We start from the raw sequence: 69,671 nt of genomic DNA, 5'->3' as shown, positions 1-69,671 counted from the left end.
CAGGTTTAGAGGGAGGTCCTGTCTATCTGACTCTAACACAGCACCTGGCCCTCCTCTCTCCAGAGAAGTCTCATTCTTTCTTGATACAGAGAAGACTGATACCCTCCTTCTCCAGGAAGCTTTCCTGGACTGAAAGGACTATGAGCAATGCAGACTAGTAGCTGTCATGCCAGTGGGGATCAGTGTTCACGGGGCAGGAAAGGGAAGCCATCTACTCGCTTCATGGACCTTGGGAACTCCATGCATCTTTCTGGGAGCTCAGATTGCTTCCTTCAAGTTTCCACGTGGATCTCTCTCCATCCACTGGATCTCGTCCTCAGTTACACTGCAGCCCCCAAGGGAGGCTCAAGTCTTTCTCCTCCCTCCTCCTCCTGGAGGCTTCCTCTCAACAAAGTGGCCAAACCCAGACCTTGGGCCCAGAGGAAGACTGGCCAGGAATGCACTTGAATGGGCAAGTACAGTTCTGAGGTTGCAGAACTGAGGAGCTCTCTGATGCTGACAACTGGGGTAGGAACCAAAAACAGAGCAGAGGCAGGTGGGAGCAACTGTGGGATGGGGGTGGGGTGGGCAGAGGGTAAATACTTGCCTGGGAGTGGGTAGCTAGTGCCTTCAGTTAGGCTTTGGCTTAACCACGGTCTACACGACCTTGACCTGGTTAATTCTCATGAAGCCATTTATCCATGTGTACTAGGAGGTGGGCGAGCAGGACCACACTAACAGTAGCAATAGTAATGTATTCAGCATCAGTGAATAAATTAAATCAGTGACAAGCTACTAGGGGGTGCGTGTACCATTCTCATTCAATGCTGCTGTCAAGACCCGGCAGGGAGCGGGGGTACTATGATTCCCTTGTGCAAGTGAAGAAGTTGAGGCTCAGAGAGGTCGTCACCCAAGCACACGGGACTAGCTGCGGTGCAGGGGGGACTGGAGCCCCGGCAGTCTGATTCATTTAAAGGTGCCTCTTCCCTGTAAACACCCTCACCCCTTTTCTGGCCATAGAAGCGTTCTCCAGGGGATCACATTTGAGGATATTCTGTTAGGCACCCCAAAACTAGCTGACCCTTTAAGGCCTGGGCTGTGGGGGCAAAGAAGAGCCCGAGGAGGGTCTGGGATTTGTCCAGTAAGGCAGGCTTCCCGGAGAAGGGGAAAAAACAGGGTCTGACAGACAGGGAATCTTGAGGACCCGGGAAGGAGAAGGAAGAGAGGGCTTTTTCTGGGTTTCATGGGGAGGGTGGAAAGGAAGGCGGTGAACCCCAGAGAAGGCCTGATTCCGAGCCCTGGAAGCCCCGAGACACAGGAGGGGCTGTAGCCTCCGCATCCACGGTCCCCCACCCCATCTCCGCAACGCAGCTCCTGCTCTTGTCCGCGCGGCGGGAGGCGACCGGCTGCAGCCCGGCGATCGCGATCGCGCTGCCCTCGGCCTAACCCCACCCCCAGGCGCTCATTGGCCTGCATCGCCCCTAGCCTGCGAAGTCCGCGGGGGGAGGCGAGGGTCGGTCGCCTCCCTCCTGCCCCCGGCCTGGCTTCGCGGCGGAGGCGGCGCCTCTCCGGCAGGACGGAGCCCAGCTGGGCCGCCGCGCAGAGCCGGGCGGGCGAAGGCAGGCGGGGGGCGCTGCGCTCGGGCCCCGGGCGGTGACTGACAGTGGCGGCGGCTCAGGGCGAGCGCGGTCCCCGCGTGCGCACACGCACACGCCGCTGCGCAGGGACACACGGACCCCTGCGGCCACACGGACGCGGAGACCCGGCTCGGCGCGCGCGCTCCTCGGCGCACACGCTCCCCATCCCCGGGCGGCGCGGGGCGCGGACTCGCCGGCTGCGCGTCGTCCTCGCGGAGTCTGCCCGGGGCTGACCCGCAGCCCCGCGGCCAGGCCCCGCAGTGAGCAGGTAAGGGCCGCCCCACCGCTCCTGCCCCTCCACGCCCAGGCCGCCCTCTCCCATCTCCAGAACCTTCGCCCAACAGGACCTCGGACCCCCTGCTCTGGCTCGGCGTTCTCCGCAAGCCCCGTCCTCCACCGACGGAGAGCGGGCGAGGGCCAGCGCCGTGCAGACCTCCTGAATCCGAAACGAAGCCCCCTCGGCCGCTGCGCCCCTCCTGCGCAGCCCCCCGCCCCCGATCCCTGCAGCCTGCCAGGGTGGGGGTCGGCCTTGCTATCTCCCGGTACCGAGAAGGGAGAACCAGGGGCAGGGAACGCACTGCGGCCGGACGGACCCAGAGGGACCTGTCTCCCTGGCCCCAAAGCGGACAGACGCGCCTACGCGGATCTGGAAAGCGACGCCGGGGGTCCCCCGGGGCTAGGTATCGCAGTCCCCACGGGACCCGAGGGATGGGCAAGTATGTGCTGGGTAGGGAGTCAGGTAGGGGCAAGCGTCGAATGACCCCCTATAGTGATACATTCGGGATTGTTCCAGAGAGAGTCGTCTCACGGTTTCCCGCGGCGCGGCGCGGAGGGGCTGGGGTGGGGAATGCCTGAGCTTCGGTGGTCCCAAGAGGAAACGCCCTACAGGGCCTGTGGGAGAAACGCACCGGCCCCCCAGGGTGAAGTGGGTCCGCCTGAGACCCCTGCCGGCCATCTTAAAGGCACAGGCTCCTGCGGCAGCTGCGGGGGGCGGAGGCCACATCCTCAGCGGGACCTTGGCAGGTTTGGGGGCCAGAGGGGACCGGGGAGCCCGTGGATGGAGCTAGACCCTCAGGAGGGAGCCCGGCCGGAAGCTGGTCGCATTTCACCTGGAGCTGGAAGGAGCTCAGGTCCCTTCAGAAGATCCTGGGGGCGGGGTGGCAGACACCTGCTAATTCTTCAGACTATTTTTATACTTTGAGTGCAGGTGCCTCGGATTCCCTGTCTTTACCCCCCTCAGCCTTGCAGTGTCCCACAAAGCCCCCCAGCCCCCAGGAGAAATCCAAAAGACACAGCGTTTGGCTTTTCTTGTGGGCAGGCTCTGGGGGGCTGAGGGGGGATGGAGAGGGGCTACACACTCCATGTGGAGGGCAATTTGCCCTGGGACTGCAGTTAGCCAGAGGCGGACAGTCGTCCTGAAGGTCAGGCCGGAGGCTTTTGCATGTGGACTTCGGAAGGGGCCAGAGAACTATGTTTGAGCCTTTGAGGGTCGGAGGCAGCAGGCAGCCCCTCGATTTTCTCAGGAGGCCCCAGTTAAATGAGTTTGGTGCTGGCTGCAGGTGGGGTTGCTGGAGCCCCCAGTCTTAAGCCGAGTCTGGGATTCCTGCTCTTCACTGACCTTGGGGAGGGCAGGCAGAGGTGCCTGTCTGGACACAAGCCAACATTTGAACATAGGAATTACGGACAGAATACACTGGGGCGGGCCCTGGGCCACATGTTCCAACCAATCCATCAACAAGTGTGTGTGGGGTGACCAAGGAGGTGGATGTGGTCCTTTCCCTCTCCTGCCATCAATGGTTTATTGGTGGTTGGGTGTCTGGGACAAGATCCCTGTGAGTCTGTTTGCCCCTGAATGTGGTGAGGGGAGGTGCCCATGGGGAGCTTCTTGAATGAAGGACCCTTTCTAGGGACTAATCCAGGCTGAAGGATGCATTAAGGTCCTGTTTTGTGTAAAGTTCAGGCTGGCAGGAGGTTAACTGGAGAAACACTTTGGGACCCATTCTTCTTCACATGGCGACCTGTCTCTGTCATGCTCCTACTTTGGGACACTCCCTCAATTTGTGTTGAATAAATAAATACACGTAATGAGAGTTTACAGGTCAGTGTATGTGGCTGAGAGGCTAGGAAAGACACAAGCTAGTGCCACAAGGTGCCTTTCCTCCTGGAGATAGGGCTTAGGCTTGAGTGTCCCAGGTTGCCATCCTCCCAGGGACAAACATTTCCTGAATCTAGGGTGGCACTGATGAAGTGGGGGACACCTTGTGCTGTCTCTTGGGGAGTAGAAACAAGGTGTGCCAAGCACAGAGCATGGTCTCAGCTCAGTGTCAAGAAGGTCTTGCTTACCTGAGACCCACCCACTGTGGAGCTGACACCTGGGGTGACAGTGAGTTTCCTGTCCTGGGCCGGTATGTGAGCAGAGGTCTGATGCTTCCCACCCCGGAAGGGCTAGAGGACTCAGGAAGCTCGGCCACTTCTGAATAGAGGAATATAAGGTTCCAGGGTCTGAACAGGTTGGGCCTAGTGGTCCAGCTGCCTGGCAACACGGAGACTGGAAACTCCTCGGCTGCGACATGTTTGTACTCAGCTCTAGATGCTGTCAGAGGCACACAGTGACAGCCACCCCCACAGTGACACACAGAGAGGGAGTGACACAGCCTGGGAGGCACATAGGTTTCCCGTGATACCTGCCAGGGAGTGGGGACAAAATAGAGACAAGTAGCACCAGAAATACAAATGGGCATCAAGACATACCTTCTTACAGATATGGGCACATCGGGGACTCAGATATTTGTCCAAAGAAGATCACAAAAGTCTTCCTTAATGAAAGTCCATATGCATGTTGAATTGAACGGAGAAAGTTGGCGCGTGTGTGGTGTGTGTGTTTGTGTATGTGTGTGTGTATTGCATGAGCCTACCACAAGGGTTGGTAACCTTTTTCTATAAAGTGTATTTTATAGAAAATATACTTTATATACTATAAAGATAGTATTTTAGGCTTTGTGGCCATATACTCTGCCACAACTACTTAATTCTGCTGTTGTAGGCTAAAAGCAACCACAGATGATACGTAAACAAATGAGTGTGGTTATGTTCTGATGAACTTAATTTATGGATGCTGAAATTTGAATTCATATGATTTGCATGTTTCGTGAAATATGACTCTTTTAATTTTTTCTGTCCATTTAGAAATGCAAAAACCATTCTTGGCTTGCTGGCTGTACAAAAGTAGGTGACAGGCTGAGTCTGACTGGCTGGAAGTGTTTGCCAGCCGCTGGGTTACAAGGTTAGGAAAGAAAAATGGTCCAAGAGATTGAAGAAGGGAGGGTCTTACACTGAGAGCCTGTGAGGCTGGGGTACCCGGGGCCCTGGGCATTCATTCCACCTGGAGCTCAGCGTGCCCATCTGTTTAACTCCTCGCCTGGCCTCAGCACCCTACTCCAGAGCAGCCTCCACTGTGTTTGTGTGATAAATCCTCCAGTGTAAAGACAACATTCATGACTGAAAAACGAAATGCTGTCACTTGAGCTTGTCAAATAGTCCCTGAGCCCCCTTTCCGTTCGCCCTCTGTGTTCAGGTCTGCAACCACCCCCACTGGGAGGGAGGCCACCTGGAAACCTGGGCATGCCCCTGGCTTCTAGGCAAGACTTGAAACTCACACTGAACGTGACAAGGCCTGAAACAGCCCAGAGGAGAGAGGGGCTCCTCTTCTCAGGGCCAGGGGTTCTCAGAGGAGAGTGAGCTCAGAAGGGGCAGGTGCAGCCAGAGTGGGCTTTCTGGAGCTGGTGTTAGGAGGTTGGGTTGGCCATGGAGGAGCTGGATGCTGTCATCCCAGTTCTCCACAGCCTCCACGCATTGCTTTAGCCGTCTCATCCTTCCCCCGACAGATGGGCACGTAGAGGGTTGGCTGAGAAAAAAAAATCGTAGCTCCTTTGTAGGCACCTCTGAATTTTGCAGCTTCTGAGGGAAGGAGGTCCTGCCTTTCATTTCTTCTTCTCCCTGCTGCTCCCTGCTGACATTTCCTTCCTGCCTGCCCACCCCCCCCCCCGCCCCCCGCCCCCCGCCAGGCCAAGGAGACTCTCCTCTGGCATTTCCCCAAGTCTCTGGATTCTGTCCCCGCTCTTTCCATCCCAGCTGCCCCTCCCCGACCAGGGCCCCATCACCTCTACCCTGGAGCCAGAAAAGGGCCTCGGGTGGATTTCTGCCTACACTTTCCCCCTTCGTCTTTGCTCCCCAGACTTTGGAGGGATATGCCCTAAACGGGAAACTGTCACTCCACTCCCATGCTTGGGACTCTTCAGTGTCCCCCTCCTGTTCAGTAGAACAACGCTCCAGTTTCCCCAGCTTCTGCAGACTGGCACCAGCCTTCCACCTTTTCTTCCACCCCTACTTCCTGATATCTTGCTGTGCTTCTCAACACCCTGGAATCACCTTGCCATAGTCACCGAGGAGGTACCCCTCTGAGTTTTCTGGGCACCCATCACATGCCCTGCCTGTGCCAGGTGCTGGGGCACCTGCACGTCAGAGCTGAACTCACACCTGCTCAGGACAGCCTGCAGCTTGACAAGGGTCAGAGCAGAGGGAGAGGTGCTCTCAGTGCAGGGCGCAACTCCCCTGAGCCACACCTGTCCCCAGCCTGTGCCTCCTCCGGGCCAGGCCTCCTGTCCGCTTCCTCTTCTCCCGCTCCCTCCCACCCTTCCATTCCTTCTCCCCCTACCTCCCTCTTCCTCCCACCTTTTATCTTCTGCTTCCTCCTTGTCCTTTTCCTCTTGCCTGGCCTGGGGGCACACTCCGTGTCTCATCCAGAGCAGGAGATGTCCCTGTACTACCCAGTGCCGAAAGGGATTTCTCTTAGGACACATTTTTGGGGACAGTGACTTTGCAGTGAGACCTTGGGGAAATTTCCTGGTCTCTTGGGGCCTCAAATCCTCACCAGGGAGATGGGTTGATGCTGCCAACGTGCACGTGTGCGCCCCAGCCTGGCCCGTCCCTGCCCTGAGCCCAGTTCCCCCTGAAGCCTGCGTGGAATGCAGGCCGGGGGCCCATTAGGTGACCTGACTCCTGTCACCCACTGTGGACAGGCCCTGGTGGCTCTGAAAGGGGAAAGTTTGAACACCAAAGAGAAATGACAGCATTAATGATTAATCTTGAGAGTGGCCCAGGCCTTCGGCTCTCCCCTTTATTGGTTCTGGTCTCATTGAGGAGGAGAGAGGTTCTAGAAGCTTCCCCTTCTTCCCTGCAGCAGCCTCAGTCCCTTCCTTTGAGGGCTGAGTGGGTGGGGACAGTGTTTCATCTTTCTGCTATCCCTCGCTTGTTCCCTGTCCTAGGAGGGAGAGGAGGAAGTGGGGGGCGGTCCTGCTCCGGTCTCATTAATAAAGGGAGCTGCGGAGAGCAGGGGAGGCGAGCAGTGCACGCTCCCTGGCCGTCTTCTGTCTGCTGTCCAGGCTCAGCCCTGCCCTGGGAGGGGGAGGGAGGCCGTGTGGCCAGAGGGTTCCAGTAGGAAGTGGCTCAGATGGCCACAGCCGCCTGAGGGGCAGTGAGGAACCCCAGGCCATGTGGCCCAGAGAAGAGGGAGGGGGATGTGCTGTCCTCACACCCCATGGGGGCTTCTACCTTCCTGCTCAGGGCTGGCCGGGAAGGGCATGGGGACATCTGAGCTTCCCATTGAGGGCTTGGACCAGTCGCTGGAGAGGGGCTTGGGATAGCGGGGAGATGGCTGGAGGGTCTCTGAGTCCCCTCCCCCTCCAGGATGTGGAAAGTCGTGGAGCCCAGTGAGTCACCGCTCCATCCCGTGTGCTGACTGATGACGCCTTCTTCTTGTGTCGGGGGCACTGCTGCCTGGTGCAGCGACTCATAGGAGGACGTGGCTGCTGTACTCAGTTTCGCTCCAGGCTGGGTTGCTGGGCCTGTGAGGACGGAGGAGGGCAGGCCTTCCCGCTTGGAAGGTGGAATGGTGTGCCTTCGGGGTCCCCCTGAACTCTACTCCAGGCCAGGTGTCTGTCACACATCCCATTCCTGCTAGGCAAGCCTCCAGGGCTCTACGCTGTGTGACCTTGGGAAGTGTCTCCCCCTCTCTGGCCTCAGTTTCCCCATGTGCTCCATGAAAGGTGCCCTTTAAAGTCTGAAATGCTGTGTCTGTGACTAACTCTTCCTAAGGAGGGAAGTAGATAGAGATGTGTGGACGGGGTTGGCAGAGGACCTAACCAGTCCCCACAGGTGTTAGGAGGGTCACGAAGGGGTAGCAGCGGGCTCTGAGCTGATCTTCCTTTCACCAGCAATGGACAGCAGCAGAAGCACGGGGAGGGAGTGCCCCAGCTTTGGAGCCAGACTGCTTGGGTTCACTTCCCAGCTCTCCCAGGTACTTGCTGTGTGACTTTCGGGAAGTTGCTTAGCCTCTCTGTGTCTAAGTCACCTCCGTTGTAGAATGAGGATAATGCCAGTAACTACTTCATAGGATTCAGATAGGTTTAATGAGTTAACACATATTTACTGCTTGGAAGAGTGACTAGCATGTACTCCTCGTTCCAGAGGAGGCGCCATGTTGAGCGTACCCGAGTTCCTTTACCCTGTGTCACTGGGCCAGGGCACACCTCTCTCCCGGTTCATGTGGCTGTCTGAGCAGCCTGGTGACAGAACAGAGGGGTGGGTGGGGGCCTCGCCTCTGCTCGAGCTTGTTTTCAGTCCACTGCGGCTGTGGCACAGAGCAGGGGCCCGTACCTGCGTGTGCATGTTTGCGTTGTACCCCTGCCTGCACCCACATCTGAATCCTAACATATCTGAGTGCCTCTGTATTTCTGAATGCCTTGCAGAATGTGTGTGTAAGCACGTGTGTGTTATTACAGAGAGCGACAGTCTGATAAACATATCTGAGCCACTGCGCGCCTGCATCTGCACGGATCTTTGTGCTCTGTGTGTGCACCCATGTCTGTGAAGGAATGCGTGTGTGCAGTTGTCTGCTGGTCCCTGAAGGCATCAGGGACCTTGTGTGTCCCGTCATGGGAGTTTGTGTTGACATTTTCAAGTGGGAGCCTTGGGGGTAAATGTCTCTCTTTGTCTCTGTGGAATTGGCATGTCTCTATGCTCATCTGCATGGACCTGTTTTTGTGTATTCATGTGTGTGAGAGACAGAAAGACAGGGAGACGGGGAGAATCAGAAATCGGCCAGCCCTCCAAACACAAACCCCATCTCTGCTGGCCCCCTGCCACCCATGGCCCCTCCCCCAGAGCCCTTCGCACCACTGGCTCTTCCGTGCCAGCCCCTGTTCTGATCAAGGTTAGAACAGAAGCTTAGAACCCAAACTGTACGTGAGCGTCACCTGGAGAACTTTAAACAGTACCGATGCCGGACCATAGCTGAGAGATTCCGACTCAGTGGGGCAGGGGTATTTTGGGAAGCTCCTCAGGGGGTTGCAGGGGGCAGCCCAGGTTGTGCACTGGGCCCTGAGGCCAGGGTTTGGGGAGGAGGCGGTGAGTGCCCACTGGGGGCCAGCCCCGTCCTGGGGGCGGTGGTGCTGCTGTCATGTCAGGTGCCACTGAGAACAAGGGGCTCTGTTTTTATATCTTTGGCCTGAGGTTGTTGAAGGTGTCAGAGAATCAACCCTTGATCTTGGAGGCCTCTGCCTTGCAGTGACTCCTCTCACCCCTCTGCTGGCCAGAAGCGGTGGCCTTCAGCCTCTGCTGAGGGTCACTGGAACCAGGCACTCCTTCGTGCTAGCCAGGCAGGTCAGCGGGACCATCTCTTTGCAGGCAGGTGGAGGTGACTGAGCCCTCTGGGGACCACCAGTGCCAGGTCGTGCTAGAGGCAGCCTGTGGCCGTCAGCGGTGTGGCAGGCCCTGGGAGCAGGTACAGAGACTTCTGAAGCCTGAGTGCTTAGCATCAGCTGTGACTTGGGGTGCCCAGGAGTGCCGGGGGGCCAGTGCTTCTCGGCCTGCCCCGTCCTCCCTGACCTGCAGGAAAAGGTTGGGCCAGCATCGCCTGGCCCCCTGGGCTTCTCAGAGCATCTCTTGGGGATACCTGAGGCCTGCCTCAGCATCTCTGGGCCTGAGCAGGAGGATAAGATGGGGGCTCCCTTTTGTTGAGCCTTCCTGCAGCTGGTTTCATTTCTTTTTGGGTTCTTGCTTAACACCAGCTTGAGCTTGGGAGGCCTTGGGGGAGGCAAGGGGAGCGGGAGAGAGGTGTGGTTAGGCAGAGAGCCAGGGGCACAAAGGACCCGAGGGTGTGGCAGCTCTGCCAGCTGGTGGGGGTGTGCAGAGACTAATGGCTGTGATATGCACGTGAATGAAGGGTGGCCTCCTAAACCAGGCACCTGTGGATCAGCTGTGCCCCTGATACGGGCCTACTCAATCTTTTTGATGACAATTTAATAATAATAATTTAAAAATAACTGTAACCATTATATGGCTGTGCCAGGGCCTATTTAGCAGTGCCTGTATGATGAATGCTTTGCTGCCCCGTTTTTTGTTGTTGATGCCATTTTAATGAGACTGCGGCGAATATCCTTGCATATGCTCCTCTTTGTCCCAGGGCAAATATTTCCCAGATGTGGAATTGCTGGGTTGAAGGATGCATAGATTAATGATCAATTTCAGAAGCAGAGTAGACTCTTCCTCTGGGAGTGTGCTGTGCTCTCGCAGCCTCCTCCCTGGCTGGACTCCCTGTAACCCATCTGGTCCCCACCAGCAGCCCTGGTCCTCGTGGACCTGCTGCCTTAGAGCTCCTGCAGCTCCGAGGCCTGAGCACACTCTTCAGCTGTCATTGTGATTTCTGTGTCACAGCTCAAAGCTTTGTCTGGAAGACGAGGTGGGATGAGGTAGGGTGAAAGGAGGGTGTATTTGTTAGGGAACCAGGCTAGGCAGCTGGAGCAAAGAGGCCCTTTAAGAGTGAGTAAATTAACCAGAGGTTCTTTTCTCTCTGAGGAACAGTTTGGAGCTAGGCGGGCCATCTGGGCAGGAGGGGTGGCTGGGCTCCATAAGGTCACTCAGCGGGCGATCCTGGCTCCTTTGGCGCAGTGTTGCTCCCCAGCCCCTCAGATACTGTCCTTGTCCACCCTGTCAAAGCTGGGCCCAGCATGTGGGAAGGGCATAAGAGTAGCAGGGGACATCATGCCCTGCCTCATGGACAGGAGGTACAGACATGGCCCCGCGCCACTGCCACCCACATTCCTTAGGTATGAACATCATCAGGTGCCTGCACCTCTGAGCAAGAGAGAGGCCAGGAAATGTCATCTCTGGAGGGGGCATGCATGTGCCAGCTAACACTTTGTCACTGTGGGGAAGGGGAGATTGTGAAGATCTGGGGAGGCCACTCTGCTGCCGAGAAAGCCACTCCAGACCATCCCAGTGGACTGACGGGGCTGCGCCAGTGTGTGGCCACAGCGTCCCCAGTGCAGACTGGGTGCTCAGCAAATGTTTGCAGGCTTGAAGAATAAAGAACAGGATGGGTGCAGGTGTGGGGGCGGGGCGTGCCCTTGGGGGCTGAGAGCCCTGGTGCAGGGAGGGAAGGAGGGTGGGAATAAGGAAGGGCAGGTGGTCTCTGCCGTACTGGGCTCACAGGATTCGTGCCTTTCCTTCTTCTCTAGCCTGCAGACACCTTGGGCTGACCGGCGGCTGCTGTCGGTGTGAGGCCAGCAGTGCTGGCTGAGCGGCATCATGGCCGGTGTCGTGCAGGTCTCCCTGGCTGCCCTCCTCCTGCTGCCTATGGTAAGGGCCCAGGACCCTCCCCTCCACGATCAGCTGGAGCCCCTGGCTCAGCTGAGCCTCCACTCCAGAGACCCGTGTCTTTTGTGTGCCCTCAGCTAAGCTATTCACCCAGCTATTATCTTTGGCAGCACTACCACCGGCCATCCAACAGCTTTGTGTGAAGTAGAAAAGGTGCCCATTCCTCAGGACCCTGTACTGATTTGACTGGAAATTGTTACAAAATGTACAAATCTATTATGATAGTGACACGTGTGGCAAGCTTTAGAGTTGTGCAGTACACAACCTGCTCAACTGTATGCAGGGGCCCTGGTCAGTGCTGCAGCAGCCTCTTTTGATCTTCTAGTCCGCAGCCCACGAGGGCGCTGCCAGGTTAGGACTCAGAAGGCTGAGCTCTGCTCATGTCTCCCCCTGAGCAAGGGTGGGGGTGGGGAGTGGGCAGGGGAGGATTCTCAGGTATTGCCCTACCACCTGACCAGCAGTGCATGAGGCTGTCCTCAGAGTCCCAGGTTTCGGTCCTGCCTCTGCCCTGACCCACTGTGGGACCGTGGACAAGCCCGATGCTCCCCCTAGGAGCCGCCTGCACATCTGTGAACAGTCAAGATTGGACAGTTTCCCCAGACATGGCCCTGGGCAGCTCAGATGCCTTGTGACTGCCTCCACACTCGCTGACATCCCCTAGGGAACCGTCCCTGCCCCAGGGTTTTCAGTTAAAGTGACAGCATTTGAGGCAGCTGTCATGATGGCAGTGCATGGGCTGTGAAGTTACTTGGTCCTGAGCTTGAATCCTGTATCTTCTACTAACCAGCTGCGTGACCTTGGGCGGGAGTGCCTTAACTGCTCTGAGCCCTAGTTTCCTCTTCTGTAAATGACAGTGATGAGTAGGCCCCACTGAATGCTGTCACTGCTCCTTTGCCAGCAGCTGCCAGAGTGCACCTCCTTCCTGGGCCACCGAGGAGGGAGGCAATGAGCCTTCTCAGCCTGTCGTCTCCCCACCGCTTGCTTGCTCCCCTAAAGTGCAGTAGTAGCCTCATGGCCTCTGGAGCCACACTGCCTGGGTTCGAATCCTGGCTCTACAGTCCACAAAGCCATGTGACTTTGAGCAAGTTACTTAACATCTCCGTGCTTAAGTTTCCGTGACTACAAAATGGAAAAATAATAAAAATAGTGCCTACTTTATAGTGCTTGAGATACATACACACATACACACATATGTAACACTCGGGATAATGCTTGCCCCTAGTAAAGTGCTACGTGTGTTTGCTAATATTATTGTAAGATGTGGAAACTAAGACCTGTCCAAGGCCACACATTGAGTTGGTGGCTGAGACGAGCCCTCATGGTATCTGTGACAAAGTGGATGGCAGGGCCCCTGCTGGTCCTGACATTTCTCCATCACTCCCTTCTTCCTGCTTCTGTCCTCACTTCTCCCAAGACATCGCCCCTGGGGCTTTGGTAGGAGGGCTTAGGCATGGGCTGCCCCGCCTCCCACCACCCATCCTGTGTGTCTCCCGCAGGCCACCGCCATGCACTCCGACTGCATCTTCAAGAAGGAGCAAGCCATGTGCCTGGAGAAGATCCAGAGGGCCAATGACCTGATGGGCTTGAATGATTCCTTCCCAGGTGAGCAGGGTGGTGGGGAGGGTGCGGTGTCCCTGGCACATCCAGGCCAGCCTTTAGAACTGGTCTCCTCTTCTGCCCGCCTTGCAAGAGGTAGTCAAGGGGGCGGGTCTCTGGGCCCTTCAGAAAAGCCCCTTGGAGCAATCGCTTCCTGGATCTGCTCTGGGCAGTGATGCTGGGGTTGCCTTCCTCGGGGCCAGTCTGCTCTGGATGCCTTAGGGCTGTTCTGGGTGGCTGGATGTGTCTGCCTTTTCTCCCACGGGGCCTGGGATAGAGCTGGGCTGGGCAGCGGCTGTCAGAGAGCTTGTTAGCAGGCATCCTGGGCCTGGTGGCAGCAGGGACACAGCTGTTGCAGTGGCTGAGCTGTAGAGCACTTGGTCAACTCAGGGCAGACGGTATGGGGTCATTTCTCACCTCCTCTGCTCATTCCATCAGAAATCGGAAAAGAAAGCGCAGTGGGAACCCCAGTTCCGAAGACTGTCTGGCGCCCTGCTTCTCTGGGGACCGCTGTGAGCGTTTGGGGAGAGTACTGCTTCCTTGTGCTGTTTGGGTCACACGTTGCAGGACATTCAGCATTCTTAGCCTCTCCCCTTAAATGCCCACAACACCCCCTGATCCCAGTGACAACGAAAAAATGCCTCCTGACATTTCAAATGTCCCAAGGGAATGGCACAGCCCCTGGTGAGAGCCAGTGGTCTGTGGACCCCCTCTCTTCCTAACTCCCCCACCTCACAGGTGGGAGGCTCCAGCCGCAGAGGCAAAGGCACTCTCAACCTTTGGCCTGAGGGGAAGTTGGGGATTTGGGGGTGGGGGTGTCTGGAGGCCTCCCCAGCCTTCCTTTTTCGAGGTTGCTGGAGGGCTGGCTTTGTGTCTGCCTGAGGGTGGGGCTCTCTGCTCAGGCCAGAGGGATCCACTTTTCCCGCTGGATCCTCCCAGCTCCTCTGAGCACCATCTGTTTAAACACTTGATTAATCTGCAGCCCAGTTAAATGTAATGGTCCCACTGGACCTAGTGCCCGGCCAGTTGCTTCTCGGTGAACATTAACTGGAGCTACTCTGGCCACATCGGCCTCTCACTCTGGCCAAGCTCTTGCTCAGCCCTGACCGAGGCCGACAGTGGAGTCTAGACCCCAGCAACTAGGGAAACTGAGGCAAGGAGCCCAGATGGGCGCAGAGTTGGAGGAAACCAGAAGAATAGCAGAAGAGTAACTGGTTCAAGTGTCTTGCTTGGAGGATGGGAAAATGGGCACTGAGGATGGTGACTGTTTAGACCATATTGGGGGCGGTCATGCTGATGTGGATCTGGAACCCAGGTGTCCTGGCCCATCCAGGCCATTGTTCCTGTATGGAATGTCTCAGATGCTTTTGGGGTTGAGCAATAAAAGCAACCAGGAGGGAGGAAAAGAATAGCGGTAGGGGGTGGGGGGCGGGGCGCGGGGCTGGGTACAGTTTAATCACATCGGGTGGGCTGACAGAGAGCAGGACAGGCTTGCCCACAGGGATGTCCTGGCACAAGCAAGGGAGACGCATGTAAGGACAGACGCCATCGCAGGAGGGGGCAGGCCAGTGTGAGGAGGAGGCCTCAGCTCCAGGTGAGCTCAGGAAGGGAAGAGTTCGCTGTGGGAAGGATTCATGGAGAAGGTGGCGTTGCAACTAGATCCTCAGTTCTCAAGCCTGATTGCATATCAGAATCCCCAGGGGAACTTTTAGAAAAATGTACTCAAGCCACAGTCCAAACCAATTCAATCAGAACCTCAGGTCCTGCGTAGTCACCATAATTTTTAAAAGCTCCCCAGGTGATTCTAATGAGAAGCTGATGCTGACACCCCTTGCGCTGGGCCTAAGGGATGGGTAGGCGTACGGAAGGCAGGTGAGCATTGAGGGATGGCTGAATGGGAGAACATTCTAGGCGAGGGAACCACAGAAGTCCTGATAGACAGGAGCCTGACATTTTGGGGGCAGTGAGTAACTAACCCCTGTATCTGGAACCCTGAGTTACAGTGGGTGGGGGGAGCTAGCTGAGGGCCCAGGGAGCAGGTGTCTGTATATTTCATGCCTGTCTCCACTGGAGTTGAAGGTGGGGGTACAGCAGTGGCTGGCCCCCACTGTGCCTTGCAACTGCCCCCAGGACTCTGCCTGGCCCTCCCCAGGGAGCCCGTGAATCAGGGCTGGCCACGGAAGGCAGCGTGTGAAGGATTCTCCAAGAGCTGCGGGAATAGCTCTCCTCTAACCCTGAGCACCCAGACAAGAGAGGAGGCTGTACCTTCCCACAGTCTGCCAGTCTGCCTGAGGAGAGGGTCCCTCATCTCTCCCTTGAGTCATAGGGTGAGACTCAATAGGACAGAGCCGGGAGCTAATTAAGCAGAAGCAAAGGGCAGCCATTAGGTGGGAAAAAGGAAAAGACTGAAGGCCTCGCTGGACCACCAACTCCAAGGCTTTTCCCTGCTCTGGGCCTCATGATCTCCTCTTTTAAATTAAGGCAGGATCATATTAATAACCAGTACTTTGATAGCCTTCCTGTGTGCCAGGCACTGTGCTAGTGCTTTACTCTGTCACCACAGCAGCCAGAGGGGTTGGATCTATTATTACCCCTAGTTTATAGGTGAGGAAACCGAGGCACAAGGAGGTTATATACCTTGCTGGAGGGCACAGCCCATTAAGAGGCAGAGGTGGAAATTGAACTCAGGCATCCTGTGCCCTCAACCCCTGGGACACACTGCCTCAGAAGGACGCACACTCTGAGTCCCAGCCCCACAGTGCCAGCCATGGGACCTCTGATGGGCACTTAGCACCTTAATTTTCTTGTCTGCAAAATGGAGGAGAAAATAAGACCTGCTACATAGGATATTCTATTAAATGATAAAGTGTGTGAGACGTGCTAAGGGCAGCATGTGGCATTTGCTAAGCATTCAACAGAGACACTGTAGTTATTAAAAGTTCTCATTTTATAGTGTCAGGGGTCTCCAAGGCCTCCCACCCCCCGCTAGATCTGAGTTATTCTGGAGAGTGGAGAGATGTCTCTAGGAAGCAGGTCAGATCTGGGTAGGCTTTCTGGAAGAGCAGAAGAGGGGCTGGGGGAGGGGCTGGAGGAGGGGCTGGGGACCAGGGCTGGGCTTCAGAGATGGGGAAGCACTGAAGGTGGGGGTGACCTGAGGAAAGGCGGGGAGGGGGCTGTGAGTATGGCAGGAGGGAACTGGAACAGCCAGCGCTTAAAGACTGGTCATCATGGTCTCAGTTCTCCCCCTCTGTCTCTGTCTCTGTCTCTGTTTCTCTCTCTCTCACACACACACACCCCAGAGCTCATTCAACCCTCACCAACCTGGGCTGAGTAGAGTGTTAGGCCGTTTGATGGGTGAGGCTGTGCGAGCTCAGAGAAGTTATGTTACTTGCCTGCTACCTAGTAAGTCCCACAGCAGGGAAGGGTGCAGCCAAGACCGATGTGCCTTGGGATGGTTCCAGAGTCAGTGCCCTTCACCACCAGGCTGCACTGCAGCTCAGAAGAGGAGTGAGGAGACACGCCCGCCCTCAGCTTTCCCAGTGCTGGGGGGAGAGGTCACACAGCAGAGGCAGTTGAAATGCCCCCGGGGAGAGGAGTGGGGAGAGGGGGGCCTTAAATGTGCCCCAGGCCTGCACTGTTTTCTAAGCTATGGAAAGGCAGAAGGGTGTTTGCTTTGCTCCAGCCCAGCGTAGCATAAATTCTCAGCCTCTAGTGACCCCCTGGGGAAGGAGAGAGGGCAGGCCAGGGTGAGAGGAGGCCCCTGGGGAAGGCTGGCCTGAGAAGGAGCATCCACCCAGGCTCACTGCGGCCCGTGCTGTGGAGAGCTTTGCCCTGCAGGCTGAGGGTGGGGGACCCTCATCAAGAGGACCTCACGGCAGGTGGCCTCTGGGCCCCATTCCAGGCCTCAAGTTCTGGGAGAGCGTGGACTCCACTGTCAGCTGCCAGGCCAGGGCCTTAATTCCCCTCCTGTGCCCCTTGAGAGCCTCTGGCTTGCTCCTGGGGGCGTCCTCACTGGAGCTCGGCTTCTTGACTCCAAATTACACATAGTTGTGAAAGATGGGCAGTGACCCCTCTCATCACACTGGGCGGCACTTTAGAGCCCGCCAGGAGCGTTTACAGATGGTAATGTCCAGGCTCCTCCCCAGACAGATGTCATCAGCATTGGGCTGGGGGGCTCCAGGAGGGTGTGTGTTGTAAGCCTCTAGGTGACTCTGAAGTGTATCCAGGTTTGAGAACCTCTGGCCAGGGCACAGCATCCGCCAGGCTATTCATGCGACCTCAGGCCAGAGAGCACGCCCCAGGGCACAGGTCAGCCAGGCTGGGGGACACTCCTGGCCAAGAGTCAAACCTGACAGTGACAAAGAGTGAGCAGTTGTGCATCATGTCATTAACCTGTGCCAGCCCTTCCCTGCACTTCTCTTGCCCACGCTGTGCCCAGGCACACACACCGGGCATGGAATTCTGCCAAAGGTCAGCCGATGTCCTTGAAATGCACTTGAAAATGAGAAATGAAGCCCGATAGTTTGTTCTAGTGTATGTGACTATGAACTCACTGCAATGCTTGGGTGTGTATATATATAAAATGTAGTTTTTATATATTTGTGTGTATTTTGTGTGTCTCTCATAATCTTCCAAATGTAGTAAAGTGAGTCAGTAGGAGTGAGAACAGTAATCTGTTAGAAGCGAGGTGTGAGAAAACCTCACCCCCAAAGAGAACCTGGGCTAGTAATGCATAGTGTGGCCTTCAGAGTGGAGGCCAGGAGACAGGCACACACCGAGGGGAGGCACCGGAGCTCAGCAGGCAGCTGGAGGGGTGGAAAACAGAGGCCAGGGAGGTGGCGTGGTGGCGTGGGGTGTGAACACAAGCCTGCTGACGGGGTTACTTTGCAGCATCCTTGGTCTATTTTAAAGGTGCTTATTGAGAAGAGGAGGAGGTCTGGAGATATATTTACGGGTTTTTGTCTCTTATTCCAAAGTCCTGAATTCTAAGTGGGACTTGAGCCAACGCCAGGCTGGCTCTGTCACGTGACAGATACACGGGAGGCTGAGGCCAGAGGTGATGGTCACTGGCTAGCCACGCTGGGGGACAGAGGCAGCTCTGGGATGGGGCCCAGGTCTTCTGTCTCGGCCAGGGAGTGCCCTTTCTGCTGCAGTGCTCTTGTGGCCAGAAGCGAAGGACAAAGGACTCCTGTGCCTGGGAACTGGCTTCTCCACTGCTCAGCGCCCCCAGGCCTGTGCAGCGCCAGGCTTTGTTCCCTCTGCGGCCCGCCTGCCCAGAAGGAGGCCAGCAAGCACCTCCTCTTTACAGGCTGTGGGCTTCCCTCAGCCCGAAGCCTTCCCTGCGTCTAAGCAGGGTTGGTCAGGTATGGTCCTCTGCGGGGGTCCCCACAGTCTGGAGGAGACGGAGCCGGACGCCCATGGTGGCCACGGCAGGGCCAGGAGAGAGAGGCCTGGAGGGAGGAGGTGAAAGCCTGCTCACTGCTGTTCTGACCAGTCTCTGAGGCCTGTCCAGGGTGCCAAGTGCTTTGAATCAGCCCTCTCCACCTTCCCCAGAGGGCGAGGCCTGGAGGAGGACCCCTTCAGGGCTGAGCCCAGGCCCCCCCATCCTCAGAGCAGGATGAGCTTCTTGGCCAGGCCCCCCAGCTGCTCTGAGACTGAGCAGGCACCACACTTGGGGAAGGGGTGGTGTCTGCAGGGACCCTCGCTCTGAGGAACTTATTCCCCATAGGGTTCAAAGCCTCATCGGACAGAGGGTTCTGCTTCTATCCAAACCTGCGTTTTCCTTGAGTCAGGCTGTTTTCAAACTTGAGCATGTGTGCATCGGACTCTTCTGGAGGGCTTGTGATGTATACCATGGAGTTCTACTCAGCCACAAAAAGTAGTGGTGACCTGGCCCCTCTTGTATTATCCTGGATGGAGCTGGAGCCCATTCCACTAAGGGAAGTATCACAAGAATGGGAAAGCAAGCACCACATGTACTCACCATCAAATTGGTGTTAGCTGACTTAACTGACCAACACTTAAGTGCACATATAGTAACATTCATTGGGTGTCTGGTGGATGGGAGTGGGGAGGTGGAGATGGGTATATTCACACCTAATGGGTGTGGTGTGCACCATCTGGGGGATGGACATGCTTGAAGCTCTGACTTGGATGGGACAAAGGCAATATATGTAACCTAAACATTTGTACCCCCATAATATGCTAAAATAAAAAAAATAAAAAATTATATTAAAAAAACAGATGCTGGAGCCACCCCCAGGGTTTCTGATGCACTAACTGGGCGGGGCCTAAGCACCTGCATTTCTAGCACATTCCCAGGTGGTATTGCTGGTCTGGGGTCCACACTTGGAGAACCACTGACTTCCAAAGGGGAGGAAGCATCTTTAGTCCTACCCCTACCCGCCGGCACTTAGCTCACAGGGGAGCCTGATTTTATGGATCATAAACATTGGCTGTTAAGTAAATGGAGTCATTTTTACCCTTGGATTGTGTGCCGAAATGGGGACTTTGTTCTGGCAGTACCCCAGCATCCTCATGGGGGCTTCTAAAGGGATGGACGGTGGCTTTGTCTGAGTCTCCTTGGTGCCCCAGTCTCAGGGGTTTTGAACACTGTGTGGAACTGGACAAAACCATCACCATGACAACCTGAGATTAGCTCCTTATTTTGTTCCAGTCGAAGGCTAATGGCCCCTGTGCTCTCTCTCAGTTCAACCTGCCTAGGTGGACTTTTCCCTTCCTGCTGTCGCAGCTCACTGCCACTCCTTGGCTACTTCCCGTGTAATGTCTCAGGAGAGAGCAGCTCCAGAGAGTGTGCACGGCACCGAGCAGGGACCTCCCCACCCCCACCCTGGGTGTGGATTCCTCTGACCAAGTTCCACAGTGGTGGCCTCCACACGGGCTGAGCCAGGAGGGCGCAGGGAGGGTTAGTGTAGAGTCGGGTGTAAGGGGAAAGGTGAATACGGAGGTTTGAGGGGAACTGTCAAGAGTGGAGAGGTCTCGGGAAGCAGGGCCTGTTTCAGTTCTCGACCTCCTCTGTGGGAGGAGGGAGAGGAGGGGCCTTGGCCACGCTGGACCATCTCCTCCCTGAAACGTGCTTTCCTGGCTGCCGTGTCACTAGCCTGTCCTGATTGTCCTCGGTCTTCTTTGCCAACTCCTCTTCTAAGTGCTGACGTTCCTCCTTCTTTGGGGCCCAGGCCTCTTTGCTCGTCTCTCCTTCTCTGATCTGCACTCTCTTGCTAGACAAACCGTTCCTGTCTGTGGCTTGAATAGCATCCCTGTGACGACCACTCCCGACCCTCTCCTCCAGTTCTGTCTTCTCTGGGCTCCAGACTTTTATCCGACTGCTTATTTGACAGCTATCTCCACGTGGCTGTTAGCACCATCTCAAACTGAATATATCCCACACTAAACTCTTGATTTCCCACTTGCCTAATCCCCCTACCATCATCTCACACAGCCCTCCCTGCTGCAGTAAATGACACATCTATTCATCCATCCATCCATCCAGACACTCAAGCCAGAAACCTGGGTGACATCCATGGTAGCCCTTTCCCCTTCACTGTATGTATTAGTCAGGATGGCTTAGACTGTGCTGCAGGAACAAATCAACCTTCAAATCTCAGGGACTTTGCACTATAACATTTCTTGCTTGCATCTGTCATGGGCTAGTATGGTCAGCAGAGGTGGGAGTTGGAGCTTGACTTTGCGCAGTCATTCAGGGATCCAGGGTCCTTCTGTCATGGAATGCTGCCACCCTCAACATGTGGCCCCAAGGGTGCTGCAGAGAGGAAGAGAGAGGACAGCTGTGGACACCTATGAGGGGTGTCTTAGAAGGCCAGTTTTTCACTTCTACCCACTTACCATTGAGCAACATTGAGTCACCTGACATGGGTGAGCGCTGACAGTCTCTGACACAGCCACCAACCACATCCCGCCAGTCTGTCACCAGGCCCTGTCAGTCCTGCCTCCAGACCCTGTCCTACAGAGGACTGCTCTCCATCTCTGCTGCCATCACTCCAGATCAGTCTCCTTCCTTCCCTCCTGAACTGCTGTAGTGTCTTAACAAGCCTTCTCTGGCCAGCTTTTCTGCTCCTAGAATGTATCATCTTCCCCACACAACCCAATCAGATCATGTGACTCTTTGTCTTAAAGCCCCTCTGTGGTAGGCAGAATAATGTTCCTACCACCCTCGGATGCCTGCGTCCTAATCCCCCAAACCTGGGAATATGTTATTTTATGTGGCAAAATGGACTGTGCATTTGTAATGAAGTTAAGGATCTTGAAGTGGGAAGATTATCCTGGGTTATTTGGGTGGACTCAGCATAATCACCAGGGCCTTATAAGTGGAAGAAGGAGGTGGTGGGATCAGAGGAGAGAGATTTGAGGATGCTGAGCTACTGGCTTTGAAGATGGAGGAAGGGGCTATGGGCCAAGGAATGTGGGCAGCCTCTTGAATCTGAAAAGGCAAGGAAATGGGTTCTCCCCTAGAGCTTCCAGAAGAATTGCAGCCCAGGTGACACTTTAATTTTAGCCCAGTGAAACCCATTTTGGAATTCTGATCCCAGAAATGTAGGATAATAAATCGTGCCATTTTAAGACACTGTGTTTGGTTACAAACGTACAGTGGGTGATAGGGAACTAATGGCCTCTCTAAGCATTTAGCATAAAATCTACATCATTAGCGTGACCCACCAGACTGCAGGCTCTGTACAGGCAGAGACTGGGTCCTTTCTACTCACTCTCGTATTTCTCTGCAGTGTCTGACTCATAATAGGAACTTAATATTTCCTGAATAAATGAATAAATGAGGGGGAGGGGAAGAGGAAAGTGAGAAGAAAACATGAGTAAAAGGAGGAAGGGGAGGAGAAGGAGAAACGGCATCTTGAAATCTTCCAGTCCCAACAAAACTGAGCTTTGTTGAGACTGGAGTGTGGAACATATGGGGATATAGAAGCTGGACGTCTTCTCTGTGTGTGGAAGGAAAATAAGATGCTGTTTTTAGTTAGAAAAACCCAAGGCTCTCTCAGGAGCCCAACTCCCATCCTCCCAAGCTCCGGGGGAAGGGCCCCTGGGAGGATTCAGCTCCAGGATCTCTGAGGCAGTTCCCACGCAGAGGGGAGAGGAGATGCCCACTGGGCCCTCGGTCTGGGCCAGGGTGGGAGGTGGGAACTGCAAGAGAAAGAAGGGCACAAGGGCATTCTGCAACTCCAGTGATGTGGGCCAGAGGGGTGGGCAGCGGGCTGTGAGCTCCCAGTGTGGTCAGGGACATTGTCCCCCGAACTCAGACACTGGGATTTGGGTCCTGGAGTCATGGGGTCTAGTTCTATGCTTCCCATGTGCTGGGTGCTGCAGGAATTGTCCCTAGGACTCTGGAGGGGACCTAGTCTGGGGACATAAGGAAGTATCAGCAGGGCTTTGAGAGTTGTGACAGATAGATCCTGAGGGCCTCCAGGCCGTGGGATGGGGTGGGGCACCTTGGCAGATGCCCCTTGGAAGGCAGCCCCAGCCACTCCAGCCATCCTCTGGGCACCTGCAGGTCCTGGGTGAATCTCTCAAAGTTGGGAGTACCCAGAGACCCCCAGCCCTCGCAGTGCACACAGGAAACATGAGTCAGGGTGGAGGGGTGGCGACCGGCCTGAGACATGACTGAGCCCGTGCAGGAGATGAGAACACCAGTCTCGGGGCTCCCAGTGCAGGTGCTGAGAGGAGACCTACCTTTCCCCAAGCTCTGCCCTCAAACATAGACTTCACAGCCAACTCTGTTTTCTCCACCACCAGAGCCCTGGTGTCTAGGTGGTCCCTGGCACAAGGCAGGAGCTCAGTAAATAGTCGTTAAGAGGATGCATCCCCCACTCTGCCTCCAACATGGGAGCCCCTTCCCCTCATCCCTTCCCCGCCTGGCCCCTGCAGCCCTCCCGCCCCTCAGCCCTCATGACCTGCTCACTCTATCTGAAGTGGCTCTGTGACCCCAGCAACGTCAGCTGGCAGTAGCAGCTGGCTGTGCTAGGGCCTAATGTTCCACATTAAGGGAACATCTGTTGGCTGGGGCTCCTGGGGCACGGGCCAGACGCAGCCACACTCCATGGCCATTCCACGGTCAACATGGGCCACAGCAGCCAAAGATGTGCTGTTGGGTCTCTTTCAAGGACATGATGTCACAGCCAACTGCATGCTGGCCAGAGTCCTGCGGTGATGGTCAGACAGGAATCAGCGGTAACTGGCCTATTGCTATGGGACCTGGGGCCCTCCTCCTCCTCTGGCCTTCAGTGTCCTTGCTTCTTGGTTGCTTGTTCTCAGAGCTTTATGTGGGCTTCTGGCTCCCAAACTCTGTCATTCCATGAACAGGATGCTATACGTGACTGGGTATGAATTCCAAAACAGTGGGATCTGAATTTCAAGAGGCAAGGTTTTCTGCACCCAGAAGCTGGATGCCTTCTGGTCCAAATAGCACCCAAAAGTCGTGGACCCCAACAGAGAGACTGTGAGCTCATGAGGCCTATCCCAGGCCCCTCCCCTGCCTGGCACCTGGCCTTTATCTCACGCTGCAGGTCTCTGCTTCATCTCCCCACCTGGGTGGGCCTCTCTCCGAGGGATGATTCCCAGCGACACCTAACAGGAATAGTGGAGTTGATGATCACAGCAGGGAACAGGCATTGAGTGAACCTGGCGCTGTTCTCAGAGCTTGGCACGTGTGAGCTGGTTAATCCTCACAGAAGCCTGTGAGGTGGGGCGCTGTTGGTCACCGCTTGTCCCTTACGTGGCACGGAAGCCCTCTCCGTGGCCTGTCTTTGTAGATCCTCAGCAGGTGTGGGTCGTCTCCCCGCAGCTCTCCTCTGCTGCCTGACTCGCCACCCTCTGCCTCCACACACTACACCTTCTGCGTCGCTGCGTGTGTGTCCTCTGCCCACCCCGTGAATACGGGTTCCCCAGGCTTCCCTCCTCCATGCTCTTCTCACGTTACGTCCTTTGCCTGGGCGGGCACTCTTACCCTATGGCCTTGACCACTTACCCGTAGGCCGGAGTGGGGCTGAGCGGTGGGGCCGTGGCAGAGTGGAGGAGCCGTAGGAGCCATGTCCAGTAACTGAGGGTGCCAAGAGCACTGAAAGCACGGGGTTGGCTGTGGGGGTGTATGACACGGCCGGACATTCCTTTTGAAAAGCTTGTGGTCACATCTGTGTGGGCTTGGGCGAGGAGGCCACTGAAGAGACCACCCTGCTCCCCGAGAGGGTCCTGAGCGCCTGCATGGGGGTGGGCTGTGGGGGTGGAGAATGGGGCAAGGCAGCCGCCCGTGGGCTCGACCCTCAGGGAGTGCAAGGACCGAGGACTGGGGGTTGTCTGCATGTAATTCTGCATGTTAAGTCCATGGGCAGGGTGAGGGGGACAGGCGGCCGAGGGCGGGCACCCGCCAGCATCTGCATGCGGTCAGGGCATGACCCAGTCAGGGCTGAAATTGTTCCTCGGATTTGGCAGTGAAGAGGTCACTGGTGACCACGGTGAGAGGCGTTCCAGTGTGGAGGAGGGACAGAGTGTGGGTGGGAGTGGCAGCAGGCAGTGCAGGGAACTCCACAGAGGGTGGAGGGCCAGAGGGAGAGGTGGGCTGATGGGGAGAAGGGCTGGAGGGGCCACCGAGTCCCCCAGATCCGACAGTCTGGTCGTCAAGCTTGACATCTTCCTCTTGCTTGAAGCTCACCTCCAATAAGTCACCAAGTCTTGATGACTCCTAAATACCTCTCACTTGGTCCTTCCCTTCCTCTCCATCGGCCTGACCCCTGTGACACTGCGGTGGGCTCCATGGTGGTCCCTGCCTCCTGCCTCTTCCCGGTCTGAACCTTTCACAGTGGCACTGCTGGTTTCTGCCGGAATGGCTTTCCCTCCTCCCCAGGTGATGCATGTGTGCCCTCCTCCTCCCAGGCCAGCTCCCCTGCTCCAGGGTGGCCTTCGGGCAGGGAAGGGTTGGTGGCTCAGCAGTCCCAGGCCTGCAGGGGGCCCTGCTGAGGAGGAGGATCTGAAGCAGGAGCACTGGGAGGTGGTGGAGGCTTCTGGAAGAGGAGGAAAGGCTGGAGGTGGGAGGGGCTGCCACAGAGACCCCTCTGCATCTCAGCCTCTCTCTGTAGCGATCTGGCTCTGGCCTGGCCTGGTGTGTCCCTTCCCCATAGTCCTGCCAGAACTGCGGGACTGTGGTGCTAGTTGAAATCAAGGGAGGTCACCCTCTCTGTCCCCGGAGCTCCTGAAATGGGTTGTGTCCCAGCTCCTCTCTGAGGGATCTTTTGGGTACAGGGCTGGCCCTGCTTCCAACAGTAAGCCCTGCAGACCGCTCTCCACCCTTCCCTCCCTGCAGACCGCTTCCCACCGGTGCAGGGGCCTGGCTTGTGGGCAGTGGAGCACACCTCTGTGTGTGTGTGTGTGTGTGTGTGTGCATACGTGTGTGTGGCTGGGCCCACGCTCTCCATGGTTCTCCCCGCAGGCTGCCCCGGGATGTGGGACAACATCACGTGTTGGAAGCCCGCCCACGTGGGTGAGATGGTCCTGGTCAGCTGCCCCGAGCTCTTCCGGATCTTCAACCCAGACCAAGGTGGGTTCAGCCCAGAGTCTCCTCAGGCCGAGCTTGGTCTATCCTGCTCCCCAGACTTGGCCCCAGGCCCTCCTGAGGGAACAAGCCCCGGGGACAGGGGGCCACTCTGGGGGCAGATATGCCCTGCTCCAAAGCCTATGTGCTGGTGGGGAGGATGTCACCACAGACACTTGGGGACACAGGTACATATGGGGACACATCCCTGTGGGTGGCCGAAGGCTGCGCTCTCAGGCAGGCTCGATCCTGGCTCTGTCACTTCTCCTCCTTGAGCAAGGCAGTTTGTCCCTCCACCCCAGGTCCCTGTCTGTCGGTGGGATGTGGCCTGGCTCCCTCATGGGGTGTCTCTGTGAGGATGCGGTGCAGTGATGCACATGGATGTCCCCTAGCGCAGGACTTGGCGTATTTTGAACGTTCAGTAGTAAATGTTAGCTGCTGTTGTGGTCACGATCACTCCTACAGCCTGCGAGATTCTCAGAGCCCAGAGGATGTGTGGAGAGGGACACGCACGCAGACACTCTCAGGCAGAGGGAGCCACGTGAGGAAGGCAGCTGGTCACAGGACACCCACGCCCACTCTCACACACCCACCTAGACACGGGCACAGAGCCCGGCCCTCACAGCGGGCTGGCGCACACTCGTGTTTGCTAAGCGAAGCATTTTTGGGTCCTTGCTGCCCTGAGGCAGCTGTGTGGGCTCGGGAGGAGGAGCTGGGGTCCTGGGCGGCCCGCAGAGAGGGCGCTACCCTGGGGAACAGTGTCGTCTGTGACTTGTGCATGCTGGTGCCCTCTCTGCGAGGGAAGTCTGGTCATGATGCAATTCCATGAAGACCTCAGTCTGGGGCATGTCCGATTGAGGTCCCTGGGGGCCACTGAAGTGCCCTGGAGGCATCCAGGGGCCCCAGACTGATCTGGGAGTCCATAGAGTGGGCAGAGTAGCTGAGCTCTGTGAGGTGGCACGTAGGGGTGAAGGCAAGGGTGAGGTGGCAATGCTCTGCCCAAAGGCTCGAAGCCCTGACGGCCGCATCTTCTTTAGGGGCGTGTCTGAGGGGAAGGGGTGGCTTTGGATGGCTCCTTTGGGTGTGGGTCTGGTGGGCTCTTCCAGGACGGTTCCTGGCTTTTGGCCGAGGCCCGTGAGGTCCCACCCTCTGTGGGCAGCAAGGGAGGTGGGCAGCAAGCTGAGGGCGCCGGGTTGGGGCTGGGCAGGGAGAGCTGGTGGGGCTGGCTCCAGGCAGGAGATTTACCGAGAACCACCTGGCAGGGGCTCCTGAGGGAATCAGAGGGGTCTGAGTCGTGTGTGGCTGTGCACAGGTCTCTTGTGACCTGGTCCCAACTTCCTCCTTTACCGGCCTAAGGCTGAGGGTGATGTCCTTCTAGAAGGGGCCAGTTTCCGAGCTGCACTTAAGCACAGGGTCCTGCCTCCTGCGGTCCCCTGCCGTCTCTGCCCAACATCTGCAGTCCTCTGCCCAGCTTTGAACTCCAGCAGCCTTGACTCTGCCCTGGAGGGGAGAGGGGCTTGCAGGAGGTGGCAGAGGGAGAGAGCGGCGTGTGTTAGGGTCCCAGGCCCCATCTCTGGCTCCCCTTCAAGGCCAGAAAAAGGGGCCCGTCTAAGATGTACCCCACCTCTTCTCACCGCTCCTCCCCTCTGGGGTCCACCAGCCACACCTCCACCTCCAGACCTCCTGCTGGCACAGGAAGAGGGTGGGGTGAACTCTGCCATCACCAGGGCTTGGGGACTGGGTGTGCCCCTGAGCAGGCCAGGCCCGAGGAGACAGGTGGGGAGGTGCAGGTGAGAGGTGCAGAGTGCGGTGATTCAGCCCCAGTTTCTAAGTCATTGCCGTAGAAACCAACTTAATCATTTCCTCCATGCGTGCATTCTTTTCACGCAGGCATTTGTTTAAAGTTTGTCGAACATCTACTGTGGGTCAGATTCCATGCCAGACTGCTTCTTTTCAGTAGCAACAACAAAAGGCAAAATGAATCAACAGTGAAACAAGATTTCCTGAAGATACGCTTTCCTCACACTCCGGCCCTCCCTCCCTCTGGCAATGGCACAAGGGAGGTGTTATTTACACTTCTGATTCTTAATGGTTCATTAAGGCAGGGCCTTTTAGCATCTCTGCTCACAGAGCTTGATTGGTGAGACTTGCCCATTTAATACTTGGAAGGGAGAGAATGGAATTCCTACTTTACTTCCCGGCTCCCGGGGAGCTGGCTGTGGTAGTTGGAGCTGTGCGGATATTGGGGCTGTGGAGATATGGGGGCACGGACTCCCTCCTCCTCTCAGATGCTGCGCTCCTGCTCTGGAGGTGGAAGTGGCCGTCCCCAGTGTCCCCAGCTTGTGGGCCCCGGCAGAGCCCCTCTCCAGAGTTTGGGGCTGGGGGTGGGGTGGGCGGTGAGGAGCAGGGTGCACCGGGAGCAGAAGACGCCAGCCCCTGCTCATCTCTGCGTTCTCTCCCTCTCTCTTTCTCTCTTTCAGTCTGGGAGACCGAAACCATCGGTAAGAGGAACCTCGGTGAGGACAGACCGCTGTCCATCTGTCCATCCTGCAGGAGCCTACCCTCGGGAGAGCCCTGGCTGTGGTGTGGGGATTGGGTGGGGGTGGAGCGAGAGGCTCGCCAGGGGTCGGGTTACTCCCTCCTCCCCGCCCCCTCCCCCACCGCGGCCATCCTGGAGGTGGGGGCACAGGAAGATGCAGGGCACAGCTCTTGATCATGGCCCTCACAGGCTTGTTTGGAAGGATGAGACTCACCAGTGGAGGGGTTAGAAAGCAAGCCCACAAGTGCGCGTAGGCGCATGCAGGTGTCTACGTACAGGCCTGAACATGCGTGTGAGATGCTGGCATCCCTGACGGCTGGCTGGGAAGCTGGAATGCACACTGAAGGAGAGAACAGGAGAGACCCAGTGATGCAGTACGCAGGCAGAATAGCGAAGAGGTCAGGGGAGCCTTCCTGGAGGAGGTGGCGTGTCAGCTGGGCCTTGGAAACAGGATTTTGAGAAGTAGAGGGGAAATGGGGGTTCATTGCTAGTAGGGGATTCGGCATAAGAAAAGGGTAGAAATGAAAACAAAGAGTAGAGAGAGAAGGAGAAAAATGTCTGAGAGTGAAGTCTTTGGGGTTCGGGGTTCCCTTGGATGAAGAGCGGTTTTGGAGGTCAAGGGTTAAGCACCAAAAAAGTAACCACAAGCCCTGGGCCCATGTCCTTTGCTCTTTTCTGGAGAAGCTCCATGCGTCCTTTTGTGTTGCTCCGTTTTCTCCCATTCCTCTCCACCCTGGAGGCCCCCCTTCCTCTGGGCAGTGCTCTGGTGGTGGGAGATTGAGTCGTGGGCCATCCTGAGCAGCACAGACATGCACACCAAATGACACTGGTGTCAGCAGGTGCGGCATGTCAGAAAGGCCACTGTGTGTGCTGCTACCTCTTGGCTAGGACCCCACCCCTCACTTCCTGCAGACCAAGGGCAGCCTTGGCCTTCCGGGGGGAGAGCAAACTGTGGCTAACCCTGGCCAGTTGACAAACCCAGCATTTTGACATATGCCCTTGTCTGTATTTTGCAGGGGAGTTTGATTTTGCTGACAGTAACTCCTTGGATCTCTCAGGTAAGGGGATAGGCTGAGGCCCACCGTGGGCTGGCTGGAGGGAGGGCTCTGCTGATGTTTGAGCTCTGAGACCCCCATCCAGGCTGGGCTCTGCCCCTCTGTGGCTTGTGATCTTTGGCAGGTCATTTTTCTCCCCTAATAAAGCTACCAGTTGTCTCCATGGAAAAGTGCACAGAGACAACATAGTGCATAGAATTCCAGGGGAGCCAAAAAGGGGCTTAAAGTCCCTCCGTGGGCTTCATGTGCAGGATTCCTGGATTAGATGTTCCCTGATAGTTTTTGAACTCCATGTAGAACAGCGGTTCTCAGACTTTTAACTGTGTATCACAGTCACCTCCTGGGCTTGTTAAAACACAAATTCCTTGTCCCGCCTTCCAGAGTGTCCGCTTGCATAGGCCCAGGGTGGGGCCTGCCAATGTGCATGTCTGGCCAGTCTCCCAGGCGCTGCTGCTGGGCTCATCTGGGGAGGGCAGCCACTCTGGGAGCCACTGCCCTGAGGCTGTGTCCCTATGTAGTGGCTGGGGCCACGCAGCCTCGTGAAGCAGGCACAGTCACTGCAGGGTTTTGACAATCTCAAGAACACTCCATCTTCCGGAGATTTCTATCAGAACAATGCAGTGGCACATTCATGGAACGGTTCTGAACAAAGAGGTTTATACTTCTCCGAGCCCACACTGTGTTATAAAAAGAAAAAAAAAAAAAAAAACGAAAGAAGGAAAATAAAAGAAAGGAAGTGGCTTTTCCATCTAGGACACTTTTTAAAAAAAATTGTTTTTCGAAAAAGCTTCCCTTTCCTCTTCCCCCCACCCTGATGTGGGCAAAGCAGAGAGGAAATGAGACCCAGGGAGGGGAGGGGACTTGGCCACGGCAGTGATTCCCCTGCGACATTCAGACTTTCTGAAAGAAGTGTTCAGAGGAACTTGAAAGGAGGCTGCCTGAGGCGGATTTGCTGGGCGAAGGGACAGTTTGGCATCCTAGGACTGAAGCGAGCCTCGTTGCTGTCCCAGGGCCTGCCAGACTTCCTCCTTGTCCTGTGCCATAGAAGTCAGCCCTGGGGCAAGGATGGAGACCAGGCTGGCCACCGTGGGCAGAGCTCTGCTGTTTTGCAGGGTCGCCCCCTCTGCCGCAGTCTCAGGAAGTGCGTTTCTGACTTGGTCAGAACTGATCTTAGATCTTCCACCTGCACGAGGGGGAGGACACAGGTTGGCAGTGTGGCAGGATCTCCTCTCACAGCCTCTGCCTCCTGCTGCACCTCTCCTTCCTCCTTCCTGAGCTCCCCAGAGGTGGCTTTGGCCGCAGATGGGAGGATTCTGTCCAGAAGTGTGGGCACTAGGGCCCCTTTTCTGCCGGTGTGTCTTATTTTACGCCATTTCCTGAATCCTGTGAAGGGAAGAACCATTCCGTGCATCCTAATACATCAGGCAAACTCCCAGGAAGCCAGTCTGGGAAGAGGCATCAGTCTGGGGCCATGCTCAAGGGCTGGGCTGGAGGAGAGGGGGGCTGTTTTCTTCCTCCCCTCCTCTGGACATCAGTGGCCCACGCTTACAGACCATCTGGGGAGGGGAGAATGAAAAAGCCATCAGAAAAGGCTAAAAAAAACAGCCCCAAGCAAGGCGAAAATGAGCCAAGACTGTCCTCTGCAGCCAGCAAATAACTGGCTGACCTCATGTCCTCAGGTGTCCCAAGGAAGGGCCTTAAAGTCAATCAAAGATCCGGCCCTAGGTTAGTGGAGGTCTGGTCCCTGTGAATTAAGCAAGGCATCTGTCCCCTTAGTGTGGGATGTTGCGGCTGCTGGGAGGCCCAGAGCTCCAAGAAGAAGCATCACCCGGAGCTGTGTTCTCAAGGTGTGCAAGGACCCACACGGAATCCCTGGGGCTGGGCCTGGAATCGGAATTTGTGATCAGTCTCCTAGGTGGTGGTTCTGCACACTGACATTGGAGAAGTGCTGATCTAGGGCCCAAGGAGGGCTCAGGCCTTTGCCTGGTGAGCTTGTGGGAAGGTTTCAGAGGGGAAGGATGCTGGATGCAGCCAGCTCAGTCTCCTCGTCTTTGGTTAAGAGATCAGCTTGTCCCTGTCTCCCCACTTCGTCTGCCATCAGCAATCACTGATTTCTTGAACTTTCTGTCCCTATGCTTCCCAGTTGGGTGTATGGGTTTCTGAGAATTCCTACTTGAGAAGTAATTTTTGCATTAGCGTTGCAGGGCCCTCTTCTGTCATTTCTACACCTCACCGAGTTTTCTTTCCACTGCAGACATGGGGGTGGTGAGCCGGAACTGCACGGAGGAGGGTTGGTCGGAGCCCTTCCCACATTACATTGATGCTTGTGGGTTGGACGACTATGAATCTGAGACTGGGGACCAGGTGAGTGTCTGCACCATGGCCCCCAGAAATGGTGGGGGTGGGGCTGAGGAAACTCAGGTTTCTTGGCAGCATTCATGAGCACCTGCTGTGTACCCAAGCTGGATGCATGAAGGGCAAGATGTGTACTCACTCTGCAGGGCTGAGGAGCAGCCAGTGTGCTCCTGAGCCTCCCCCCTACCCCCAACTCTTCCAGGACTCCGGGCCCAGCAGGGGGCTTCCCAGACCATTCTCCAGGCTAAGGCTGCTGTCTGTTCTCATAGGTCAGCGCCCATGCCTTCGACAAGCATTTATTGAGCATCTGTAGAATGCTGACACTGTGCAGAGGGGCGTACACAGCTCAGCCTGGCTAGGGGGTGGTGGAAGTCATAGCAGGAGCAAAAGAGAGGGAGGAGAAGCTGGGCTGGGGGTGTGCAGGTCCTGGCCTGGGAGACTGGGGCAGGCCTCACGTGGAGCCCTGTGTGTCCTGTGTCCTGCTGCAGGATTACTACTACCTGTCCGTCAAGGCCCTCTACACGGTCGGCTACAGCACGTCTCTGGTCACCCTCACCACCGCCATGGTCATCCTGTGTCGCTTCCGGTGAGATTCCCAGCAGCATTCGAGCTAGAGCAGCCTGCCTCTGCCCAGAGCCTGGGCCTCAGAGGCCTTGCTCGGTCCCCCTGCACTCCCCGCCCCAGATGGCAGCCCTTAGAAGGCAGTTCCCCCACCGCTGGGGTAACAGAAACTTGACCTCAGAGAGGGCAACTGGCTTGTCCAGGACCACACAGCCAGCAGAGCCGGGCAGGAGACCTGCATTCCTTGCTTTTATCTTCCTGGTCTAGATAGAGAGAAGCCACAGGAGGGCCAAGTCTGGCCATGTGGAGTAGCAGGGCCAGACTACAGGCCCGGGGAGTCAGTGAGCATTCAGAGAGGTGGCAAGAGGCAGGTGGCCGAGGTGGGGCCTGTTAGATAAACCCATGGACGTGGCCCAGAGCACACGCCAGCACGGAGGGCATGAAATATGTCGGAGTCATTGCTGTGGGGTCCAAGGCTGCTTTCTCGCTGGCCCGCCCGTGTAGGAAGCTGCACTGCACACGCAACTTCATCCACATGAACCTGTTCGTGTCATTCATGCTGAGGGCCATCTCCGTCTTCATCAAAGACTGGATCCTGTATGCGGAGCAGGACAGCAACCACTGCTTCATCTCCACCGTAAGTGAGCTGAGCGGGCCCAGCGGCCCCCTTCCGGCAAGACCCTGCACCCTCCTCCCAGCCCCCCAGGACGCGCTCTCCCTGCCTGCACCCCAAAGGTCAGGTGTGTTCCTGCAGGTGGAGGCATCTCCCTGGTTTGAGTGGAAATTTAAGAATCTCCGTGAAGTCACTCGTAGCCAATGTATGATGTCACTTCTAGCCAAAATGCTTCCTGTCCCTTGCCTGGGTGTTGTACTTGGTGGAACAGCTGGGGGGAGGGTCAGCTGGGAATGCCAAGTCCCACTTGCCTGAGGAGGAAACTGAGGCTCAGAGAGGGCTTGCCTGGCCCCTGGTCTTTTAACTAGACCGGGCAGGGCCCAGCTGCTGATTGGCCAGGGCTCTTCCCAGACACCTCCCCAAGTCTCATACGTTCGGGGGAGATAGCATGCAGAGAAGCTAGGCCTTGATGGGGTAGGAGAGGAAGAACAGTCTAGAGTCCGGGACTTGACCAGGAGGACGTGCTTGGGGGTCTATAAGAAGAGATTTCTGGGGGTCAGGAGTGTATGTCCCCTGCCTGTGAGGTGTCCAAATCCTTTTTAGCAAGGAGCCTCCTGCAGGGACCTCTGTCTGCTTCTGTCCCTACTCACTTCCTCTGTGGGAGCTGGGGAAGGAGCAGGAGAATGGAGGAGAATGAGTAGGGGGTGGTGGGGGAGTGCTGTGTGCCTGCCCACCCGCCCTTCCCTGCGTGTGCAGTTGTGCCTCCATGGGCAGCTTTGACTCAGTCATAGGATGCTGCAGTTTTCAACTCTTTGATCCAGAAATCCAGAAATGTGGACTCTCTTAGATTCTTGGGATGTTTGAGCCTGAGCATGCCAGAGCTGAAGGGCCCTCGGGATTCTGCCCTGGTCCTGGTGGGCTGGATTTTCAGGGTTCATGTGGGGAGGCAGGGGAGGGGAGCTCATGCCTTCCTCACGCTGGCGGTCCTCCCTGCAGGTGGAGTGCAAGGCCGTCATGGTTTTCTTCCACTACTGCGTGGTGTCCAACTACCTGTGGCTGTTCATTGAGGGGCTGTACCTCTTCACCCTGCTGGTGGAGACCTTCTTCCCTGAGAGGAGATACTTCTACTGGTACACCATCATTGGCTGGGGTAGGTCACTGGGCAGGCTCAGGCCTCATAGCCAGCTGTGTCCTTGGTTCCGCCTTCAGGGAGTGCCAGGTGAGGAGGGGGCACTGCCCTGCCCTAGGCTGACGGCCTAGGGGACCCTTTTCTTGGACCCTTTCTTGCTCTTTCTGCCTGGAGGATGCCTCTCCCACCATCTGAGGGAGAAGTTATGCCCAGGAGTCCTGCTGAGAGGCAAGCTAGTCCTGGGGGGAGACAGAGACCCCCAGGAGGCTGGGTGTGAGGAAAACTTAGGACACCCCAAAACTCTTGAGTCTTGGAGAGGGGTGATGCCCACCGGGAGCTTCAAATCTGAGGAGGACACTGGGCGTGTTGGTTTTCCTGTTATCACAGGCCTCCTTTTCTTGCCTTCTCAGGGACCCCAACTGTGTGTGTGACAGTGTGGGCTACACTGAGGCTCTACTTCGATGACACAGGGTGAGTACATACCTGAGAGTCAGGGCCAGAGCACAGAGTAGGTTCTTACAGGTGGGTTGTCAGTGGCTGCCCTGATGTCACATGGCCTGCCCCCAACAAACCACCCAGCGCCAGGCCCGCCTGCAGCCCAGCCCTGGGCACCACCTGAACCCTGACCCCCAGCAGGTGACCCACCCACCCACGTCTCAGCTGGCAACCCCAGGAGAGAATGCGTGGAGTTTTTGAGCCCCTCCCTTCTGGGCCCAGCTCTGACTGACTGTTTTCCTTTTAGGGAGGGGAGGAAGAAGGTTCAGGGTGAGGTTGTCCTAAGAGCCGTAGGTCTGGAGGGGAAACACGGCCTTTTCCCAGGAGCCCACTGGTGACCCCAACGCTTGGGCTCCACCCCCTGCCTTGACAGGGAAGCAGAGGGAAAGACCAAGGCTCGAATGAAGGGAATTTCAGAACCAGGGCTAGGCTGGGGTCTGCAGCCCACCAGGGTCCCCGCCCTGTGGCTAGGCCCTCCTCAGGGACTTGTAGGGGAAGAATGTGTTGGACTCCCAGCTAGGCGGGGCAGCGTCCTGCAGGCATCTGGGCTGACCCCCAAACATCATCTCTCTTCTCTCTGTCTGTCTTTCAGCTGCTGGGATATGAATGACAGCACGGCTTTGTGGTGGGTGATCAAAGGCCCTGTAGTTGGCTCCATAATGGTGAGTGTCCTCGGAACCTCCTTCTTTCCTTGGCTGCATTATATTCTGTAACATGATGCATACATTATCTAGCTGTTCCCCTAGTGTTGGACATTTATATTCTGTTTTTCCTCAGTACAAAAAATAGAAATAGTTTGTGCATAATTTTGAGCATGTGAAAATATTTCCTTAGAAGAAACCTCCAGAAGTGGAATTGCTGGGTCAAAAAGGTTGTACATTTAAAATTTCAGGTCCCAAATTGTCTTGCAAAAACCCTTTAACAATTTTTACCTCCCCAGGAAGGGTGGTTCATTTCTCAATATTATTGTCTACACTTATGATGTCAATCATTTAAATCTTTGGACAGTCTTATGGAGGGTAATCCTAGCTCATTGTCTTAACGTACATTTCTCCATCTTGCTAGCGTGACTGAGCACTTTTTGTCCTAGTCATCTGTTGACAATTTGTTTTTATTCTGGATATTCCTATTTATTTCTTTTTCTCATTTTTCTATTACATTTTCTTTCTGTTTGAAGGGTAGTAGCACTTCTTTCATTACATATATTGTAAGTGTATTGCCATTTCTGCATAACTTTTATACAGTCAGATCATCAGCTTTCTGTTTGTGAATTCCATGCCTCATTTCTTGTTTACAGAGGCCTTTCTCAAAATATACAAATATTTTTCTTAATTGTTTTCTAACACTTTTGTGGATTACATGTCTTTAATCCAGCTGAAAATTTATTTTTTGTCTGGTCTCAAATGATACTTAATTTTATTTTTTTGTAATGGATGGACATTCCACCCTCTCAATCCTTTTGTTGAGTCATTTCTTTATTCTGTTGAAATGTCATTTTATTATAAATACTAAATAAACTCAACTTTGGTTCTGGACTTTCTATGCCTTGTCACTAATCTATTATTTGTCTATTCTCACAGCAGATATCTCTTTGTGCTAGTTACTATGACCTTGTCATAGGTTTTGGTATGCAAATTTCCCCTTCATTTTTCTTTTCTTCAAAATTTTCTTGCATATTTAGTCTTTCAAGTGGACTTTTGAAGACCCTTGTCAAGTTGCAAAAAAGTCTGGTTGAGATTTGTATAGGAGTTGCATTGAATTTATTATAGACTAGTTTGGAGGAGAATTGATTTTCATAAAAGATTGGGTCTTCCTCTCAAAGCATGTGGTATGATTCTCCATTTATTCGGTCTTTCTCATAGAGTCATTTTGCTAAATTTTTTAGTTTTCTTCCTTGTTTTTGTTATGTTTACTAAGGGGTTTTCCAGTTTGGCCTTTTTTTGGGGTCTAGGAATCATTGTTTCATTATATTTTCAAATGGGCTGCTGCTAGTATACAGGGAAGCTTTTGGCTTTTGTGTATTTTTCTTTCCTTAGTTGTGTTTCTGAACTCTCTTGCTGGTTTTTATCCCTTTTCAGTTGGTTCTCATGGATTTTCTAGGTGGAAAATTATACAATCTTCAAATGAAAACAGTTTTTGATTTTCCTTTCCAATATTTTAATCTTTTATTTCTTGTTTTTGTAGGGATGATGTTTGTTTTAGCTTTTAACAGTTACCCTTCATTGAATTTTTCTTCCTGGCTTGTTTCAGTGTGTATTTTTTTTTTTTTTAAATCAGGCATGAATGTTGAATTTTATCAAATGTGTTTTGGAGACATTCATTCATGCGATCATTCCCCTTAGTGATGGACATTTACGCTATTCCAATTTTTCTTCATTAGGAACAATGCTATAATGAGTATATTTGCGCATGCCTTGAACATGTTTGAATATATCTTTAGAATATATCTCTAAGAGTGGAATTTCTGGGACAAAGGGTATACTAATATATACATTTAACATTTTTGTGGGTATCGAATTGCCCTCTGTGAGCAAGGTACAAGAGTGCTTATTGCCCATGGCTTTGTTGATATTTCTATTGCTGAATTATTTTCCAATCTTATGGAGTATAATGAAAGCCTATTGTTTTAATCTGTTATTGTAACAAATATTAGTAGATTTCTTTTTGCATTTCTGAGATAAAACTTTTATGACCATGGTCTGTTTACTTTTTTAATACACTGCTCAATTTTATTTGTTAATTTATTTTGTTTGCTAATATTTTGTTTGAAGTTTTTGCATTGTTCTTCATAAATTCTATGGTCTCACATATGTATGTGTGTATGTGTGTGTCTGTGTGTGTTGTCTGTCCTTGTTGGATTTTTGTAGCAGGGTTTTGTTAGCCTCATGGGTAATCAGGAAGGTTTTCTTTTTATTTTCTTTGAAATGATTAAGTAGCATGTAAGTTACATCTTTCTTAATGTTATTCTGAAACTGGTCTGTAAAATTATCTGGTCCTGGTGCCTTTTACTGCATACCCCTTTGACTACATTTTAAATTTTTTGAGGTTATTGTGCTACTTAGATTCTCTATATTTTCTTAAGTTGATTTTGTTAATTTTTCTTTTCCCATTTTGTTCAGTTTTCTCTTATGATTTAAAATATCATGTACATCTGTTGTCTTGTCCCCTTTCTCATTCCCAAATTTGTTTAATTGTATTTTCTCCTTTTTCATTGACTGACACATGCAGTTGGCAGTATTTACTGAGCTAAATGCCAAACACTGATCAGACACTGGGCATGTAGCGGAGAGTGAGAGTGGCCGAATCCTGCCCTCATGGAGCACGCTTTATCATTCTAATTAGTCTGTAAAAAACCAAATAAAATAAAAACAAAAATAAAACTTTATCTGTGTTAATCAGGTCACCTATTTTTTTCCCATTTCCTTCTTATGAATGTTTACTTTTATTAATTTCCTTCTTACATAAGTTAAATTTGTGGTAATCTTTCCCTAGCTTTTGATTTGAATGATTAATTATTTTTCAGTATCTATTATTTTTTAATCAGTGAGTTTTAGGCCCTCCATTTTGTTCTCCAAGGACTGCTCTTGCTCCATCCCAGGGATGTTGATGTGTCGTCCTCTCATTGTGCCTTGTTTCTATTTATTTGCTCCCCCTCCTCCTTTCTCCCTGGTCACACAGCTTCCTACTTTGTTTAGAAAGCTTTTGTCCCTGATCCTTTTCTGAAGGCAAATGCTGCTACTGCTACTCCCAGGCAGTCCTTTAATTAGCAACGCTTATGGCTGTCCATTCTGGTTCCCCGTATTCATTGACTCTGAATCTGGAATTTCTCCAGGGAACAGCTCTCACCTCTGCAATAGCCTCTTCTCTATCCTTTTGGGTTGCAGTTTTCCCATCACCCTGATCCTATTTTTCTCATTCTCTTCCTGAAATTGCTCACTTTTCTGGCTAACTCATGATACTCTTTCCTGTATCCCAGTACTCCTATAGGATTCTTTTTCTTCTATCTTTTCCTTCATTTCAATGTTACTGTGGGAGGCTGGGGAGATAAACCAGCATGCTCATGCCGCCATCTTGGATTAGAAGTCTCGATGGGATCTTGATTGGATGGAGGGAAGGTGCCTTTGGGGGAATCATAGCCTATGCAGAGGCAGGGGTATAGAAATCTTTGCCCAGAATCACATCCACCTGCTTTTTCTTTGCTCCTCAGGTTAACTTTGTGCTTTTCATTGGCATCATCGTCATCCTTGTGCAGAAACTTCAGTCTCCAGACATGGGAGGCAATGAGTCCAGCATCTACTTGTAAGTACCATTATGTGGATGTCACAGTCATTTCCAACAGCCATGTGGGCCCTGCACTCAGGTCACAGGCAGGAGAAGGCCTGGGCTTTGCTGAAAGGGTGACCTAGCCTGGGCATTTGCAAGACTTCTTTCTGATTACATTACGTTTAAAATACTGTTGCCCTCTTAGCCTTTAGCCAAGCTGGGAGCTTCTCATCTACATGGCCATCACATAGCTGGGGAAAGAGAGAGAGACAGACAGAGCCTCTGTGAAACCAGGAAAACCAGGATGAAAAATGTCAGATTCCCTAGGGTGGTTAGGGTCTTGGTTGGTTGGAAGTTGGGTTTCCTTTAGGGATCCCGGTTCTGTGGGAAGCTCGTGAACACCCCTGGATACTCTGTTGCCAGCTATGCCCCTCCCTGGCCCCACCTGTGGAAGTCACTCAGCCTCCACCAGCAAATCAGGTGGACATTCTCATGGGTCCAGGTGTTGGAAGGGGGCTTCTTTCTCTCCTCCACCTTCCTTCAGGGCCTCTTGCCCTCAGCACGTTGTCCTACTGCCCTAATTACCTCCTTCCCGAGTAGCGGAACATCTGATTTGTTTGGGACTGCTGGGTTTGAGGGCAGCCTCTTACCATTGAGCATAGGGCTTTGTCCACTACCATGGCCATTTGATTTCCAAGAAGCATTTTTCTCCGTCATGGCCCAAACAGCTTATCCCTGCCTGGCCTGTCTCACCCTGTCCCAGGCCTGTCCCATTCTAAAATCGGGCAGAGCACGCACCTTCCACCTCACCCTCCTGGCCTCATGAATAGGAGCATGACCAGCTGGGTGTGTGAGGCGTGGGGACATTTGTGATGCTGGGAAGGAAGGTCCCCTGTGGTTGGCTGGGGGGGCGGCGCCGATGGGTGCTGCCCGACTCTGAGGGCAGCCCCTGGGTTCTGTCTGTTGGCAAGGCAGCAGCTATAGGTGTTGCTTCCTCAGTTCCTTGAGAAGAAAGCAGGTTGGAAGGAGCTGAGGTACCTTCACTGCATCCTTGGTGCATGGTCCTGCCTTCATCAGCCACCCCAACCTGGGGCTCATAGTCCTGACGGCTGCTCAGTGGACAAGGAGAGGGACAGTTCTTCCCTTACACCCCCAGCCATTCTCCCAGAGAGAACTAGGGATTGCTCAGAGACCAAACCCTAGATCCTTTCCTAAGGCTCCTTGGGGCTTCCCCAGAAAGCGGAGCTTGCCCTCCTTGCCCTCACTCTGCCTGTCTGCTCAGCCTGGGTCCCTCCCCTGTGGAAGCTCTTCCCCTGGCGGTGGGGGTTTGGCGCAGGGCCCCCGTTGTCCAGCCATGTTTTCTCTGCCTGTATGATGATTACATTACGTTGGAAAAGACACTTTTTTTTTTTTGCTATCCATTTATTGTCTTTTATTTTTTCATGTTTTTGCACGTTTTTACCAATCCCTGCTTATATGTATGTATTATGTAGTTGAAAATCGTTCATCAATATGAGCCATGAAGTCTCAGAGGCCCTGCACGGGGGGCCAGTGCGGCCAGCCCTCTGCTCCTACCTGACCTGCCCTAGAGAGTCATTCCTGCCTTCATAACAAGGGTTCACAAAGGGGGCCCTGCTGCTGCCCTCACCTCCCTGGCTGCTGTCGGAAACTGCGTCCTTGGGTCTGCCTCAGTCTCTCCTGCTTGACTGCGGACGGCTCCCGCACTAGCAGCTGGTTCCCGTGCTTGAAGCTGGCGGGTGGCTGAGTCTGCCTCCTCTGTCACTTGAGTAGACTGTTTCCTTCCCTTGCTGGTAGGATCTGTTTCTTCTTCTGAGATCTCCCAGGACTTCTTCTCTGGGGGGTCCTCTCAGCTTCCCCTCGCTCTGCCTGGGTAGGGACACATGCAGGGGCTCAGCCTGAGCCTAAATAAGGACACTGACCCCTGCTCCACTCTGAACACACTTTGGCAGCCCAGACGTTCTGCCCCAGGCAGCAAGAACCCCCAGGGTGTGGGGGGAAGGAACCGCAGGCCAGGGTTTTATGTGGACCAGGAGCCAGGAGCCCTGCCAGGCCTTCCATGGATAAGAACCATTGGTAATTAGCACATAGTCTATCCATTTAGGTACCACATTAATCCAGGACATTTAAAGAACCAGCTAGTTGGTTTACTTCTATAGTGTAAAAAATCCCCTTGTAATCTCAGCAAATCCTTGTTTTAGAGAAAGCTAAACGTCTGCTGGTCTTGAGCCCCTAAGATTAAGAACTCAGGTGGATGAGGTCTGCAAGCCAAGGGGGAGTGCTGGCACTGGGCAAAGGTCAGCTCGATCCCATTCAATTCAGCAACGCTTTTGCGTGCTTCCAGGGTCAAGGAGACCCTGCTGGTGAATGTGAGTGAAAATCCAGCTGCCGCTGCTGCTAGGAACTGCAGAGCACGTAAAACACTTACAGCTCTGCCCATGCACATTTAATGCTCACAAACACCCAGTGCATCTGGTGGGATAGGTAAGCAGTTGTCAGCTGGAATCCCCATTTTGCAGCGGAGGGAGCTGGTTACCAGGGCTGTGAATCCTGCAGGAAGGAATAAAGCCGTGGCTCTGACGCAGGCAGGCTCTTCACTCCGCACCCGGCCACGCCAGCATCTCTGTCCTCAGGGGACTTACAGATGGGAAGAGAGTGTTAAGCAAGGGCACAAAATAAGGCTTCATGGAAGAAGAGTCCCCTGTGGGTTCCAGCCGTGTGCAAAAGTGCCCCCAGGCCAGAGTGCTTGGAGCAGGAGCTGGCTTGGAGCTGGGAGGGGGCTGCACTGGGAGGAGGGGAGAATGCTGGGCAGGGGGTGGTGGAGAGGGCCGGGCTGGTGGGAGAGGGAGATTCCAGGGCTGTGCCGGAGTTTCCCTGGGCGCCAGAGTTCGTGTGTGGGGCTGAGAAGCCCCTTTAGATCTGCCCACAACAGTTGTCTGATTTTTTTCCTCTGTTTCCAGAACAATTTTAAGCCTGGGAGCCCCCAAGAAAGCCCAAGAGGACCCCCTGCCTGTGCCCTCAGACCAGCATTCACTCCCTTTCCTGTAGGTTGGTTCCAGTTACTCAGATGACAAGGGTTTGTCCTCTGTAGACCGAGACGGTGCTCCTGACCCGGCCTCAGAAGGGCCTGTTGGGGTCTGGGGCCCCCGCAGGGTGACGGTTGCCCTGAGCCGCCCGCACTCTCCGACCTGGTGCTCCTGGCAGAATGAGTGGCTGGGTCAGGACTTGGGCAGCGGCCAGGGAGGGAGGCAGGGACTGGGTCCAGGTTCAGCATGCACTTAGGGTCGACTTGGTCTGGGGCAGGGGTTAGGGTCCCGGTCTGGGGTCAACATTCAGCCTGGGGCAGGGGTAGCCTGCCTTTGCCTGGGGACCAGAGTTTACTTCTGTGAGCAGCCTACTGGTGCAGAAAGAGGAGGGGGCGAGGTTTCCAGGGGAGACCCTGACTGTGTGGGAGAGCCTCAGCCCCCGCCCTGGAGTGAACTGGTGTTGTTCCCAGTGGCCTCCCCCCACCAGCAGGAGGTGGGCATTGGAAGCTGTGTCCCGGGTCTAGGGTGGAGGAGGGAACCCATTGGCACCCCTATTGGGCTCTCCTCGGCCCCGCAGGGGAGGGTGGCACACCCCTCTGAGGGCAGGCTCTGCTGCGGCTGGGCAGAAGTGCAGCCAGGAAGCTTTCAGCACAGGGACTTCTCCCCACAGCCAGAGGCTTCCGGTTCACCTGGGCTCCATCTTCCACTTCCAAAGCACCTCCTGCCCTGCCCAGGAGCACCCAATCCTCACAGTTCCTGGTAGGGGTCAGCAGCAGGGAATTGAATTGTTACCTCATTTTGCAGATGTAGAAACTGAGGCCCAGAGAAGGAGAGTGGCATCACCTAAGATCACCCAGCAAGTCAGTGGCCAAACAAAGCCTTGAGCTCAGGTGCCCCGACTTCCCCGCGGGGCCCTTCCAGGCTGGCAGGGAGCACGGAGGGTTGGCTCACCCTCGTAGCAAGGGAGGAGGTGTAGTGGGCAGGGAAGCTCCAAGATCTGCTGAGCTGAGCTAGCTGGGGTGCCAGCATGGTGGGGAGCACTTCTGGGGACTGGGTGGGACTCTGGGTGTGCACAGCATCTTAGCATCAGGAGGGACCCTGTGAAGCGTGTTTAGCCCACTCCACCACATTCTGTGGACTGCCAGAATCCAGCGCTACGCCGATCCCTAGGATCATAGAGGTGCAGAAGACAGGGGTGCTGCCTGCTCAAAACCTCCCCTCAGGTGTCTGTCTAGTGTCCTGCTGGGCATTTCCTTGGGCTGCAGCCCAGGCAGCCCTGCACACAAAGGCCACCGTAGAAACCATGTGCTGGATCTCTGGGTGATAGATGTGGGTGCTGAGACCTGGAGATGGCTGGGACCTTCCTGTGGACACAGTGGCACCGTGGCAGAGCCAGGCCTGCAGGCCAAGCCTCCCCAGCTGGCATCCCTGGGCCTGGGCCCTGCACCCGAGGTGGGGTCTCCCGCCTTCTGATTCAGGCTGCTGCTGCTCTCCAGACAGGCCCCACCCAGCACCTTCATCCGAGTTTCTTCTCCTCCCTTGAATCCAACTCAGAATTTATCTCACCAGCTAGCCTAGCTTCATCTCTTCCTCTTGATTAAACTCCTTTTCCCTTTTCACTAATTGTCCTACTTTTCAGAGATTTCTTTCTTTCTCCTACCCTTGTCTCTGGCTTTCTTGCCACCCTGTCCTCTTTCTTTTCAGAGAGTCCTTTTGCATAGAGTCATTGAGGGTGTGGAGAAGGCCTTTCCCCTAGACCCATGTCCCCTGAGAGCCCCCCAGGGTCAGCCCTCCCTGCACTGCCCTTTGATCTGCCCTCCACTCCCTCCCTGTCGGAGCCACACACCTGCACCAGGCGCAGAATTCCCAGCTAACTTGTCACTAAGTGGTCTTTAGGGTACTCTCGAGAAATCTTTTGAAAATTCAGAGGAGTCTGTGTTTACTTTAGAAACATCTAGGGGCCAAGAAGGGCAAGGACAGTTTTGGAACTGAAGAAGGAGGGTTTGCAGAAGAGAATAGCTGAAGCTTTAGAATTTGGGGTGAGGGTTTAAGGTTGGTGCATAGGAGGCAACAGCTGAAGCTGGGGGGTCTCCTGGACCCTGGTTTCTGTAGTTGCCCCAGGCCAAGGTGTGAGGGGTCACTGGCCATTGGAGAGACTAACCAACCTTTCAGTATGGGCAAGGTAGATATTAAACTTGAAGAATAGAATAGCTACCATTCCTGTATACCCAGTTAAGCTCTTTTAAGTATTGAGAAAAACATGCTTATTTGAGTCTGTCTGTCTCTTTGTATGTGTATAAAACAGACCTTTGACATTCACTAAGGACTCATGGACCTTCTCCAATACATGAATACACATAACAGTGCTTCTCAAGCTTTGATGTGCACCTAGAGCCCCTGGGGATCTTGCTAAAATGCAGATTCCCAGCCAGGGCCTGGGGTGGCACCTGAGAATCTGCATTTCTCAGAAGCTCTCAGGTGGTGCTGGTGCTGATGGTCTGAGAACCACAGCTTGAGTAGCCAAGCATGAAACCCAGCCTCAGCCTTCCCGTTCTGGAAAATGGGGCTCCCCGTGCCCACCCGGAAGTGTGGTGGGAAATTGGAAGAAGCTGTTTATTAAATGAGAACCCCAAACCTCACAAGGCACAGATGCTGGGCAGGCCTGGACTTGCCCCATCTTGGAAGTGTGTGCTATTAATACAACTTCCTGCCTCAGCAAAATGACGTGTGACCACCCGGCAGGTGCTTCAGACTCACTTGCAAAGAGCCGGGAGCACCAGAGGCAAATCCGTGAATGCCAAGGTCTGGTCTGTCGTGTGTATGTTTCTGTCCTTATTTGCCTCATGCAATTTATTAATTCACTGGCCAGCGCCCGGAGCCTCAACACCACATAGCACCCAAGGAGATGAAGTAACATCTCTTTTGCAGGGTGACAGGATGACACAGCTTTTAATGCATCTGTCAGAGAAGGACGTGTCCGTGGCTCGTGCCAGTCGGAGCCCAAGCAGGGCCAGGCAGGGCTGGGGAGGTGGAGACGCAGCCTGAGACCTCTCTGAGAGACGGAAGCCCCGGGCCCGCCCAGGGAGTGTAGCGCTAGCCCTCCTTGGGGTGACTTCTCTCTGCAGGCCGTGGGCAGGACCCAGCGTGCTCCTCTCAGCCCCAGCCCCTGTCTGTTGAACTTTTATCAAGAAGTCCAGCCCCGCGCTGTCCACCAGAATGCTCCACCCTGACGGAAATGCCCAATATGGTAACCACTGCCTACATGTGGCTGTCGAACTCTTAAAATGTGGCCAGGACAACTGAGGAAGTGGATTTTTAATTTGCATAATTTTAATTCAAATAACCACATATGGGAGTGGCTATCATATTGGATAGTGCAGGTCTAGACGAATTAACAATTCGTGTAATTCAACCTATCTCTGCTCCCCTGTGTGGGCTGATGCTGACGTATGGGGGCGCTGTGCGGTGAGCGGAAGCTGCGAGCGCAGGGGCATGGGAGGGAAGAGGGACCAGTGGATGCCCAAGTCGACCTTCACAGCCAAGCCCAGCACCGACCTGATTCAAGGCAGTGTGTGAGGTCCACAGTCTCGCTGAGTGACCTCAACAAGGCCGTGCTCTGAACTTGGAGCTGACTTTGGAGAAGCCACTGGCTTCCTGTGCTAGACCCAGCCCCGGCCCCACCACCTTCCGAAGGAACACGCACCTTTCCCCTAAATGGTCCCAGCGTGAGCGCTGGGTGTGTGTGCGTGTGTGGCCGTGCACACGGATGCCCACGCATAGGCGCACATTTCTCTGTCCAGAGCTGCCCGTGTCTCAGCGCTCGGCTTCCTCATTCTCCTCTGCCGCCCCGGCCCTGTGTCCACCCCCTCTGTCCTCCGCCCTCCCTGTGATCTGGGTTGCCCTGCGCCCCACCTCAGTCTCTTCACTGCCCGAAGCCCCCAGCTGACAGAAGTGCTAATCTTGTCACACCCAGCAGCTGCGTGCAGAAATGCTACTGCAAGCCACAGCGCGCTCAGCAGCACTCTTGCAAGATGTCAGAACTGTCCACCATTACTCTGTAAGTGTGCCTGGCCGTGGCTGTGGCCCGGAGTCCTGGAGGGGAGGGGGACGCATGCTGCCACCGCCGCTGCTGGAGGAGAGTGGAGGGCCAGCCTGTGCCTCCCAGCCCCGCCCCGTTCCCCGTCCCCGGCTGTTGCATGTTGACGTCTGTGTGTCTTGTGAGTTCTCTGCAGCCTTGTGGGGGAGGGCAGGGCATGGGGACGGGGCTGTGGCCATCGCGGGAGCGTCCGGGGCTTGGCCCTCGCTGACCGGGAAGCAGCTCTGTGGTCTCTGCTGCTGCCGCCTCATGTGTAGCCTTCCCCAGTCCACCACTGCTCTGGGCTTCGGCCTTTGCAAATGCCGAATTACTTCTAAGAGTCTTAGAGCTCAAGTTCACATAGACTGGCTAGAATATTCTCTGGCTAGAATATCAGCCTCAACTTGGACATACCTCCCAGTGGCGCGCCACTGCCTCCCGGGCGGCCCACTGGGATTGGGGCAGCTCTGGCGCTGGGAGTTCTTGGTATTTTAGGACTCTTCTGCCCATTGGTGGCTCCTGGGGGCAGGAGGACAGAGGCCTAGGCCCTGTGTTGCTGTCTCTCTGGGTTAATCCGATCATAGCGTGGGGCCCACATCTTATGCTCCCATCCTAGGTCAGCCTGGAAAGATGCAAGTCCCAGAGCCCTGGGCTCTAGAGACCTCCTTCTTTGTCCTCACTGCTCCGTCTGCCAGAGGGGCCACTGGGGTGCCCTGGGTCCCTGGCAGGGGTCCCTGACTGTGCTGGGCTGTGCCGGGCTGTGCGGGGCTGCGGGGAGGAAGGTGTTGCCCCCAGGCTGCACTGTGGGCTGCCTCACTGTTGTCATGCACCCGCCCGTGTCTGGGGAGGGCTGAGCCTGCCCTGAAGGGCCGCTGTTCCTCACACTCTGAACCCGTCCCGTCTCGTGCCACCACGGAAGCTGGAGAGGTTTGATGTCTCGGTTTCCAGGGCCCTTTTCAGACTGAGGGGACAAGTACCTGGAAACGGACCTTTCTGTAGGAAGGGGGCCAGAAGGAGGAGGGCGGGGGCCGCAGGCATGTTCCAGGGCTGGCTTCCCTTCCCAGTGCCTTTGGTAAACATCTCTTTTAAAGCACAGGTCTTACAGGTAGGGCCACCGAGGAGTCCCCAAGACGTCCGTGTGTGTGCATTTCTGGCCACTTTCTCTGCTTTTCTAACTCTCATTCCTTCTGCAAACGCTGCTGCCTTCCAGTGCCAGGCACTGGGCACCCAGGGCCGAGCAAGCCCCGAGCCCGAGGGAGGTATATTCAGCTTTGAGCACGCCGAGGGGCCCGTGCACCCCGCGGTCTCCTTCACGGAGCAGGCAGTTTCTGGACGTCAGCGCCGTGCAGGGCGAGTGCTCGCCACGAAGGCAGCAGAGGCAGAGGAGGCAGAGGAAGGCTGGGAGGGTGGGCCACTGAGCTCCACAGCTGCATGGAGAGCAGGGACCTGCTCAGATCCCCTTGGCCCCTGCTCTGGTCTGGGGACCCCGGGGCCTGGGCACGCACTGCTGTGAGCAGGGAGGGAACAGGCAGGCCCCCCACGCTCCAGGCCTCTGCTTCCTGCTGAGCTTCCCCTGCCTGAAGGTCTCCTCGGGCTCCTCCTCCTTCCCCCACGTCTCCTTCTCCCCTTTTTCACCTCCTCCGGCCTCCGTCCTTCCCTCTCCTCTCTCAGGAGGAGCCGGGCAGCCAGGGCCTCACCCAGACTCCGCAGGTTCAGCTTCCCTGGAGACGCTGAGCTCCCACGTCCAGCAGCACATTCTCTCCCAGAAATGCTGGATGGGGCAGAGGGAGGAGTACACGGTGTAGCTGCCCCGAATCAAATGGCTGCCCTCGGGCCTGCTGTCCACCCCCGAGGACCGAGCTCTGCCGGGAGAGGGCGGGGCTGATCCCAGGACGGGCTGGGCTGGGTGCGCTGAGGGGCAGAGGGCATTTGCAGGGCAGGGCTGGGCGGAGGGGGTTCCCACTCTGGGAGAACCCCAGGGGCGCCCCGCCCCATAGAGCAGAACCCCCAAGTGCACACGCCCTTGGGGTCCTGACATGGGCCCCTGTGCCCCTGCACCCTCGGAACACAGCCCCACCCCACAGTTGGCCAGTGGCAGGCAGAGAGCCCCGGGAGAGCTGCCTCGGGGGGAGTGTGGGCCCTTTGGCTCTTTCTCCCCTGCCTGTCCCGCCTCAGAGCAGGCATGCTCCTGTGCCTTTGACTCAGTTTCCTGGACAGCAGGCTTCTCCTGCCCAGCTGGAGATTGCCTAAGTCAGTAAGTCCTTCCTAGAATCCCTCCCAAGTCTCTCCTGTGTTCCACCCACTGTGCCCTCCCTCCTTCCCTCCCTGTCATCAGCAACTCCCATCACTTTCGGTGACTGTCTCTAGCTAGCCCCAGACTCAGGAAAGCTGATGTCTCTGTGCCCTTTGGGGGCTGCTCTTTGCGGGCCAGGAGCTTCCTTCCAGAGCAGGAGGATGTTTGCTTCGCTCGAGCACCCTTCACTTCCCTCGGGCCTTCTGCATCCTGTCCCTGTGTTTTGCCTGGACTTCGCTTTCCCTGAGGGTTTTGTGCGTCACACAAGGGGTCCCTGTAAATCAACATGCACCTTTCTAGTGGTTCCGCAGGACACCGAAAGGGCACCCTGCCAACTCCCCACAATAACCCGGGAAGTCCTGGTGGCCCAGGTTGCAGACTGGGGCACGTCCCCCACAATATCCCAGGGAGTCCTGGCAGCCCAGTCTCTTGTCGGCCACCATTTCTCCCAGGCCGCTTGTGCTGGGAGAGAATGCTGAGGGGTCTGTGACAGGCCCCAGCTCTGGGGGGGGCTAGGGGCTGGGGCCGAGCTCCCGGCCCTCCATGGCTCAGGCCCCAAGCCCTGGCAGCGCCCGGAGCAGGTGTCTTGCTTTCTCCTGACAGACGGCTGGCCCGGTCCACCCTGCTGCTCATCCCACTGTTCGGAATCCACTACACGGTATTCGCCTTCTCCCCAGAGAACTTCAGCAAGAGGGAAAGACTTGTGTTTGAACTGGGGCTGGGCTCCTTCCAGGTAGGCCTGGCACACGTGGAGGGCAGAGTTCACCCGGAGACAGGGCCCTGGCCTCTCCCCTGCCAGTGGTTGTGGGTCTCTTTAGACTCGGGGCCTCGCTGTTTCTGTCTCTGAAATAAGAACAGTAGAGTGGAAACAAGCGGTAAGAGCCCTGTCAGCTGTCTCCCACTGGGCTCCTGTAAGACACCCCAATGTCTGGCCATCGCTGCACCTGGGTGTCCTAAGCCAGGCCCCCCAAGTGATCTGAGGTGGCAGCTCCCATCAGCCTGGGGCGCAGGTGGAGTGGCCTGGAGAACCTGGTTTGTCCACATCCTGATGTTGTCCTGCTAGTTCACGCACCTGTGAGGCTGGAGTTGTCTCACCCAAGTCAGGGTTCCCAGCACAGGACCTGGCCGCAGGGAGCTGAGTGAGCTAGACAGGTGTGTGAGCAAAGACGCATCAGTGAGCGAGCGAGGGCATGAGAGAGTGAAGGGAACCAGACCTCCGTGCCTGAAGGAAGGGGTGCATGGGGCTGTCAGGGAGTGAGTGCAGGGCTGGGTGCACCACAGTGAGGACACGAGCAGAGGGAGCGGCAGTGGGCAGCGAAGGCAGGGTGGCTCCCTTGACAGAGCGCTTCTCCTTAAGCCAGCTGCTTAAATTAGGGTTTGATTCTGATGATCAGAAAGTGACTCTGCACATTTGATTTGACTTCCCTGCCCCCCCCCCCCGCACCCATTTTAATTCAAGGCTGTTTCATGTGAGTCAGGTTCTTAGCCTGGGAGGCTGGGAATTGTATATACAAACCCTGCCCGGGAGTCAGAGCCCAGGGCTCCTGTCTCTGCTCATTGGTGAATTCTGGGGGCTTTAAGCCATCATTCCTCTGGGTCACTTCAAGTGACAGCGCAGGGCACAGGGATTGCAAAGAACTGATTTACAACATTTAGGAAAATGCTGCTGATTTGTTTGGCGAAGCTGTGAAGAATATCTGTAGAATAGCTGAGCACGTCCTCTGCCGTGTATTTACTCCGTGTCGTGGTCTGCGCTGCTGTGTGCCACAGTCCCTGGCCAGGCAAGGGCAGCGTGGGGAGGTGAAGGTCTCTTCTGTCCTGAAGGGGTCCTGCCCTCAGGGGCCTCCAGGCACATTGGGAGCCCAGAGAACATTCTAGAACATTCAGGGAAGGCTTCTTGTAGGAAGTGGGATAAAGCTGGCCTTTGGGGAATGGGAAGGGTTTGACTAAGGGCATGTGACACCTAAGCCAGAGTGTATCAGTGGGAGAGGACTCGCCCTCCAGCCACTTGGCTTTGTGGGTGTGCCCGTCTTGGAGCAGAGCTGGCCCCCTCTCACCCCAGGTCCCTGGGCAGGTACCCCATCCAGGTCACGGTATTTTTCTGCTTCCTGGTGTCATCCTCCCATGTCCCACGCAGCATTCTCAGATTGATTCTTTCTCTCTCCAGGGCTTCGTGGTGGCTGTCCTCTACTGTTTTCTGAATGGGGAGGTAAGGCCCTGGCTCTCTGGCTTCTCACAGCAGGGCAGGGGGTGCTCGCTGGCCTCACAGGGCTGAGCCCCCAGGCCAGGGCTCTGCCAGGCTACCAGCACGAGAGGAGGGGACTGGTCACATGACTGGCAGCATCTGGTGGTGCCGGGGTCTCCTGACACCCTCCACCCTGTGCCAGAATCTCTCCCACTTGGCCAGCTGTGCAGCGAAGGCCCCACCTGAAGAGCGGAGCTCCACCTGATAAAGGCGTCAGCTCTGTGAGCACAGATCTCCCTGGGAGGGCTCTGTCTGCAGGATGCTCCTTAGTGAGGAGGAGGTGACAGTGAGGAAGGGCAAGGCATGGGACATGGTACCTACAGGACATGCGGCTGTGCTGGGCAGAGCTGCTGAGCCAGGAGCTGCCCAGCCTTCACTGCTGCCCCCAGCAGCCCAGAGTGTCCCCTGGTAAAATGGGGACTGACGATTTGGAATAGACCACAGGGAGAGACCTGGAGCCTTCTAGTAATCCTCCATTTCCAGAACTGTGGTTTGGGGGCTCCCTCTCTATCCTGTTGGGGTGATGCTTTTGAGCAGAGCCCAGAACAGAGGTGCCAGGGCCGGGGTGGGGACAGGATGGGTGGGATGGGTTTGAGACTGGGCAGTTATCTTGGCACCAGCACTGGGGCCTTCGCTGCATGACCTTGTGACCTTGGCAGACTCCTCCCCTTTTTTGCATCCAAGAAACAAAAGATTGGGCTCTGTGGTCACCAAGACAGAAAACCTATAGAAGGGTCAGATTAGGACAGATAAGGAGAGGCAGAGAGGGCCATGCAGGCAGTGGCTGGGAGAGCCAAGAATTGGGAGTATGTGTAGCTTGTCCAGAGAGTGGGAGATAGAACTGGAGAGAGTGGGTTTGGGTACCCCTTCCAGTTGTGCAGTTTGTACACTGCACAAAGGAGCTTGGCTAAGAAGGCATGTGGAGGCTGAGACTAGGCATGGCCCCTGCTTACCATGCTAAGAGCTGCATGGGGGTGTTATCCCAGGGAGTGCATTATTTAGTGGTTCTCAACCCTACTGCACATTGGGATCACCTGGGAAACTTTAAAAAATATAGATAACTGGGTCTTACCCAGAGATTTTGATGTAATTGTTCTGGGGTATGGTCTGGGCATCTGGAGTTTTCATGGCTCCTCAGGTGACTTCACAGGTCCTTCCCCTGACCTGCCTGCTTGTTAAAGTTTTCCTGAGCGAGTTGATAGACCAGTCTCTGACCCACAGGCAACAGGAGGCCCTTAGCGGGCCTTGCTCAGTGACCAGCGAGGGGGAAAGGGCTGTTCAGGTCAGCTCCCAGAGGCATTCCTGCCTACGGCTGGTAGAGGCCCCTCTGGACACCTCAAGGGCTGCAGGCTGTGACAGGGCAGTAGGGAGGGCGCTGGAGGGGGCAGTGCCAGGCTGGGAAGGGCCCAGGCCAGGACAGGGCCTGGAGGCAGGAGAGGATGTCCACCCAGACGTGACCGCCCAAGTTGCCCCCTGCAGGTGCAGGCGGAGATCAAGCGGAAGTGGCGGAGCTGGAAGGTGAACCGCTACTTTGCCGTGGACTTCAAGCACCGACACCCGTCCCTGGCCAGCAGTGGGGTGAACGGGGGCACCCAGCTCTCCATCCTGAGCAAGAGCAGCTCCCAGATCCGCATGTCCGGCCTCCCAGCCGACAACCTGGCCACCTGAGCCGCCCTCCCCTCCTCCTCTCCTGCATCCACAGGCTGGGGCCGTGGGCAGGTGCCGGCCCTCGCATGTTCGCGCCTCTTCCCTCCCCTCGGGCGGGCCCTGGACTGGACGCTTGACTGCCCAGGGGGAAGATGGAGGCAGGGCAGACTGTACTGCCCCTCCCCGTTTTGGTACTGGCCCCACCCACCATGGTCCCCCGGGCCCTGACCCAGACATGTAAATACTCCTTGAATTTGGGAAAGTTGTCCCATTCCTTCCCCCTTTCCCCCCTTGTCCCTGCTTCCCTCAAGCCAGGCCTCAGCTCCACCCCACTGCGTCTCGGCCAGCCTCAGTGATGGCCTAACCCCAGGCGTGAGGCCTTGTGAGCTAAGGCTGAAGAGACCTTACTTTGGGAGGCTGGGATGGTGCCTGCCCCAACAGCCCTGGCATTGTGTGACTTTGGATATGGACTCCCCGAGTCTACGCACCACTGTAGGGCCCTTCCAGGTCTGGGCCCAGTCCCTGAGGCCCACCAGAGGTCCAGCTTGGGTGGCCAGAAGGCCCTTCAGTGACTCCCCACTGGCCACCTGGCATCTTGGTGTCCAGGTGCTCAGCTCCTGGACCCCAGGGCAGTGGGACAGCTCCAAGGCTCTTGCAGTCAGAGACTTCAGTTTGGGCGGGAGAGTTTTGCAGGTCAGGGAGAGTTTTGGTGCTTTTCATTTGGTCCAAGAAGAGCTGAGAGCCAGAAATGTGCACGTGATTGGGAAGGAGATGGAATGAGTTTGGGAGACCCATGGAAGAAGACCTTCACCATCCCCATGGGCAGGGCTCATCTGTGGCCTCCTCTCTGCCCCTCCTGCCTCCACTAGATGCCCCAGAGAGCTGGTCCCCAACCACGCCCACCACAGAGAGACCTAGGCCCCCCCGTCTCTCTGTGGTGGGCCTAGGTCACCCTAGGTCCCCCTAAGTCAAAGCCATGACTAGGACGAACCAGCCGCCTGCCTGTAGTGGCAGCGAATCCTGAAGCACCTTCCACCTCCACGCACCCAAGTCTGGGGCCCAGGACACCCCCCATCCCTGCGATGAGGAGGAGTCCCAGACACCAGCTCCTTGGGCCTGGACTTAACTATTGAAATCTTTCTGAGACCTCTGCAAAGACTTCCCTATGTGTGCCCTTAACCTTGAGTCACCATGGGCTGCTAGGGTGTCTGGAGGAGAAGCCACACTCACCATGTCCACCAGCAGAAGCTGCTGCTGATAGGGGCGGCTCCTCCCCAGCCCCCATCCTAACTCCCCAGCCACAAGTCGCACAGCTACAGCCTAAGAATGTAAAATAGGGCAGTGGCACGTTGGGAAGGGGAGAAAAGTGCTGGACTGCCTGGCCCCTGTGCGGGCCCAGTTCATTCCATGCCAGCTCGGTGTTGTTCCTGTCCACGTGTGTTTGTGGACTTGTTCCATGATCATGTCCTGGAATGCTTGGGGAATCTGGGTGGACAGGAATGTTGCTTCGCTTGGTTTTATGAAGAGGAGGGGGCCTGGGGGATGAGGGGAAATGCTTTTGCAGAGGCCTGCAGAGTGACTGGGGAGGGCTCTAGTTGTAATTTAGAGAGGAGCCCTGTGTCCTTGGTCAGTAAAGTCAGTCCCTGGGTCTTTGGCAAAGCCAGAAGGAGAAAGGAGCTACCTGCCCTTTTCCAGACATATTTGGTGACTCAGACTGACCATGGGGTGTGCAGTGGCCCTTCCACCTGTACCAGGAGCCAGGTATATCACCTAAACAAGTGTCCCCTGGCCATCTTGCACTTGGGACACTTGTAGGGGGCCTGGGATTCAGAGGCCTAGAATCTGCTCCAGGGGGCTCAGACTGCAGTGTCTGTGGACACAGTGCTCCCTGTTTGGGCCTCAGATTCCCCATTTGTGAGACGAGGAAACATCTAATGCTTCTCCAGGCTATGTAACTTTCCAGTTCAAAGCTAAGGCAGGTAAAAGGGCATGCATCATTGTGTGCGTCATCTAAGGTTTTGGGGTGTGGGTGTGTGTGTGTGGGTGTGTGTGTATGTATGTATCGGGGGAATGCCATTCATTTTCCCTTTCTTAGAAATAGAACTTCTGTCTCTTCCATTTGGACACCACAGTGGAGGCTGGGGGACTGGAAGGAAGGATCGGGCCATGGACATTTGAACAGGTGCCTTGGGCATGATGCATAGACCAGCCACGGGTACCCGGCTGGGGCAGGCGGCCTCCTCCAGATCCAAGGAGCAGTCCCCTGGGGACAGACCCCATGCCCTCACCATTGCCCCACCAGCAGGTCTGCTCACTGTGGAAGGAGAAACTTAGACTTTATAGAGATGACATCACAAAATAGCAAAAACAAAATCAACCCCGAACCCCATGTACCATGCTGCTTCCTGAGCCCTGGGCCTGCATCCTCACAGAGGTTCCGGGTTCCAGTTTGTTGACTGGTTTGTTTTTCCATCAGAATGAATTTTTGCCAGTCTTGTGAGCATATGTACTTCATATATTCTGAATGTTCCAGGAGGTTCTGGCCTTCGCAGTCACAGGCTGTGCGGAGGGGCAGCAGCATGAGGTCTAGGTAAAACCCATCCCTCTCTGACCCTCTGTTTTCGAATCCATAAAATGTGCAATAAGCCTAGATGATTTGTATATAGCCCTGTGCATCTCTGGAATTCTCTGTCTAAACACCAGCCACCTGCTTGGAATGGGCCCAGGACTGCGGTGTTTGCCTGGACCAGGGGAGGGTGAGAACTCCTATCATGTGAGGAGGGCCTGGGAGACTCGGCAGGGTGGGGCTGGGGAGGAGCAGAGCTGTCAGCCCCCTGCCTGAAAGAGGTCGCTCCTGGGAAGCGGGTTCTTCTCCTGAAGGACAAAACTCGCCCCTGGGAGGCTGACTTCTCCCCTGTCATGACTGTGTAGCCGTGGAGCAAGCAGGCAGTGCCAGGTGAGGGGCTCTAGTCCTGGGGGAACTGGGATTTCAAGCCAAGGATGCTGAGGCTGTCAGGGAGCCAGGGAGGGGTGGGAGTGTTGGGTTTGGGTGGCTCAGTGGCTTTCTGGTGTGCCCAGCCCTGTGGGCTTTGTGATTGCTGCCATGCTTCAGGCCAAGCCACACTCCCCACCTCTGTGGGCAGTTCTGTGACCCTTCTTGATACGTCCAGTGGCCTACAGTGACTCCTTTTTTCCTCTAACCCCAGCCCCTTCAAACTGGGTTCTCCTGGTAGTAGAACCAGGGAGCTAGAGCCCAACCCAAGGTGTGAAATACACCTGCATCCATCGTCACCCACCGAGGGTACCAACTCACCTCCTTGACCTAACCCTCTCTCTTCCTGGAAGGGAAAGCTCAAAGCAGCTCTCTTTTCCTTTGAGTAGTACCCTTGCCCCCTGAAGGGCCACTCCAAAGTGAAATCGGTGAGTACTTTGTCATCATAAACCCCTGCTCAAGCCCAAGGACCATGGAAGTCAGCTGGAAGAGCCCTGAGTCTGCTGGTCTGCTGTTTGACCTTGACTCATTCCCCATATACTGGAACTGGGAGGAAACTTGGAGGCCTGTGGGTCAAACCTTCCCATTGGTCTGCTGAGAAAGCAGGTGGACCTGGCATGGTGCCCGCCATGTGTGCTTGATACATCTGAATGAGGAAATGGCCCTGCCAGTGTGTGCACAGCCCTGCACGTGAGCCGGGATGTGACCCTCAGAGCATCCATGCAGTAAACATTTCACCCTGTGCAGGAGAGGGGCTCTGGCTGCAGAAGGTTGTTCAGGACTCCAGCCTGCAGGAGAAGCAGTGGAGTCAGTGTGGCACGGGGGCACCTGCTGTCTGATCCAGGGGTTACGCTCTCTGGGCCTCTGCCTCCTAATCTGAGAAATGGAAAGAACACGATTTGCACTGTCAGCCCCACAGGCCAGGGACAAGTCTGAAGTGGCATGCCCTTATGTGTGAAAAGGTTTTGGAAACTACACAGATGTGGGCTTGTTACCGGAGTAAAGGCCCCTGAAAGGGACTCCTTGCTGTTTCTCTACTTCTTCGAGTCCTCCTGGGAAACCTTTGCCCAATTTGTAAAACCACCAGCATAGTGGGTAAGGGAGAGGCCAGGAGGCTCTGATGGACACAGAATTTCTGCTTTATCTTCATCAGCTGACTCCGTTTGCTCCTGGGATTTGGGTGGGGAGATGTGGCTGATGTCAGCATTTCCTTGTCACCCCCCTGGGAATCCCTCAAGGATTTGGAACATTCCTCAAAGGGGCCGTGTGCCCATTCCTTCTTTCCCTGAATTCCAGGCCCTGGCATGTGTCTGCTTTCAGCCGTGTGTCCTGTCTGATGTCTGTCTTCTGTAGCTTTGCCCCTGTCGGGGCTTGAGTGATGCAGCCCCTGGCATCCTGACACGGTTCCCAGCTCACTCGAGGGAGCTGGACAGCCTGGGTGTCTTCTCCACCGTGAAGATCAGCCCCACAGACCTCACTGCTGCCGCCGTTAATGCTGTGTTCACAACCTTGTCCGAGATTTTAAGGACGTCAAACTGCTGTAGATGACTCAATAAATGTTTTACCATTTTTCCTGGTGGCTGTAACTTGGCAGAAGCAAAGGGAAGGGAGGATAGGAGGTGGAAGGGGAGAGGCCTCCCGCCAAAATCTGATCATCTCAGAGTAATCCAGTCTATGAGGCCCAGTGGCCTTTTAGATTCCAAGGGAAAGATATAAGAATGGGCCTGAATGAGCTTAGGGTGGACTTGGAAAAGTAAAGAAGTCTTGGCCTCAAAAGGATGTGCAAGAATCACACAACTTAAATGGACTCCAGATCACCCGAAGCCTTGGGTGCCTAGAAATGGGAGCAGCTCACCCACAGGCTTTGGTGTCCTATAACCTTCATGTTGGTTGCAGGGGGCACCCACCAGATAGCCCCAAACCTTGTCTACGGGGGACATTTCCTCCCAGGTAGCCACAGGTGTATGCTTGGCTACTAAAGTCCCATCCCCGAATACTTCTGGATATTCTGAGCCATCAATCCCTGGCAGACCAGGTAACCAATTCGAGGTACCCCTCATTTCCTTGAAGTTCTATTGATTGTCCCAACTCCAGTGTCCATTTTTGTATTAGTCATAATGGTTAGTTGCTAGCTACAGAAGATAATTTTGGTGATAAGTCAGAAGAGGAGTTTATGAAAAAGATGTTGGGCGGGTCATAGAATTCTTGTAAGGCTGGAAAAACCAGAAAAAGGTATCTGGAGCCATATCATGCCACAAAACTGAAGACAAAACTGCTGACGCTGTTGCTGCTGCCAGCCATAGTGACGTCTCTTCCATGCCAGGGCCCCGACCTCACCATCACTGCCATCCCTGAAAGCAGGTGGCTTTGCTGCTGTTCTCACCAAGACGTCAGACCAACCTGCAGCCTCTTCCCCAAGTTGCTCACTTCCAAATCAAAGTCCCATGTGACACCACTGGATTGGCCGTGTCCTAGCTATAAGGGAGACTGGAAACTGGACATTTCTGGATTCTCCCTTGGGGAGGTCAGGCTCACAAGTCTGGAGAGTTTCTAAACATAACAATAGTATATAAAAAAATTCCTGGGAATAATTAATGCCCACCACAACAGGCCCGTGGTCTGCAGCCATTGCAGAGCCGGCTCCCTCCAGTGTTAAGGTGGGCCACTCTGAAGAAGTCAAGTCAATGGAAAGATGAATGCTGACCTGGTAGGATGTGAGCCTCTAACCAGACAGGCCATATTGGTCACTCACAGAAGGCACCCAGGTGTCCAGTGGGGGACTCCCAAGCTTGGAGGCTGGTTGGCTCTGCTTCCTGAGGCTTCCCCTGCTTTGTCCTATCTGGTCCCACCTCTTCTTTCAATCCTAAAGGAGGTCACCAACCTAGGTCATGGGACCCATTTAGCAGCTATCCTGAGCGGCTTCCAAAATGGAACCTATGCTCAAAGGCTGAACAGACTCTGCTGGCAGCTCCCACAGAAGACTTCCCTAGTGCTTAGAAAAATACTACTCTTACTGCTGTGACTATAATGAATCGAGGTTCCATGCGCTTCATTCTTAGAAAGAGGTCACATTTAAGATGTAAAGGTCAGGAGCCAGAAGAAAAGCTGAAAGGCTTGAATTTCATAGTAGGCTTGAACTTCTCGGCAATTGTGGAGATCATCAAACTACTTAGTCTATATGAGCACTTATTAAACCCCACTTCCTCTGTCCACTCCCCAGTGTTGATGGGCTAAGCCCGCTGTTCTCCCAAGCCCCTTGAAAGAATGCCCTGAATCCTGGCTACTCCTGATGGTGCTCTGTTCTGCTGCTACTGTGAGTACTTCCTCTTGGGAACCCAGTGGTTCTTAAGCTTTAGCCTGTATAGGAATCACCTGACAGGTTGTTAAAACACAGATTGTGGGACCCACCCCCAGAGTTTCTGATCCAGTAGATCTGAGGTAGGGCTTGACAATTTGCATTTCTACAATGTTCTCAGGTGTGGCTGTTGCTTCTGGTCTGGCGACAATGGTTTAAGAACCAGTGCTCTAGAGGTGCTAACTGAGGACAGTCCCTGGGCACCACAGTCCCTGTTTGTGACTCTTGGGTCTGGGCAATAATTAACTTCCCAGAAGGTGGAGAACAATCATAGATTTCAACAACACGAGCTTTAATTTACTTTTCCTCTCAGGCCAATGTCTGAGGAACAGGAGGCAAAAAGATCCCAGAGGAAATCAGCCTATAGATGTTCATTTAGTCTTAATCAAAGTATTAGACCATCTCTGCATCAGTTGAGCTCAGTGGTCTATAATGAAAAACCCCAATAAAAAGTGGCTTAAAGAAGACAGTTTATTTTTCTCATATCAAGTCCATAGGTAGATAATCCAGAACTGGTATTATGGCTTTGTGGGCTCTATAAGGACCCAATTGTCTTTCTGCTCCTCCATCCTCAGCAAGTGTGTTCCAGTCCCAAGGTCACTGTGAGGTCCAGCATGGCTCCTGGAGCTCTGGATGTTACTAGACTTAGGGGGAATTGGGAGGAGTCAAAAGATGTCTCCTTCTTTAGTCTTCCTCTTTTAAGAAGTCTTATATCTGCTTACATCTCATTGGCCAACACATTAGTCATATGGCCACACCTCCCTGCAAGGCAGGCAATGAAATGTGTGCTGATAACATTGGAAGGAGAGAATGTATATTGACTGGCAAACAGTACTTTGTGTCATAGTATCAACCCCCCCAAATCTTTGGACAGTCCCACGGTGGCCACTGGGCTTGTGCAAAACAATAGGTTGAGTGGCTGCCCCAGTAAAATGTCCCATTTTATAATATTGGGAACAAAGTAGGGCCTGCGGTCTCCAGCCTGGACCACAGAATGACTCTGAAGAGTCCCTTGAACAGAATTGGGGAAACTACTTTCTCCCACCCATTAAACCTACTAGTTTCAAGGGGTGAGGGCATGTCTGCACCATTTCTGGTTTCTTCCATCCTTTGTGCTATCTCATGGCTGCATTTCCTGAGTGAATTCTGTGCCCTTGGTGGCTTCTACATTAGTTAATTTCTTTTTAATGTGAATAATGCTCTGAGTAGTGCTGTAGATTTTTGGGGGGGAGGGCAGGGAAAGGAATGAGGTCTTAAAATTTCTGATTGTCAATCACTCTCAAATGAACTCAATTTAGATGCTTCTGAGCCTCCCAACTCTGTTAGACTGTCCCTGTGTGGATGGCCCATTGCTATAGTTCTGGTGTGAACATAGAGCGACCCCACCCCCACCATTCTGGATGCAAGACTGTGAATTCTATGTGTGAAATTCAGCCACCAAGGGCTCTGCCGTATGCTCATTCTAGGCCAGAGGGGCCGTCCTTAGCAGACGACAGACTTGTACAAAACTACCATGTTTATCTATTCCCACCCATACAGACTCTCGGATGGGGATTTGGGAGTGACACCCCAGCTTTAGTCAGCAGATCTTCCAACTCACTAGGAAGGGCCTTGGTTCTGGTTCTCAGGGCTCCTCGAGACCACCTCACTCAGTCACCATCCTCTTTCTTCCCATTGCAGACAGCCCTCACCCCCAGCCTGTTGCATTCTCTTCTCTGGCCCTGATCTAGACTCAGGCAGGGCTTGGGGGTCAGTGTTTTCCCTGAGCTCACACTCTTGGCATCCCTGTTTTGAATGTCCCCAGCACTTGGGAGTCATCTGCACTGTTCTCCTAAACTCTTTTCTCTTTAGACACTCTCTCCATGGGCAAAACCATTAACCATCCCTAAAGCATTAGCCGTAAACCCACCTCTGCATCTCCAGGCACAGTCTATTGGCTTGTGCGGTAAGAACCATGGAGAGAAGCAAGCGCACTCTGAGTCCAGCACCACAGACAGTTCCCAGACCGTGCACCTACTTGAGCGTCTGTGTGGCCCATGTATCTGACATGAACAAGGGCAGATCTAGGTCTTATGGGACGTGAAACCGAGGTCACTTGGGGGAATCCTCTTTAATACAAAAATGCAAAATTTTAAATTCAAAATTAGGTATAAAATTTTTTTTTAAAAGAATGAGAAAAGTTGACGACTATCATAAACATGACAAAATCCAGAAAAACAGCATAATATTAGTATTAATTACTCTCTGATACTTTTTGCCTACTTTTTTTTGGTTGCATGCTCTTTGATCATCTTTTTATTGAGCAACAATTTTTATGTCTTTTTCTATACGTATAATTGAAATATAATTTAGTCACATGGTTAATCAAAATGTGTGTTTTATTATTGAACATTTGGACTCAGCCCCAATGAGGACAGAATCTTCCAGTGAAAATTTGACCCACCTGGTGACTGGAAGACTTTTGTCCACAGAACAGCACCTGGCTCCAACATGTAAAACTTTGCTTCTCCAGCATTACACACTGCCAGGCGCTGTAGGACGCTTCATCATTCTATGATATGATATGATCCCTGGTCCCTTCTCTGCTTTTGTACATAATGCTGAGTGGACAATGGGCGTATTCCTGGACAGCTAGTAATAATACAATTATATAATGAAGCAACAGCACCCTGCTCATATGTAACCCACTGAACCCCAACTGAATGCATGTCTAACTTAACCTCCGCTTACCCCAAAATGTTCATGGCTCTTTAATACTACCCAATCTGTGGGAAGATGAGATATAGGAAATGTTAGGATGGAGAGAAACTTCACGCTTAACCAACTGGGGTGAAATGTCTTATTTTTTCCACATTTTCCAAAAATATAGACCTTGTGAACATAGTTCTGAAGTCCAAGCAAGTGAAGGGATTAGAACTAAGCACTCAATGTGACCCAGGTTTACCTGCTGGAAGCCCTTTCTCAGTTTTAAAGGACTTAAGCCTGCAATGCAGAGAACCAGAAACTTTTGAGGTCCCTGTCTTCAATGAGGTCATGTCTCTGAGGCATTCAAGTCTCCCTCCAGATGGACAGACATTACCCCTCCATTCAAAAATTTCCTCCTAGCCACTAACTGTGTCATAGGGGCCGTGAGGGCACACTCTGGCATCAGGAATGAACCGGAAACAGTTTGCCCTCATAGTCAGGTAGAGAAAACTAAAAAGAAAATCAACCAGGCATAGTGTATGATAATGTGATAATTAAGGTATTAAGAGATCCCAGGAGCAGGACAATAAATATTTGTAATATTTTCCACCTCCACCTCCATTGTTCACAGCACCCACCGAGAGTCCCCTGACTGTATTTTATGAAAACTCCTCCTTCATGATCAAACACAAGATTTGGGTGGAGTTGTCCACACTCCTAGCCTCAGGGATGGGTTCAGATTAACAAGCCAGGCTGCATGGCCCTCGTCTTCTGGCTAATGAGACTGTTCAGGGACAGGCATGCGAGAAGTCTGTTTCTAGGGCTTCTGGGAAAGAGTTTGCTCTTTCCTGAGGCAGCACATTGGAGACACCTGTCTCTTCCCCTGGAGAGAGTGGCATGAGAATGTGAGGTTGCTGGTACCACAGTCATTTGCAATTAGGATGAAAAACTGGAGCTGTTGGTAGAACATGGCAGGGATCTTGAAGAAGAATCAGATAAGGGAGGCAGAGAGGAATAACAAAGAGAAACAGGGTCCTTGACGTCATTTGATCCACTGGATCAGACCTCACCTGAAGGCTACTCTATGTATGAACTTTCCTAGGGGTTGATGAGTAGAAGAGTTGTTTGAATGGGCAAGACATAGAAAAGGTGTCCTTTTGTTATGAATTTTTAAAACAAGTGCACCGAAGTAAAGAGTCCAATACAACAAATTCTCATGTGCCCACCCCAAAACTAACAAATATTAATATGCTATCATGCTTGATTTAAATATTTTAATTTATTATTAAAGAAAATAAAACATTACAGATAGAATTTGAAGTTTCCATTGTGGTATTTTTCCATTTCATTCCCCTCTCTCTCCTTCCAGAGGCAGCCACTAACAGGAACTTGGTGTGTATCCTTCCCAATGATATGTCTTTATTTATACTAAATAACCATCAATGTTGTTTAGTGTGTGTGGCTGTGTGCTTTTAAAGTTACATAAATGGTATCATACTAGATACATCATTTTGCATTTGTTTCTTAAGCAATTTTATGTGTTAGATATCTATCCATGTTGGTGTATATAGATCTAGATTATTTCTTTTTAACTGTTGTACAATTTACAACATAGGAACATGCCAGAGATATCCATTGTCCTCCTTATGGACGTGTAGGTAGTTTCTGTTTTGAAGTTATTCCAGGTAATGTCTTATAAAGATATTATTTACACATGCAAGAGTTTTTCTGGACTTAGAAGTTGAAGACCTGGACAAAAAGGTGTGACATTTTCAACATTTCTCAGGGAGGGAGGAAGAGGAGGCAGATAGCACTTTATGTATTACTAAGTGATGTCTCACTATATTTCTATTAATGCTTATCATTTTTTGCCTTAAATTCTATTTCAACTGATAGTAATATAGCTGCAACAGTTTTGTTTTGGTTAATATACACATGGTATATCTATTTCCATCCATTCACTTGCAAGTTTTCTGTCTCTTCATGTTTTAGGTATATCTTTTATATGCAGCATATGGTTGAAAATTTTCTTTTAATCCAAACTGAAAGCCTTTCTTCAAATGAACATATTAGTCCATTTAAAGTCATTGTGACTGCTGACATTTTGAGCTCATTTCTTTCATCTTACTTTTTATATGTCATGACTTTTCTGTTTCATCCCCCCTGCCTTCTTATTTTGCCTTCCATTGTGTTGAATTACCTTACTTCCCTTTCTTTTATTTTATTGATATGGAAATTATACATTCTATTCTTTTTTTAATTTTTAAAATTTTTTATAGAGATGGGATCTGGCTATGTTGTCCAGGCTGGTCCCGAACTCCTGGCCTTAAGCAATCCTCCTGCCTTGGCCTCCCAAAGTGCTGGGATTATAGGCCTGAGCCACCCTGCCTAGCTATACATTCTATTCTTATTGTTTTAGAATTTACCTTTATAATTTTAACATCATACCTGATTTTATATTTTTCCTAAAGATGTTAAAATTGATCATCCCTCTTTCTTCCTCCTAAACAAGATACACATCTATCCATGTTTAACTTTTCTCTGAGACTCTCCTTTCCAGAATCTGTTGTTGTTGTCTATAATTTTAGACATACTTTATTTAAAATTCCAGATATAGTTATTACATTTTTTTGCAGCCAGTGCTTCTTGAGCTATTTCAATATACTTCTTTCTCACAATATTTGATTCCTAATCTTTCCTTCTTGTTGAAATTAATGTTTTAAAGTAGTTCTATGTAGGAAAGAGCACTCTCAGACTTTATAAGATCATGTTCAGAAAGCGGATATATAATTCTAGTTGGGAAGTTATTTTCTTTCAGCACCTTCACACTATTATTGCTACTGAAATTTATTGTTTTGAAGAGAAAAATAATACCAGACCCTCCCCCCCTTCTCTGGCTGCCTTAAGATTTGGTCTTTTTATTGATGCTGTAGTTTCATTCGACCCTGCCTGGGACATGGTATGCTTTTTGACAATTTGGGTGTTTAATTCTGCAAAATTCTTTACCAAGATATATTTGAATATTGCCTCTGCCTCATTTTCTATATTCTTATCTTCTAAAATGCCTATTAGACACATGTGGACCCTTTTGTGTATTTCCCCACGTCTCTTAACTGTCCTTCTTTTTCTTTCCTTTTGTATTCTTTCCTCCTCTTCCAATGCTGCATCTGTGTTGTATTCACAGCCCTATCCTCCAATGTACTAATTCTTTTATCAGCTCTGTCTAGTGGACTGTTCAAAAATCTGAGTGCTTTGTTTCAAAGACTGTATTTTTCATTTTATGTGTTCCTATATGTATTAAGATTTTTTTCAAATCCACCTATTTTAAAAGCCATCCAATTCTTTCGTTGACAGAGCTGCAGAGGACAGGGGAGCAGAGGTTGGGGAGGTGACACCAGAGTTCTGTCATAGGAAAGTCAACTTTCAAAAGTCAGGGGTCAGAGAGGAAAAGGGGAACCCACTCTTCATGTTCCAAATGTGAGGGACTTAATAGCTGGAAGCAGAGGCTTACGGAACATTGGAAAGGCCGAAGAAAACATTCCTGGTACCCTCAGCTCTCAGCACCACAGTGAGTGGTTTGCAAGAGCTCACGGAGAATAGAATCTGAGATTCGGAGGACTCGGAGAGGAGCCAGGGACTGCATCAGTCTGCAGCAGGAAAGCAGGCGGTTCCCAACAGGCAGCCTCTGGCTGTCTTCAGTAGTCAACACAGACCAGAAGCGGGTTTTTCACAGGGACTCTCAGCTCCTCCTCAGGCACCTGTCCCCTCTGCCATCTGCCTGCAGAGCCTCTGGAGAAATGCAGTCCCTCCCCCTCTCCAGCCTGCAGGTCTCACACAGGGGTCTGTCACTGGCATGCTCCAACCTCTGGCCTCACCGGGCGAGGGGCCCTCAGATGGCAGGCCAGGCTTCTCTGTGACGTTCATGAGACCAATGAGGAAGTGACGATGGTCCCAGCTAACAGAAATCCAGGATAAGGATGTAGGAGGGAAGCCAGGGGAGCATAGGACAAGGAATCCCCAAAAGGGTTCCCAGAAGGAGGGATTGGTCATTTGGATTGAATGCTAACAGTTTATGAAGATCGGTACAGAAACCAGCAGCTGGCTGGGAAGAGGGTGGTGGCTCAGTCACAAGTGAACCCTTGTCCCAGGCTTGATAAGGGTAGGCTTTGGTATTGTAGGAACTGGAGTGGCTTTCCCCACGAGGCCCAGGACTCATTCTGGCCTCCTGAGGGGCTCCAGACCCAGATGTCACCTGATAATGGCAAGATAGGGAGCTGGCTGGCCACTGTGCAGTCCTCATTTATCTCAGCTGTTAGGGGCAGGCCCCAGCACCTTTAGGAACCATGGGGCCTCTCTCACCAAAGCCCAGGCCTTACCTGAGCCTGCCCCATGGCTCCAGAGCTGGGCACCAGGCTGCAGAAACGCCCAGGTGGGGAAGAGCTGGCAGCTGGCCTGGGGGTGGGGTGCGGTGGCTCTGTTAGGAGTCTTCTCTTGCCTCCAGGATCAATCGGGACCAGGCCCAAGGTTGGCAGAAATCATGGCGACAGAGGTTTCCCATGACAGCCCAGTCCATCCCTGCCTGCTGGGGAAAAGCATGGGCAGACTCCAAGCCTCACAGTCAGGCCCCGGAAACAATGACATGGAGATAGGAAGCCCCTCCCTGGGAAGGGGCCCTGCCATTTTGTAGCCCTTATTTGCCCCCAAGAAAGAAAATTTTGCTGGAAAGGAGTGTGTCCACAGGAGGGGCAGGGATGCAGAGGAAAAGGATGAGTTGAGGACAGAATGAACGCTATCTCTCAGCAAGTTTAAGCAAACACTGCCCCAAGTACCCATTCAAGCAATCAAAATATCAGACCCAGCCCTGGTCCTCAGAATGTCCCCATCGTCGGCTTAGACTGAGCCCCCCAGGACAGGCTGAGCCCTGTCCCTGATGGGAACCTCATGCTCAGTTCTGATGAGAAGTCTGCGTGCTCTGCGAGGCTGTGTGAGACCCAGGCTGCACCGAGCCTCCTGGCGACACCAGGGCCTGAGGTTGGGCCGGGCCCACGGGGCAGCAAGCTAGGAAGCAGAGAGTGCACAGAGCCTGGTGGGCTCTGCCTCCTCGTTCATTCTCATCACAAGCAAAGAAGTACTTAAAACAGGCCTGGACACAAGCACAGTCACCTAACCCCAGGCTAGGTCTGGGAATTGAGCTCCGAGTCCTCCCACAGCCAAAACGTCCATCCCATCAGCAAATTCCCCGAGTTTGATGTCCTTGCCACAAAATGCGGTGCGCGGGGTTGCACCGCCCTCTGCTGGTCATTCGGCTGTTAACACGAGCAGCCCGAGCTCCCTTCTAGAAATTGCAGAAGCTCTTCCCAGCCCTGAATTTTCTGCCAGCCAGGCTTGTTTCCACACAATGACTCATGAACGAGATAATGAGGGGCAAGAGCAAGTTAAAATATTTACTATAATTAACACCGGGAGGAAAAGCTTATATCTTAAATGGCTTGTAGAAAGAACGTGACCTACAGAGGGTTTTGCAGTGGTTTCATCCTTTGTATTTCCTATTGATAAAGCACGTATTTACATCTGTTTTCTGATCGTACAGAAAATTGATTTCTTGGGAGCACATAAATATAAAAAACATGTTTTTTATGTCATCAAGAGAGTGAATATGTGTCTAGGAATTTCCACACTTAATTGTGAATGCCAATAAACTCACCCATCCATTCAATCATTCCTCAGATTTTCATTGAGGTATTTACTACGTCCTCCATCCAGTGCTTTAGAGGACACAAAAGTGAAAGAGATCAGCACCTTGATATCAAGAAGTTTTATTGTTTGCAGGGAAGTTATTAAATACTCTAACACACTGACTGCCACACTAGGAAAAAAAAAACATTTTTTCTTGGGGCCATAGTGTTTTATTGCAAAAATAGAATAAAAAACTTTGAAAACAAAACGATCTTTTGTAATGATTTGATGAAAAATTTGTTATTTTTTATTGTTTTCTGTGTGTGAGTTATATGCAATTTGAAAAATAGTTTATGTGGCTCAAGGTAAAGAGACGTTTGAGTTACATATGCTTCATGAGGCCCTGGGCTCAAACCTAGCGTGAGTTAAATACAACTCACATGGCAGTTAATGTGCTAAACAGGCAAATGTGCCTTAGCAGAAGCTGTTAGTGCCCAGGCCAGGCTCATTCACTTTGCAGCAGCTGTAGGCTGAGTTGCTAATGGCTTATGCCTGCTGCCTTCTCCAGACAACTGCTGACGGGTGCCTGGGGAGGGCGGGTAACACCACCCCTCCCATCAGTGTGGCCCATAGCCAATGATTGACAGATGCAGGGGTAATGCTGCCCAGACACCTTGCTTCTGGGTGCGGCAACCTCTGTGGTGCACACCAGCGCCCTCTGCTGGATCAGGGTGAGGCTGTCTCTGCTGAAACAACACCTTCACCCAGCATCCTCCCTCCATCCCTCAAGCCTCTTGCCCTTTCCCTCTGCCCAGCCTGTTCTCCAGCTCAGAGGCTGGTGGTTGTTACTGAAAGAAACCCCCAGGCTTTTGGAATAACCAGGCCTGTGCAGGAATCCCAATGCTTATGAAACCTGACCCAGCTCCTAACTCTGGGAGATGGATTTGACCATTTCCTCCTGTCTTCTTGCCAGTCAACTCACAATAAAACTTTTCTCACTGTAAACACCTGGTGCTTTGGTGTTTGGATTTCCACTACGCAAGGGCAGATGGACCCAGTTGGATCCACTAAAACTCTCTTCTACATACTAGAAGACATTAAGAAGTGGGTGCTTATACCTATGTTAGAGTAGGAGACAGGGCTGAGAACGGATGCAGGGACTTGAAGATTGGGTGCAGGTGTTAAAGTGAACAACCCTCTAGAAGCTGTAATAACTAGAGGGACTGATAGCTGCAGGCAAGCATTAGCTTCAGCTGGCTTATCAGCTATCTCTGCCGCCTTACACGAACTTTGGCTAGGTATGATATCATTTACATTGTGGCTTTAACATGTCTCCACCCTTGAAATCACCATGACAGTTCTGAGACAACCATATAAAGTATAAAAATAGGAGGGAACCTGATTCCAGGAATTACTGCCCAAATTCTTAGTAAAAGCCAACCCTGTAGCCTTGAATATTCCTCCCCTCAATTGGTAAGGCTTCAAAAGACCAAAAACCACTTCCTCCCAATGCAGCTGCTCTTTTCAAGCCTGCCTGCTCTCTCTCTTGAAAGTGTACTTTTGCTTTTAATAAAAAAAAGCTGTTGCTGCTTTGTTTACGTGGTGCACCCTGGAATTCTTTTCCCAACCATCACCAAGAACCTGGAAAAACCTCCACTCAGAGGCCACGAATGCCCACACCTCTTCTCACCTCGATACAGCAGCTGCAAGGGCAGGCTCTTACTGACGAGCCAACGCCTCGGGGACCAATAGCAGCGCTGTTGTCACTGACGTGATTATTTAAAAATATGAACAAATCTCAGGAAAGGTTTCAACAAGAGAGAGTCTAATCCTCCCTTGCCTGACAAAGCAGTTACATCCCTGGGAAAATGTAATGGATTTGAAACTGTGCCCCAAATACTTTGTGTTTAAGGATAAACAAGAATTGTATTCTTGGTCTAGGTTTAAATGTAAAGCCACACCTGGCCCACGTTTTAAGTAAAAACCTACATGTTTTTGCCACATGAAGGCCTGTTAGGATGTGGGAAAGTTGTGCAGGATGTGGGACAATTTCCCACCGTGTGGCCCTGCCCTGCGTACAGCAGTATATCTACTGTCCCTGGCCCCTGCCCAGTAAATTCCAGTCACACGCCAGCCCCAATTGTTGTGATGGTCAAAAATGCCCCCAGAGTTGCTCTTAGAAGCTGGTTTTTCCTTCCTTGAAAAGCTCTGAAGCCTTTTTGAAGAAGGGTGACACCCTGTGCTTCCGTGTGGCTAATAGCACCCAAGCACAGAGTTGGGTTAAAAGTACCTTCCTGACTCTGTTAAGGCAATTTTTTTTAAAGCTGATCTATTAAGCTGAGTTTGTCTTATCAGCATGCAGAAGGATGTCCTATGGTCTGATCCTCCAGGACTCTATCTCTGATGGTGGACCTGGGGCCCATGACATAGGGTAGCACCGTGGCTACTTAGAGGGCGGGATACACAAAGATGTTCTCTGGGCCAGCACCTTCAAATGCCATGGCTATTTCCTGGGCATCCCTAACTTTCCTCACTTGGTTGTCAGAGCTCATCCCACAAGTCCTTCCCCTACCTCCTGTGATAGTCTCTGGGGTTCCCACCCCATCTCAGTGCCTTCACGGTATTCCCAGTTTTGGATGGCCCAGGCTTGACTCAGGAGCTGCTGGTACATGAGCTGGTCTGGTTCTGCTGAGAACAGCTGTCCATGGGGAACAGGAGCACACTGCAGGCAGCACATATTCTTAGCTGCTTCTGGAAAGGATGGTGCTCCCAGATTCTTGTGGCCCTCTGCACTCTCCTCCCTCCCCAACTCATCATTCACCATACCTGGCTGACCTCAAGCTTGGCCCTGGAGGGGTTTCCCTCATCCCTTGCTCCCCATGGCTTCATCTGAGAGCAGGATTCAGAGGGATTCTCTTCCACCAGCAGCAACTCTGCTCTACTTTCTAATTTCAGAAATCATGTTGCATTGTGGTCCTTGAATCGGGATCCTGCCCTTATAGTTTCTGTCTCTTAACATATCCTGGGTCTCAGCTAGGTGGCTACTTTCGTGACCTCTGCCTCTGAAGGTTAAACAGTAGAAGGGGGAGGGTAGAAGCCATCTGTTCCTTGCCCCTCGACCTCATTTCTGGGCCTGGCACTCCATGATGGCAACA

The 69,671-nt window shown here is 53.5% G+C and overlaps 1 protein-coding gene across 4 annotated transcripts; it reads left to right on the top strand.

The window, feature by feature from the left end:
* The first annotated feature begins 11,225 nt into the window (after positions 1–11,225).
* Positions 11,226–51,829, top strand: ADCYAP1R1 (ADCYAP receptor type I). 4 transcript variants are annotated; one of them, XM_069461933.1, is made up of 16 exons: positions 11,262–11,312; positions 12,827–12,932; positions 25,393–25,500; positions 27,975–27,995; positions 29,050–29,091; positions 31,343–31,452; positions 31,932–32,029; positions 32,509–32,641; positions 33,614–33,767; positions 34,157–34,217; positions 34,834–34,903; positions 38,449–38,540; positions 45,525–45,605; positions 48,520–48,649; positions 50,084–50,125; positions 51,641–51,829. In XM_069461933.1, the coding sequence occupies exons 1-16, from the start codon at positions 11,262–11,264 to the stop codon at positions 51,827–51,829; spliced, it is 1,488 nt and encodes a 495-aa protein (XP_069318034.1). The 4 variants fall into 4 exon arrangements, with proteins under 4 accessions (XP_069318036.1, XP_069318034.1, XP_069318033.1 ...); XM_069461932.1 differs by having other exon boundaries at positions 45,522–45,605; XM_069461935.1 differs by lacking the exon at positions 45,525–45,605 and having other exon boundaries at positions 11,226–11,312.
* Positions 51,830–69,671: the final 17,842 nt, after the last annotated feature.

The sequence above is a fragment of the Eulemur rufifrons genome, chromosome 29 (assembly GCF_041146395.1).
Source record: "Eulemur rufifrons isolate Redbay chromosome 29, OSU_ERuf_1, whole genome shotgun sequence".
Classification (NCBI taxonomy): domain Eukaryota; kingdom Metazoa; phylum Chordata; class Mammalia; order Primates; family Lemuridae; genus Eulemur; species Eulemur rufifrons.
The sequence above is the reverse complement of the archived record's forward strand: the minus strand, read 5'-3'. Positions and strand labels throughout refer to the sequence as shown.

Excerpts from the sequence above, each read along its gene's own strand:
- ADCYAP1R1 (XM_069461932.1), top strand. The coding sequence starts at position 11,262 with ATGGCCGGTGTCGTGCAGGTCTCCCTGGCTGCCCTCCTCCTGCTGCCT. Across the intron at positions 12,933-25,392 it reads CTTGAATGATTCCTTCCCAG|GCTGCCCCGGGATGTGGGAC; the intron begins GTGAGCAGGGTG and ends TTCTCCCCGCAG. Across the intron at positions 34,904-38,448 it reads CTGTAGTTGGCTCCATAATG|GTTAACTTTGTGCTTTTCAT; the intron begins GTGAGTGTCCTC and ends TTTGCTCCTCAG.